General features: G+C 40.4%; 4 protein-coding genes across 4 annotated transcripts in view; 1 reads left to right on the forward strand and 3 right to left on the reverse strand.

Annotated features, from left to right (window-relative positions):
- The window catches only part of cyp17a1 (cytochrome P450, family 17, subfamily A, polypeptide 1), a 4,967-nt gene extending 2,950 nt beyond the window's left edge, over window positions 1–2,017 (forward strand). Inside the window, exons 4-8 of the mRNA XM_072678105.1 lie at window positions 257–343; window positions 454–663; window positions 1,021–1,190; window positions 1,475–1,578; window positions 1,716–2,017. Coding sequence (XP_072534206.1) covers window positions 257–343; window positions 454–663; window positions 1,021–1,190; window positions 1,475–1,578; window positions 1,716–2,017 — 873 coding nt within the window. The remainder of the gene's footprint in view (window positions 1–256; window positions 344–453; window positions 664–1,020; window positions 1,191–1,474; window positions 1,579–1,715) is intronic.
- Window positions 2,018–4,892: 2,875 nt separating this feature from the next.
- Window positions 4,893–15,897, reverse strand: wbp1la (WW domain binding protein 1-like a). The gene is made up of 4 exons (XM_072678103.1): window positions 15,644–15,897; window positions 11,072–11,174; window positions 7,209–7,370; window positions 4,893–6,853 (listed from the first exon to the last, which is right to left on the reverse strand). The coding sequence occupies exons 1-4, from the start codon at window positions 15,791–15,793 to the stop codon at window positions 6,108–6,110; spliced, it is 1,161 nt and encodes a 386-aa protein (XP_072534204.1). The 5' UTR covers window positions 15,794–15,897; the 3' UTR covers window positions 4,893–6,107.
- Window positions 15,898–26,194: 10,297 nt separating this feature from the next.
- Window positions 26,195–51,881, reverse strand: fbxw4 (F-box and WD repeat domain containing 4). Its single transcript, XM_072676974.1, has 9 exons — window positions 51,529–51,881; window positions 49,482–49,577; window positions 48,942–49,130; window positions 47,324–47,456; window positions 46,990–47,084; window positions 35,641–35,706; window positions 28,888–29,028; window positions 26,912–27,053; window positions 26,195–26,803 (listed from the first exon to the last, which is right to left on the reverse strand). The coding sequence occupies exons 1-9, from the start codon at window positions 51,711–51,713 to the stop codon at window positions 26,669–26,671; spliced, it is 1,182 nt and encodes a 393-aa protein (XP_072533075.1). The 5' UTR covers window positions 51,714–51,881; the 3' UTR covers window positions 26,195–26,668.
- Window positions 51,882–58,456: 6,575 nt separating this feature from the next.
- On the reverse strand, window positions 58,457–64,287 carry fgf8a (fibroblast growth factor 8a). The gene is made up of 5 exons (XM_072676975.1): window positions 63,582–64,287; window positions 63,439–63,475; window positions 62,599–62,779; window positions 60,889–60,995; window positions 58,457–59,454 (listed from the first exon to the last, which is right to left on the reverse strand). Exons 1-5 carry the CDS (start codon window positions 63,611–63,613, stop codon window positions 59,179–59,181), a joined length of 633 nt encoding a protein of 210 aa, XP_072533076.1. The 5' UTR covers window positions 63,614–64,287; the 3' UTR covers window positions 58,457–59,178.
- Window positions 64,288–72,089: the final 7,802 nt, after the last annotated feature.

The raw sequence follows: 72,089 nt of genomic DNA on the forward strand, positions 1-72,089 counted from the left end.
TTTTATAATTTTTTTGTTATAAGAAAGTTATTCTTATAACATACTTTAGGGTTTGCTAAAAACAGTGTGTTTTGTGCTTGATTAGCCACAGATGATGTTTACTACTTCTCAATTTAAAAAAGACATAACAGCACATGAATTATAACATTTCAAATTCGTAATACATTGATCCTTTTTTATGCCCTTTATATATATATGTACACCCATTAGCGTAGCATCAGCATAAACTGAAGCCTGCCTTCTGCTTTTTCTCTAGATGTTTCCAAATGAAGACCTCAGAATATTAAAGCAGTGTGTTTCCATTAGAGACAAGTTACTTCAAAAGAAATATGAGGAGCACAAGGTGAAGATTTGTTTTCTTTTCATTCATGTCTCTCATTTATACATCAGTATTTCACCTTTCTTACTTCACTCTTTGACTTCAGCTTAGTTGAGATGTGTCTCCCTCTGCAGGCAGATTACAGTGATAACGTCCAGAGGGACCTGCTGGATGCTCTGCTGCGCGCCAAGTGCAGCTCAGAGAACAACAACACCAGCACTAATGATGTTGGTCTTACTGAAGATCATCTGCTGATGACTGTGGGAGATATTTTCGGAGCTGGGGTGGAGACTACAACTACTGTCCTAAAGTGGTCCATAGCTTATCTTATACATCATCCTCAGGTCCAGAAAATTATAATTTTGATATTATAATACCACCATGGCAATATCATTTTTGGATAAATAGAGATTACATAAATGTATAAGGATGTATATCACTGTTGTACACATAAAAGGCACCTTAGATGATTCTATTACACCCAGGCTGCACTGATACACAGTCACAGATTGGTCTGGCATAGTTAGTAACCCTTAGATACTGCGGATTGATTCCTAATTCGCCTTTAGTAAAAATTATAACATGACTAAATTGTGAGGAGCTCTGGAGAAGTGCAGCTACCAAACGCTGTACATGTGAATATCATCATATTGCAAGAACAATCTAGTCTAATCTAAGTTTTCTCTGTATCTGGATTGTAGGTCCAGAAAAAGATTCAGGAAGAGCTGGACAGTAAGATTGGAAGGGAAAGGCACCCCCAACTTAGCGACAGAGGAAATCTGCCTTACCTTGAGGCCACCATCAGAGAGGTGCTCCGAATCCGGCCGGTCTCTCCACTTCTGATCCCTCATGTAGCTCTCTCAGATTCCAGGTAATTCCAAACTACTTCTAGTAACCCTTAAACAGGCACCATAACCGCACAGTAGACCTTTTTTTGCAATCAAATTGCTGTAATGAAAACATTTTTCCCCTCGTTGAGCAGACTGTCTAAAAAGTTGCTAAACGAAGACCCAGGAACACAGTTTTACCAATACATATTTTTTTGCATTTGTGTTTCTTAGTGTGACTTTGAAAGGGTTTAAATGTGTGACATGCACACAATGCTCTCTAGTGGTGCAACAAAGACATGCTTATACATATTCTGCTGCATTACAGCATTGGAGAGTACACTGTACTGAAAGGGACACGAGTCATCATTAACTTGTGGTCTCTGCATCATGACGAGAAAGAATGGAAAAATCCTGAACTTTTTGATCCAGGTATGACATCACAAGCGCGATCATATACAGATGTGCTGTGGCGTGTTAAACATCAGTATCCTAGGTGAAGCTTCTGCTGTTGGATCACTTGAGAAAAGGTGATGTGTAATAAAGTATTTTGCTGTTTTCTTGAGCAGGGCGTTTCCTGGAGGAGGATGGAAATGATCTGTGTTACCCATCAGTCAGTTATCTGCCCTTCGGGGCTGGAGTGCGTGTGTGTCTCGGTGAGGCCCTGGCTAAGATGGAGCTCTTTCTTTTCTTGTCATGGATTCTCCAGAGGTTCACTCTGGGGGTGCCCGCTGGTCACCCTCTACCGGAGCTGCAGGGCAAGTTTGGGGTTGTTCTTCAGCTGCAGAAATATAAAGTTGATGCCAGGCTCAGGCCTGGCTGGGAAAAAAACCTACAGCTCCAGCAGTGCAATGAGCTTAAGTCAGTCTGACGTGTCTTTGTGTTCTAATGTGTTTTATTTTTTCATTCTTTTTATGAAATTTGTATGATTTTATAAGACTTTGTTACTAATCTCCCCTGATTTGCATATCTATGTATGTAACTATATGACATAAATACAGTTTTCGTAATACAAATTGACACACCAGTCAGCCATAACATTAGAACTATTTGTACCACTAATGTGCAGCTCTGAATCGTCAAGGCTTTGACCACACAGGACAGCCTGTATTGACCTTGCCAACAATTTGTGCTACAGCAGCCTTTTTGCAACAGGTGCCAGTATAGCAAGACAATCTGTAGTATTTGTGTCACATCCGTGGTTTTAATGTTATGGCTTGGTGCAATTAGTATAAATCTCTCACTGGTTGATATATAACTACACCAATTTTGCCAATTTACTGATATCAATGAATCGTCAGTGAAGTGAATAACACAGATGAGCTTGTTACAACGGAACCGCCAAGTGGTGGGATGTATTAGGCAGTAAGTGAGCAGTTGTTCAACAGCCATTGTTGAAGTTGAGGTGTGGAAGCAGGACAACGTAGCAAGCGTAAGAGAATCTGAGCATCTTTGACAAGGGCCAAAATATGATAGCTATACAACTGGGTCAGAGGAGCTCCAAAAATGGTTCAGAGTCGCAGGCTCCCTACGCTAATTAAGGCAATCCTGGAAGACCCCTCCCCACAACTTCGAGGACTTCAAGGATCTGCTGCTAATGTATTGGCGCTAAATCCCTCAGGACACCATCAGAGGTGGAGCTCATGCCCTAATGAGTCACAACTGTTTTGGCAGCACTATACAATATTAAGCGGGTGGTTTTAATGTTATGGCTGATCAGTATAGTTATACATCAACAAATGGGAAATTTACACCCTGTTGACATTTTCACAGCTTTGTTATTAATCATCATGTTGAGTAATAAAGTAATTGGTGATTTTAAGATGCCTTAAATCTCATTGTTGTTAAATTGTGGTTCAACATTACTTACAAACAACACATAGGAAAGATTTAAGTTAACATTCTGTGTAACTTTCAAAATTAACTTCATGTTTTCTGCAAAGCATGTTTGAGATGAATGAATGATAAAAGGAATGGTGTTTACCAGCATTAGCCAACTCCTCAAGCCAGCTCTAAGCAACAGGTGACAGACATGTCTTACATTCAGAGCAATGTGTATGAACTTCAAGAACTCTTACATCATCAATACAGCAGCTTGGCTTTAAAAGTTATTTTATTTATAATGTACATTCTTTGATACTCGTTAATTTGGCTGAGGCTTTATACAAAATATTACCCATAGCAGAATGCCAAATGCAGTTTTATTTATATAAAAAAAAAATACTATAGATACAAAACTAAAATATAGTACCAAGCCTCACATCAGAGCTAAACATGAAAAGCAAATTGGCTTCAAAAGCCTTCGTCACCTTCAAACACAAACTCACTGCAACGATTTGAAAACAGTGCAATGACACCTTATTCAGGCAAATGAACAAACAAATGAATCTCATTCATATTGTACAGACCAACTAGTTCTGATTTCTCCTTTAAACCAATATAAATTTTTGGTCTCAAGACGTCAAAAGTAAGAGGGAAAACGCCTGGCACTGAAACTACCCGATGAAACTTGAGAGCACCATTCCTTCAAACCTTATCAAGATACTAATTGAAGCAGATTGTACAGTTTTAGGCACTATCTAGAAAGAGACTAACTGCACTTATAGCACTAAATGCATCTGTAAGCATGAGCTTTCTGTACATAGGAGTTCCACTGTTAAACATTGTGATGGGAGGCAAGACTACTGCGTTTTGTTTTCATTTGTTTGCAGAACCAGTGTTTCCAGCAAACACTGCCCAAGCAGGATTCTACGGTATCTGGTGGCTGATGTTTGTTTAGGAGAATTCTCCATTTACTTAGACACCCTAGCCTGGCACTATCTGTGGGGCTGATGGCCTATCTGTGCCCTTTGAACTGAGGACTATCTAAACGTCCTGTCGACGAAGAAAAGCAACTCCAAATCACTTCTATCTACCACACACACACACACACACACACACACACACACACACACACACACACACACACGGAATGCAGGGCAGCAGCTTTGATGAGTCTCTATTGCCACAGTAAAACAAAAAAAACGGCTCATCTTCATTGCCATATTCAAAAGAAAGAATACAGCACATGGAACTATAATGCATTAAAGTGTGAGAGGATGGGGGCAAAATGTATAAAATATATTATTTTCAGAAGTGTTTTCTTCTGTTTGAAAGGGTTTAAATTTATATTGAAAAAAAATGTGTATTGTTTCTAGCACATCCTCAGATGTAGTAGTACTAATAATAAAAACATGAGACAGGAAACTACATTCTTGACTCAAGTAGGTAAAATGTATAATAGGTACCATAACACATTACAAGCTTATTCTGCTCAATACAGTGTTCGAAATTAAGATATGGGGGGACGGGGGGACTGAAGGAAATGGCATGTCTCAAGAAGCTAATCAAACGATCTATTCTGCTGAGAACTTACAACAAATAGATCATAGCCATTAGCACCTCACACTCAATCTGAATTTCGGAGTAGTATCGATCACCCATACTGGCCTTAGATTTGTATTTACACAGGAATCCCATCATTAAACACAACATCATATTCCATTAAGGCATATGAAAGATATGAGAGAAGGAAAAAAAATTTAAATAAATAAAAAATATAATAATAATAATAATAATAATAAAAAATTATTATTATTATTATTAATATATATATATATATATATATATATATATATATATATATATATATATATATATATATATATATATATAAAATAATAAAATTATATATAAATCAAAGGCACCTAAATATGCAGGCTGTGTCATTACCAAAAACACATGAATGTACAATATTTGCAGTCCTCACTTAAAGCACCGGTGAATTAACTCCAACTTCGATTTGATAGCATTCAGGAGGATAAAATATAATCCTTTTTAATAAAGCTGAGTTCATGTGATGTAAAAATGCATACTCACACATACACACAAAGGCAACTAACAAAATGTCTACCAAATTAAAGCACATTTCGATCTAATCAATCTAAACAAACAAAAAGGGAGCTTTACCTCAACTTTGTGAGCGAAGCATTAGTACAGCAGTCTACCTGTGCTGCAATACAGTATATCAATATCCAAGTATCTCTAATATCTAACAGACTTCATATCCTATTAGGAAGAGAGGGGAAGGGTAACATGTGCTGTTCAGATTGGCTACACAGTAGCCTACGTTCTAAAGTTTGGTAGACTGCTCGGATACTGGGGAGGCACAAGAATTGCGCAAAATAACCACCTCTACCTTTCCTTTGCATTTATGAAGTGCATAATCTAGTCCCTTTCAGAGTAGCAGAGAAAAGCACTGCATGCTACATTTAGACCACAGGGTAAAAAGGTGAAAATTTAGCTGATTAAATGAATGTTTCAAACATGTGATCAATTTAGCTAGGCTGTTTACTGCTTAGTTTTCAAGCCAGAGACATTTAAAAAAAATAAAAATAAAAATAAAAGCAAAAGTCTACCAACAACAAAATAAATCATCTTTCTGTGGTGTTAGTGCAACCTTGTGTTAGTCAAGAGTCAGTTAAGCTATTTATAAGGTGTGTGACTGCTGTGGAATCCAGTGCGGTCAATGTTAGCTCTTCTTTTACGATCTAAAAAGGCAGGCATTTTGCCCACCACTACCCACAATATTCACTGGTATACTAAAATGTAATTATAATAGTAATACTAATACTACTAATAATAATTATAATAAATTTCACTGGTACAGACACCTCATTTAGAACTATATGCAAAAATTTGAAGCCTAGCAAAATCAAACATTCTCTTATTGATTGATTGATTAGACCGCAGCCTTGCTTGAAGGCTATATGCCCAAGCTCGTTTTTGCTGGATTCTTGCATTGATCTAAAACCATAGCTTAACATTCACACTTCCAACACGTATGGCCAAAGCAACAGTACGGTGAGACAGTAAAGGGAGACCGCAGTCCTCAAAAAAGTCATTGTTGTAGGTGGTGGTGCTTAGCTTTGGGGGTCTGTATTGTTGCCATGGTGAGGACCCTCCTGTTCGTTGATGGTGTGCAAATGGAGGCAGATTGGGGGTCGCTGTAGGGGAGGCTCTCTGGGCTCTGGGACCCTCATTGGGGCAGCAAAACCCTGCTCCTCATCCCCTGGCTGCTGAGGGTCATTGCTATGAGGGTTGCAGCTATCACAAAAGTCCTGCTCTCTTAAACCCTCAGTGTCCAGAAGTCCCTCAAGCTCCTTCATTTCATCCTCCTCGTCATCGTCGTCTTCCCCAGGTCCACGGTTGCACACACACACCTCAATTCCTGAGTCACCTGTAAAGCGCCTATGGCGCCCCGGAGTCCTGTCCTTGTTTTCAGGACAACTGTCCAGGCCTTGCTCTGCAGGCTTTGGGAGCTCTTTGTCAAGGCTGCCTTGCTTGGTCATCTTAGGAGAAGTGGCTGATGCTACTACCTGCTGCTGTTGACCATCCTCCTCAAAGCTCAGGTACGGCTTGTGGGCATCTCCTGCCAGGCAGCGTGCAGCAGGGCAATGAGGCTCTTCTATACAGTCCCTGGTGGAGCTACTCTCCAACACGGGGGTTGTGGGGCTGGATTGTAGAGAGGGGCAAAGCTCATCTGGCTGTTCAGGGCTCAGAGCATCGCTGCCCTGACCAGCCTGAGAGGCACTGTATGGAGGAGGGGGCGAGGGGGGTCTGTTCTCCACCTCCTCATATGCAGGTAAGAGGTAACTGGGAAGAAACCCTTGAGAGCAACAGAATAAAAGAAGGAGAAAGGGAGGTTTTAAAATGATACATTGTCCAAATGCAATGACTAAACCATCCTAGATCTATCTTCTTATTCAGCTGATGGGCGTAAATGTTTATTTCTACAAATAATAAACGTATTACTATGGCAGTAATGCAGGAAATACAGCAAGCAGCTAACTGATATGTAGGAAGTTTTGTAAATGTAGTGGACAATGGTAGGTTTAAGCATTCATGAAAGTCGATGATCTTATGTTTCTGCTGTCTTTAAAATGCAAAGATGATTAAAACAGAGACGTTTAAAGAGAAATACTGACAGGCGTCACGGTTTAAGGACAAGACAGGCTACTCACTGAAGTAGAAAGGCAATGAGGTGTAGTTGTGGACCTCTCTGTAAGCAATGAGGTTGATTTCATGCTGACGTTGTTGCTGCTGCAGCCGATGCTTAGTGCGACGATGGTGGCACACACAGCAACAGCTCAGAATGATGATGACAGTCCAGACCAGCCAGAACCCTAAAGAGCAGAAATAAAACACATTAATTATAACATTAGACTTGTTAATCTGGAGTAACATTAGAGAGCATTTGTGTACACCATAGCAACCGCCTAGCAAACATCTGGGATACCAAAGCGACCAGCTAGCAACATCACAGAAACCAACTGGAATACCACAGCAACCATGTAGCAACAGCCTAGCAAAAAGTGGGAACCATTTAAGATGGGCAACCATTCTGAATTTCCTTCAGGAAATTTTCCAGTTATTAAAAGGTCATGTTGAAAATAAAATGCACCAAAATTTCTAAAATGTTAATGTAGAGATATTAAAACATTACACAAATATTTACATTTTCACAACCGACTCAGGTAAGCTTGGCTTTGACCTTTTTGCCTAGTATGTTGCCACAAATGGTATGGGAATATATAGCCAGAATATACTCCCTCAGTACATTTGCTTGTGCAACGTTAAAGGTGCAAATATATATATATATATATATATATATATATATATATATATATATATATATATATATATATATATATATATATATATATATATATATAAATATATAAATGTACAGTGACACAAATGTGTCCTCCGCATTTGACCCATCTGTGTTAGTACACACACACACACACACACACACACACACACACACACACACACACACACACACACACACACACACACACACACACACACACCTCGATAGCATGGAGCTCTAACCGCTGAGCCACAAGTAGGGGAAGTAGGGGGAATGGCGAAACTTTATTTTCAAAAAATGGATTAACTGTTAAATCTTGAAGCACTGCTGTGAGGATTTGCATTCAGCGACATTAGTGTTCGTGAGGTCAGGATGCTAGATGATCACCCCCACCCCCCCACCACCACCACCACCACCACCACCACCACCACCACCACCCCCCCACCCCACCCCAAACTCTCCAACTCATCAAAGTAATGGATGGAGCACCATCATTCTAGAGAACGCAGTTGAATGCTTGGGGGCTTTATACATTTACATTTACATTATACCTCTCTAACCCAGGCCTGGCATTAGTCATTCATGTTTATCTGCTTCAGATCCTATTCTATTTGCAAGACTTCTCTACAGGAACTAGACAGGCTGTGTGTCTGTATCAGCAATGGCTGCACCTTAAAGTAGGTGAACGCAGTAATTATAAGAAACATTTGGACATATAGTGTGTGTGTATTATATTACAATTTTGCTTGGAAAGTTAAGTTAGTAAGGTCTACTTTGCTAAAGGAAACACTCAGGAATGTTATATACTTGTGAAGTTAAACCCAGTAAGAGAAGGAATTATCCTCAATTAAAACCTTGGATAGCTACAGATATGGCGTAGCACAATGTACGGCAAGACTTGGTGTGACCGGTTTACGTGTTTGTAGTTACGTCCGGAGTGAAGTACATGGTGTACTTTTTTTTTCAGCCACCACAAACAAAGAAATCATGCTGCTCTGAACTGTCTCCTATAGATATGTCCCTAAACACAGAGCAGAAAGGATCTCAATCCAGAGGATCCTGAGCGTAGTCAGTGACTACTACACCTACTAAAATGAAACTGCAGACTCTCTGGATCAGCTCAGGATTAGGCTCAGCTCAGGATTAGGCTCATGTGCTCTCTGTAGCTTCAAAACCTTTTACTGTTAACAGAGAACACTAACAAATTGGGACAGCTTTGTAGGACTGAGGATGTTAGTTTAGCCTACAATGAGCTTCTTGACACATGTGATAAGGTCTTTGAGGATTTGGTGATCACAGCTGCTCAGTGAAAGCTTGTTAAACAGAAGACAAAAGGACAGACTTGGATTCCAGTTGTTTTGGTGAAGAGCAGAGATTATTTTGCTTCCCTTTTCTTTAGCTTTCGGCAGTCTGTAAAGAGCGCTCTGAATTCTTGCTCAAGGTACAGTTAAGCTGAACAACAGCTTTTTGACGTTTGATGATCGGGTTCGGCATTTACATTGATGTGGTGGAATGTGCATACCCTCTATAGTGTGGAAAATCCACTCCATTTCATCATCAAAGGTGCTGAATTTTTAACCACATTGGGGTTACACATGGGGTGCACAAGCTAGGTTTGGAGCAGGACAGGTGTAATTTACTGGTATAAAAGGAACTTGGACAAATCACTTGTTTTGACGAAATCCTACAAGAAATACGTACGGGACAATGTTTGTAAGTAAAACAAACGTTAAATGTATCTCAAGTTCTCAAGTCTGTTAAACATTTTTTAAAAGGTGTAACCTACCAAACAAATGGCACATCATGCTGGATCATTTACACATCCGTCCAGCATTAAATCACAATTGAAGAATGTCCAGAACTTTGGGCTTGGGACATTTGTTAGCCAATGGAAAAACCAGTATGGGACAGTCATGTCGTCAAGAGAAGAGAAGTGTGTGAAACTTTGTCCCAAAAAAAGCACAAGCCACTTCTGGCAAATGGGCTCTACTTCTCCAAATAAAGAAGCCAAAGGCATCTGTTTACAGGAGCTGTCCCGATCAAGTTACACCCGAGGCAAGTCTGTCTTGACCAGCTGCATTAGCTGCAATGTGGGCAGAGCAGAAGGGGAAAAAAAGAAAAAGAAAAAAGAAAGAAATCCAAAGTGCAGTTCTTGACTCAGCAGATGATATGCCATATTTACCGAAGAGATGAGATTAGTCCTCAGTTATTAAAATAGATGGTACACCAGAGAGACAGAGAGAGTGAGACAGTAATCTGATAAGACCGCAACATTGCCAGTGGGTGTGAACTACAACCATGTCAAAACGAGTCAGCCGCATCAGTTCAGCTTCATCACCACCATCACGCAGTTTGTATCAGGTACTTCAGTACTACCAGTCATACCCAGAATAAGTACTTCTTGCTACAAACATTCTGTAGTGGATGTGGTCTTTAATAGGTCCAAGGCCTAGGCAGAAGCAGAGTTTCAGTCTAATATAGGAAATATTTAAACCATTTCAAATTGCAAACACATAAGAAACAGAAGCATATGAATATAATCTGAGTGGGCACAGATAGAGCTCTTTATTTCTTTGAATAAGTGTACTTACACAACAGCAGCTCTCAACTTTAGATAAGAAAAGGAATTATATCAAGAGAAGCTGATCCTAGATCAGCACATAATGTTTTATGACAGGGATTACATAACTACTACAAAGTCCTGGGACTTTCTTGACATCAGTGTGAGGTCATGGTTTGAAAGTAGCCATGAAATGTGGGTGTTTAAAGTCTGTGTATATGAATCATTAGTACAGGGTCATCAATTAATTTATATAAATTCAAGACTCATTGAATTCAGAATTCAAGAGTCCTTGGAATGAATATTCAGTGAATAACCCTAACAACACTGCCTTTCTGGTCAAGCAGCCAACATATAAAGAAGTTCTGGATTATTCTAAAATAATTACATTTACCAGCATTAGTCAAAATTCCAAATGTTTGCACACTGACCGATGTCATTTCCACACAAAAGCATCTGCAAAAAACCCAAGCACAAGATGGGCCAACATATTTACTTTTATTAGACTCTCCAACTCCCCCCACAACCCCTCATTGCAAGCATTAAGGAATCCAGAAGCAAACATGCTGGGCTGGGGAACTCCCTGCTCAAACATGACCTCTCAAAACATACAGTATTTTCACCTTGTTCTGACCTAGACCAGAAAACATGAAGAAGCAGGGGATACTTACACCATAGCTCATAGTAGTAACTACAGCACTGAGATTCTCCACAGCAGTGGCCCGATTCACAGATGTAGCTCTGATTGTTGACTCCGACGCACAGCAACTTACTCTGCAAAACAAAACAGAAAGTATGATGCCTATTTTGTCCATGGCATGTTAGGGAATATATGCACTTTCTCACGATGTGTTTGCAAGTGCCTTTGTGCTGCTATAACTGCACTGACCTTAATGGTCACATTCTGTACTGTACAGAACAGAATACAGTCCTTCAAAATGCTCATGAAAATGACTACAAATTGCACACTGAAATAAGAAGGAATCTGCAGTAATTTTAAAATGCTTTCAGCTGCTTCAAGTTGCATGTGCAAATGCACATACGTAGCTTCTCTACAAAAACTAGACAAGTATTACCAATGGAATAGGACTCTCTGAAGCAGAAACATGAACCTATTGGCTTCATGTCTAATGACAGGTGTTGGCTTAAGCGCCCCCAGCATTGATCTGTGGAGTAGTAGAATTGTGTCCTCTGGAATGATGGTGCTCCATCCAATACTTTTGGGATGAGATGGGGGTTATCCAACATCCTGACCTCACTAATGTTAGTCACTAATTGCAATTAACAGCAATGCTCCAAAATTAAGTGGACAGTAGAGACAGTTACGCCAACAAAAGCAGAATAACCTCCCTTGAATTTGGAAGAAACAATAAATGAAAAGTGGTCTCTATACTTTTTTCCTTCTTTTCCTGTATCTCAGACTGCCCTGTGACAGCCGGTCACACAATACTTCAAGTACTGGGATGGTAAAAGCTTCCTCTGATCCACCACATTTTTTTTACAACTGCTGGTAATGCTACATCACTGGACAGCTCAATGCGCTTGTAGGAGAGCATTTACTGCCAGTTCTGTTATATCATTCAATAGACGCCCACACTGGCTAGCCCTGCACTGAGTGATGGGGAGAGAAGGGCCATTCTACCCACACAGAGAGGGGCGAGGTCAAGGCCAAACTTCAAATTCAGTTTAAAAGATCATTTTTATTTAACAATTATTCAAACAAACTGTGCTGCAGGCTCTAGTTAGAGGTTAATGCTCTAGTGAGAAGCTTTTTTACTTCTTAAGAATGTTAGTCTCAAACACACTTGGAAAATGCCAACACTCTACTGACAACAACACAACCCCAGGCAACATGCATTAATAAAACTAATAAAATGCTACTGTTAAATGTAAAAAAAAAAAAAAACCTTAAAATTAGATATGCTTAATTTTCATCACCCCTAGTGGATACAAGTAATACAGTCATGAACACCACAAAAATATCTGTTCCCAGGGCCAGGGATGCAGTCAATGTGAAGCTCAATAATGCTGGCATCAAACAAGGCCAACAGAGCAACAAGTAATAAGTACCTGCCGGAAGCCCAGGAGGAAAGGCATAGCGTATTCTTGAAAGAAGAAGTCACTGCTATCTCAGCTCAGAGAGAGTAAATCTTATACACACACACAGGACTGAAGAGCAAAGGAAAAGACAAGTAGAAGGTCAAGTCCAAGCTATTCTGCACTGGCACATAATACAGTGTGATGTGAACTGCCCTGTCTGAAGACTGGTCTCGTTTTAAACACACCCACCCACCCACACCAGCCCCCACAACATTTGGGTCATAGAGAGCCATGCCAGGGAATGCAAGTAAACAGGATGACATGGACAAGCTGCCTCTTCCCGTCACTCACTCAGACACTTAAGGGCACAAACATTCACACACACACACACACACACACACACACACACACACACACACACACACACACACACACACACACATACTTTAACCACCTGCACATTGAAGGTGTCTGGAGGGGAAATTAGGCCCAACCAGAGGTCTTCAAGATTACATAGTAATTTGGTGATATACATAGATTATGACATAACGCTCAGAAAACAGCAACGCTCCTTCTGTCAAGCCGTTTATCCTTTAATTCTATTTTGGGCTGTTTATTAATGGTATCCAGAACCTGATAGTGAACTGCAGTGTACATCATCTGCTGAGTGCTTCAGATTATTTTGAAAGAATAGCTGATATAAATAAACAGGACGTTTCCTGTCCAGAAACGTGATTTCTGCCTGGTATTTTTTAAAGCAGTCATATTAAAGCTGGCTGTCAAATTTACAAGACATTCCAGACAGGAATTAACTTTGTTAATGCAAACAAATAATCTGATATTGATACTACTGAAAAACTTAACAATACTGAACTTTATCAGCAATGATTCTGTTTGGCATATTAGTATGCAATACATTAGTTATTAACCTACAGTAGTCACTGGGTCACTGAAATGCTTTCATATGGGAACACAACTATAAACTGTGTTAAACCTACCAAACATAGACATGATTGAAACTGGGTTATCCTAAGACCCAACAAAAAACATCAAACATTTAAATAAACATGAAATAACACGAAATCAAGAAAACCAATCAAAGAAATGTATTGAGTGTAATGAGTGTAAATGTAATGAGTTTAAGTGTTATGTGTATAGATAGATATAGATAGATCGATAGAGGTCCCTGACATTGACATCAGAAGTAAAGTGGCACATGCAGAAATGTACTTATGAAGTGTATGAATACAGTATATGTATAGAGATCATAACCATAAAAGGCATTTAGCAGACACTCTTAGGTAAAAGGTAAATCAACATAAGCAACAGATTAAAAATCTGGGTATGGTTTAGTGTAGTTATCTACAATACAAAAAAAAAAAAACAAAACAAAAAAACACCCTATACACTATACACTATAAGCAAAAAAGGATTCCACATACTGTTTTGGTATAATTATTATTATTTTTATTTCATTTTTATGTATATATATATATATATATATTTTTTTTTTTTTTTTTTTTGGGGGGGGGGGGGTTCTGAATTATTAAACATCCATACAGGACACCTAATATTTGGTTAAATTTCCCTCAAGTGGCACTTTGACCAGATGCTTTCTGTAACAATCAACAAGCTTCTATTCTGGTGAACCCTACAAACCCTACAAAAGCTTTTCTGCCAAAGAATAATTGACCCATTTGATCATACAAAGAACCATTTAAACAGACTTAGAAATATGACTGTAGTGCTAAAAAAAAAAAAGAATAGATATATAAGATCAGTCACAGAACTGAGCTAGTTTAGACAAGACTGTAAGGTTGTAATAAAATAAGCCCAATAATGTCAATACATCAAAATGAGGTTTATTACTTTTTCCACATACAGAAATATTGCCTAATTGTAAAAGATCACTGTGCATTTAAAAGGATCACACCCTTAATCCTGAGGACAGGTGTTCATGAACATTTTATACAGAAGCCCGGCCTCTGCCAAGTTTCAGGTTGAGCTAATCTGCAGGTGTACAACTTTACTTTCCACTCCCACAGGTACACAAGCAAGGCCATAAGTACGTATCAAGGTTGTCTGTGTTGGAAGAATCACTTTCACATCTGGATTCTTTGTGCAGATCCTTCTTTAAGATTCATAAACACCCATTTCAAACCACTGCTACTGAGTGACCGTGTCTTTTCACGTTAATCATAAAAGTTCAGTTAAAATGTGGATTTTAGGGGGTGAGAGGTTGAAGGGAGGCCCAAGTGCTAGTAACTGTACCTTTACTGTACCTTACTGTACCTCTAATTGTAGACATTACTATTATTATTATGGTATAAAGATAATACTAATAATATCTTGACAACGTTGAGTATACAACAACAGTGAATCTGTCTAAGCCTCTGCCCTCCATCAAACATATATTTACCATTTCTGATCAATATATGATATACAATAGCATATCAATATATCAAAAATTACTCAGTTCAGCTTCAGTGTTTTTGACTTGTGTGTGTGTGTGTGTGTGTGTGTGTGTGTGTGTGTGTGTTAATGAACAGATAAATTTGGCTAGGAGACGTGACATCTAAACAGTATTGATTCAGATCTTAGTCAATGATCATAGTTCACACTTAGAAATAAACTTACTCAACAGCCATAAACACCATCATAAAAACAACTCAGGCAACTCAGCTGATACAGCGAGTCATCAAACTACGAGGAAATAGTGTGACAACATTGTTTAAAGACTGTCATTAAAAGACTGACAACAAGATTAAGCTCGTTCAGATCGTTCAACAACAATAATGGTGTGTTTTTCTAGCTCAGTGGACTGAAGCTAGCTAAGCTCGCTCGCTAGTGCTGCTATCCGGCTCTGATCAGCTACCAACCAAACTTTTACTCGATTACTTCTGTGATGCTAGCGAGCATTACACAGACTAGCAAAGTTACCGTTAATCTTGGTATCGCGCTAATCCCGATCAGTTTCTAGTCTTGGTTTAAATCGGCTGTGTCTCTGGTGACATTTCAGGCGACGGGGCGTCTTTGTTGTCTAATGACAATATTGTAAATGTAAAGAGCAGGAAGTGTGGCTACGTTAGCTAGCCAGCTAGCTAGCTTAGCCTCCAGCTAAGCGCAGCTCCGACACAGAGAAGGTTAGCCGAGGTACAACAACAGCCAGCTAGCTAACGTTAGCCTCTCCGCTCTGCTGTTACCTCAGGGATCACTGTCTCCGCTGACGCCGAGCTGACGGGTCCGACAACGGCGTTCATGAGGAACAAGCCCATTTTCAGCGCTGTATAGTCGGTCTCCCACATCCCACACTTTGTCGTAGCTGTCGACACATCTGCGGTGCGGTATGACATTTAGCTCACGCGCCAGCCAGCTTGGTTTTTATTTCTGCTATTCTTCAGTTTTCTTCAACTAATTAGCCAGCTAGCTACACAACTCTGAGGAAAGTAGCTACACTTGCAGGCACCGCCTTCTTCATACTTTCCCATTGGACCATTCAAGGGGAAACTTCCCTGGCGTCGCTGTAGGGGCGTTCAGGCACAGGCTGCGCGACCTGTCACTCTACAAACAGCTGCAGTGCTGTCAGCGCTGCTGGGGCTCGGCTGGGTGTGACTTTGTGACCGAGCTCTTTACATTTGGTTGTGAAGACGTCAGGTGATGACGAGTTAAAGGGACAGGAAGTGCATTTTTCAACCTCAGGCCATGTACTGCACTTCTATCAAATCAAAATCAAAGAATATACAAATCGAAAAATATGACTTTAGGCAGAATATAACACTCATTAAAACGCCTTTTTTATTTTCCTGAAATCTTTAATGTCAGCCTTTTGATTCTTGTCTCTAATTCAAGCCACAGTTTACATTATATTGCCTGATGATTTATTGTACATCAAATACAATACATGTAATGGTTGTTATCTAATATCTAAGCCTTATCTAATTTTTTTAGTTGTTCTTGGACTTCTTGGACTTCTGTGGGAATGGACCATAAAATAATAATCTAATAATGATTTTACATTGATCTCTTACATTGAATGTTAAGAAGCTCCCCCCTTCCTTATTTAAAGTATGGAGATATCTTAAATGAACAATTTTGGAGATATAAGTTGTTTTTTTATGTGGCAGTGATGATAAGTAAAGAGACTACAGGAACATTTAATCCTGAAAGCCTGCAAATGTTTTAATAATATATACACTCATTAAATAATATTGTTGTGGTGATGTGTTTATAATTGATTTGTCATACTAGGTTCATTTGACAAAGTAAACATGCAAGTCATAATCTGGCTAGTTTAGCAAAGGCAAGACCTATAGACTAGCCTAAATATGTGGTCCAGATAACACCTCGGATATATATATAGTCAGTTGCATACCCCTTTAAAAAGTATTTAAAACAGTACTTTAATAGCTGCTATTGTAAAGCTGTAGCACATACATGTGTCCTTCAAGCAATACATTTAAATAAAAAGCAATGCATCTATAATTTATAAAAAAAAAAACATACATACGTACATGTTTAATTCATTTTGTTTAACATTTTATTTTTATAGACTATTTATTCTTACACAAACGGTTGCAACTGTAACAACTGAAATTTCTTTCCTGGGATCAATAAAGTATTTCTGATTCTGATCTGATTCAAACCAATAAGAATTCATAGCACAATCAGCACTCAGTTGTAGGCCTCAATTCAGTGATGTCCTTGACCAGTATTTATTTCCTTGTATTACAAGTGTTTATATCATTCGCGTGGACTGACGTAGATCTGAGTAATCTCTGAAGTGTACGTGTGTGTCTAACAGAAATTGCTATTGTGACAGACACAGACAGAGAGGGGCTCGCACCAATTTTAATGCCTAAAATGAATATTTCTTTCTGTCTCTGGACTCCTGCTCCTGAGGCCCTTTGAACCTTTCAGCCAAGTTAAAAGGAACAAAAGCAAACAAATCACATTGTTCTTTCAGGAATTTTTCTTGTTCAATGCCTTTCATTTCTCCCTTTTTAGGCACTTCTCTCATTCAGAACAGAGAAGTCAATGGTTTCTTACATCTCGGCTTGACAAGTTAGGAGGATACAAGCTAATCCCCTTAATCTGTCTATTCTCCCGCGCAGTGCCAAAGGGGGAGTGGGACCTGGCGCAAGTAATCCTATAGAAAAAACAATAGGATTAGTCCCCAACTCTTGGAGTGACAATCAGGTATCTACTGACTGATTTGCAAAGTAGGCTCGAGTTTCTTCAAATTTGCTTTCCCCCCCCCTCCTCTGGGTAAAGGGTGCCTTTCACTAAGTGCTGGTGGGATTTCATGAGGAGAAATGCTGGAGGTCTGTATGAAAGACATGTATTCTTCAGGTCCAGCGTCAGCATGGTGAGTGACAGGTCCTGGCCTTCTCCCTAAGCAGAGAAGGTGGAGAGGTTGGGCAGCATGGTGGGCCCAGGCTGGCCCCACCTCTTTACCCTCTGATTCAACCCTATTCTAATTCAAACTGCCTTTGCCTTTAAAGAGAGGACTCTGACAGACAGATCAAACTGATTTGTCTTTTTTGTTTTTGTTTTTGTTTTTTTTCGCATAGCAATCAAGATGGTTAAATGGGCTAGAAAATTAGAGAGATTAAATATGCATAGAAGGTGTTTTTCCTATTTTCTATTATCCTTTTATTTCTTTTCAGCACAACAAACATTGGTTTGTTTACGTGCTAATGTATATAAACATTAGTTTAACACATCTAAATGTAAAAAGACAATGGCATGGAAAAAGGCAATCACGGTCTTAAAATGAAATTTAGGTACTTTTTTTTGAGAAGTAAAAATCACAGCACCTTATAGAGTCAGGGCTTAGCAGGATTTAGGAATACTGCCAATGCCACTGGCTGCAACACAACTCTAGAGAATGATCGATCAACCCCCTTGCTTCACAGTTGGCAAGTCGCTCTTTTCATGAAATGCAGTTGTATTTTGGCTTTTTCAGTCCACAGCACTTGTTTCCAAAAACCTATCTGGCTTGTCTAGATGCTCTGTTTCATCCTGCAAATGTTGAGTTTGTACATGAGGTCACAGGAAAGTTTTACGTCTTATCTGTCTTTCCTTTTTATTTTATTTTTTACTCTTTAATGAAGGTTAGGTTTGTTCAAGCAATGCTGCACAACAACCTTAATATGTTTCTATACATTAAATGTAATTTTAACATAATTAACTACTACTAATTAATAATAGTTGTGAATGATAATGAGTTGTGTAAGAGATGGGGATGATATTTGTGAGACATCTGACCTTAATGCTACATTGATATTGGCTTCAATTCCTCAATGTAAGGGTTCCTGTGACCTCAAGACCCTATTAATACTACTAATAATATAATTATTGTATGCCATAAGTATTTGGACAATGACACAATGGATTTTACAAAAATGTGATTAAAGTGATAAAGCTTTAATTCCAGGAGGTTAACAAAAAATTGTGTGCATTTACCATTCAGGAATTACAGATATTTTTTACATAGCCATCTATTTTCAAAGGCTTAAGAATAACTGGACAGTTGACTGATAAAAAGAGATCTGGAGTTAGTAAATCAAGTAAATTTGCTTCAAGATGAACATCACCGGAAACATTTAGGAATATAAAGGTTAAATTAGAGTGATAGACAACAGTCCTGAAAATAAAATAATCCTATACTTTTGGGATGAGGTGGGGTGGTAATCCTCAAACATCCTCTACTCACATGCTGAATGCAACCAAATTCTCACAATAATGCTCTAAAATCTAGTAGAAAGCCTTGGACACAAGAGGCAGTTACTCCAACAAAGGCAAAAAAACTTGAAGCTTCTTTTCAACAATAGTATTTCAGTATTATTGATTCATTCATATATTCATTATGAAATTCTGAGAAATTCTGTGAAGAACAACAGCCAGATTATGCCAAAAAGAAAAGAAAAGACACAAAAACAAAGAAAAAAAATGCTTTTTGGCATAATATATATATATATATATATATATATATATATATATATATATATATATATATATATATATATATGTATGACATTTCCCCAATGAGAAAGTTGTATGCTTTAGGTGATAAATAATCTAATAAGAAAATATTAAGTCTGTCAAGCCTTACCTAAGTGTTAAACCTGTCACAGTAGTTTAAATAGTTGTAGGTGGGGGTTTACCACCATTGACCTATGTGTGTGCATTTCCTTGTCTTGACTTAAGTTCCTGGAAGTTCTGCAAGTGGTTCCTCTGACCTTTAGATGGCACTATTGGTGTACAATTACCACTAAGTCCTCTGAGACGCTTGAGTGAGCTGAAGCCTATTCCGGGTTGTGTGATTAGCCTCAGTGACACCCGATACTTGACCACAAGCTAATGCAGCTTGGGAAGGGCATCATCCTGTAGGAAACAGGGGTCACCTGCTCTGAAAAGGAAGTCCTTGATTCCCTTTAAGTCCAGTGAACTTGGCCAAGCAAAACATGGTCTTACTTTTAACTTATACTCATGTTACGCTCTCAGTCTTCTTTGTAGCTGAGGAGTCGTACAGGTGAATGCAGGTGAATAATGTGTGAAATAGGGGTGGGCACATTTAACTCTGGTTTCTGGGTTCAGCACTGACTGCATTTAGTAAACCTTGTGAACTGTTTGGGGGCAAATACTTGAAACTGGGCCCTCGCACATCTATTACTTATAGTTATTCCTTTATTCCATTGCCATCTGAAAATACAAACAGAGCAGAACTGCAATTGCCTATGTGTTCCTAACACTGTGAGGTATAACATGACATGGAGGATGATGTTTCACCTGCTAAATCCTTTGCTCTGTCTTCCCACTATTCTTCCAACATCTGCCAGAAGAATCGCAGTGTAATTAAAGCTTTGAAGACACAGGCCAGCACGCTGACCAGCTGCATCATTACCGCTGTCACATTGTATTTTGTTGTCTGAATTTATAGAGCGGTCTCTGCTCAGGTCAGTCTCGGTGGTTTGCCCTCTTTACTCTTATCATTGTTGTGATGCTAGAGCATGTGTCCAGCCCGGGAACAGATGCTTTACAAACAAACAAAACAACCGGAGCTAGGAATTAAAACAAATTAGATCGAAATGTTTTCAAGCTTCAGTTTACAACCTGCCATGTATCCCTCATTTTAGGATGGAATAGGGAACCCTGTTATATTTCTTTTACAATGCTGGAAGTCTTGGTGCAGTTTTGGGTTAGGCCTTCACAGATTCCAACTTTAATTTAACTTGCATTGCCAGTGTGATCTGGGATTTGTCCAGCTTTAGACAGGCCTGTTAGTTGCTCTGCAATGAACAAGCAAAAACCTGTCAGGCCAACAGATTTTAGCCTGATATTAAGTGAATTAAGTGAATTAAGTGATTTTGTATTACCCAATGTGGCTGGTTGACCAAGCTTTTACACACTTTTACACGTTATGGGGTTTCTCAGTTTTGCAAACCAGCGGCTTTGGATAGTGCTCCCACATGCAGTTCCTCAAACTTTCCCATTGGCTCCCGCTATTATCTATTTGCATGTTGGACATGTCTTTGCATCCTTCTACTCAATGTCAGAATGTAGTTGTTCCCCACAGGCTACATTCTCTTAGACAATGGTTAAGTGCCTGGCCTCAGTGTTGAAGGCTGTAAGAGGAAGTTCAGAAGTGTCTATACTGGCCGAGCACTAATTTCTGTTTTAACAGTGTTCATCCATCATAGTTACAGAGGTAAAGCAGGGTTCTTCCATATTGGCCCTGGAGTTTGGTGATTTCCCAGTTCAAACACATGTGATTCAACTCAACCAAACATTGCCAGATTTGATGGATGTGTTTAAGCAGGGAAAACACCAAAGAACTGTGTTGGACACTGGTCTCCCAGGACTGGATTGGAAGAACACTGGGGTAGAGGGCTGTCTGACAACTGGGCTTTTTCTTTTTTATTTGATGTAGTTAAACAGATGTAGACAGATTTAGAGTATTATCAAGGCCTTGAAATTTGCATTACCTGGCCTTTCCAAACAATGATTGTGAACAAGTCATAATACTAACGGAGCTAATTAAGTAGAATTTTGGGAGAATTGGCATTTTTTGCTCCTGGGCTCCCCCCTACAGTTGGGAAGTGGAATTCACGTTTTAAGGTCTTGCTTTTCACACACACATTTCTGGACAAGCTGAGAGATAAGGACTTTCACTGAAAGTGAAAGAAGCACATGGGGTGAGGCAGTAGAGTAATATTACTAAGGTTATTATTAAGAATTAAAGATATATAGATTTTACAGGACTTGGGTTATGCAGTGTTACGCTGTTCTCATGTGCGTTGTCCTGCCTGTTTCAGTAGAGTTACAAAGTGCAGTTAGCGTCATGCTAAGCCTGGAGTTGAAATGACAGAGGAGCAGCAACATGATTTTGAAGTTGTTCATCTAAGGTGGAAATGTAACATACTGTTGCTTTAAGATCTGAGACCTTAGTAAATGTTATCAGAAACAGCGCACAAATCTTTGTCAACTTTGTCTTTTGGAGATAAGTTCATCTACTGCTTACTTGCTCTTCTCAGTAACAGAATTCTGAACAAGGGTGCCCAAATGTGTGAAAATGTGAGATTTTCAGCAGGTTTAAAAAGTGCCAGCGTTGGCATCAACCAATATTTAGCTATACCAAACTCATGGTATGGTATTTTCTGGCTTGTTTTTCTGTGTTTCTGTTATATTGTAGCTCACAGTTAAAGTATTTTGCTCTTTTTTTATTCTAAAAAAAGCTCATTTCATGAGTCTCAAGTACAATCCTTGAGAACTGGCAACACTATAAGTGTACAATGGGCCAATACAAAGGCCAGTGAGTGAGTGTAGGTACCAGTAACTGGCAACTCTATTTCTCTGTGTTCTTGTGTGAGTGTGTGAATGTTCAGCCTGTGTGCAGGGGGGTCCAAAGGTGTGTCATATAATCCCTCAAACCCTCTTTCTGCGAGGTACCCCCAGACACTCCCCACACCCTGTGAACCCCAAGGACTGAATGACCATGTTCTCTATTTCCATCACTTCCTCTGAAGACCAGGGGCTGGTTACTCACGCAAAATCCCCTATGGGACTTTTTTGTGTGATTAGGTGACTTCAGATCTGTCCTTGGACCAACATCTGGATGCTGAACAACACGTTTTAGTTTACGTCATTCCGGATTGTACCTCAAAACTTGTGAATTTTAGGACTTATCAAGCTTAAATCTCTTCCAGTAACATGAGGAGCATGGATACATGGTGTCATTTGATCCAAAAAAACTGAACCTCATCTTAAAGTGATTGCTTTTAGGTGCCATTTGGGTGAGATATACTGTAGGTAAAGTGGCCCATTGCCATCGGCTTCATTTTATCCAGCACAAAAGGCTGATTCAGCAGCACTTATGTGGGAGGTTTTTAACCACAAAGGTCGGATGAGACAGGTGGGACAAGACAGGAAAGGAAAGTGGAAAGGTCAGAAGGGCAGTTGTGGTTGAGGAGTACTGTGGAAAGAAAGGAGAACATGAAAAGGCGAGAGCAGGAGGGAAAGCGAGAGAGACTGACACAAAAAGAAGCAATAAAGAGAGGTGGTGAAATAGAATGACTGCTGCATGTGTGATGTCAGTGCTCCAGGTGAATGCAACTCGCAGTTCGCACCTGTAAAATTGTCACCTATGTGATATATATTGCAACGGCTAGCTAATATATAGTATAACATGCACTAAAGAATGTCATCATACGTGTGCTTTAGTGCCCATTTCCATCTCAGCCCAAAAGTAGAGGATTATTATTTATTTAGCTGACCACTGTTTTAGGTCCCACAGGGCCATATTTCCTGCATGACTGTACAATCTCTACACGGAGGTGTAGGCATTCCTTTTATCCCCAATGGCAAAATCAGCTAATGGATTGTCCCACATTGAATGTGATCTAATTTATTCCATCACTGTCCATAAATTGCTCACCCCTCCCCTAGATTCCCAGCACTCAGCATGGTCCTATTCCGTGAACCAGCTCTTCGTTTTTTGAGTGGATGTTAAATTTATTAAAATGCTGGTGTAAACAGTGATTAGTTTCAATGAATGCATAAAAGTGATGCTTTCTGACAATTATTAATAATATATTAACTTATTTATACTACTCCAGATCACAGGACCAACAAATCCATATCATCACTGTCACATAAAAAAGGAAAAACCTTCTTAACCTTCAGTGGAAGTCAGGTCAGTGTAAACAGATCATTTTACATTTTAAGTTAAGTAAGTGTTCAAAATGTGTTTAAAAAAAAAAAGGGGGGGGGGGGTCGAATCCAGGATCATGCTACATGGCCAACAGCAGCCAGAGCCTGAGAGAGCACAAATAACCATGCGTTCTCTTGGTGGGTAGATTGCCGTCATCACACTGTCTGTTGGCGGATGTATTAGGGGAACAAATGCTTTCCTCCAACTCAAAGTGTGTTGGCTGCCTAGTGATGCTGCATTGGTGGCAGTTGGAAAAGAGCCAGTGCCTATCTTCACATGTATCGGAAGCATGTGCTTGTCCTCGCCCTCCTAGTGTTGGTAGCATTGCAAGTGAAAGAGGAAGTCCTAGTGAATGGGTGGGTAAATTGGTTAAATGTTTAAAAAAACAACAAAGAGAGAAAAGGAATAAAGTTTTTGCATGACCGTGATACAAAAAAACATTCCACATAAACATGTGTGTGTGGATTTTGTTTTGTCACCATATCATGAGTTACATAGATTTTCCACTGGATTTTTCCCATCACATGAGATTTGAAATGTGTCAAACTGCATTGCTTTCAAACCTTGTGTTTTTTTTTTCCAGTCATTATGTTTCTTAATGGGTGAGATCTTCCGCAGACCCCTATACGAGAGTAGAAACATGACAAGAGTGTTAAGGGCCAACACCTTTTCTCTGTCAGAGTCAAATCCAGGGGGCTTTAACATCAGAGCGATGAGACATTTGTTTTGGGGTGGCCTATGGATTAGCCATGTCAGCGCAGGCCCTTGCTCACTGGTCAGATACTTCTGTGCTGTAAAACGGTACATTTAGAGCGCAGCAAGAACAGACGGCCCACTCATGCTTACCTCTTTTTCTCTTCCTTTTCCCTCCGGCACATGTCTGTGCTCCCACTTCATGACCACCATGAATCTCATGGCCACCCACAGTCATTAAGCCCTCACCTACCATCCAAGAATTCCTACTTTCAACAAAACCTGAAGCAGGGGTCTTCAAACTTTCTAATGTGTGAACTACTTTTTGAAGACCTTCAACACTCAGTAAGTAGCCCCAAATGCTTGTACACTGCATAGGCTTTCTTAGGATATTTGGTAGAAGTATGTTTTCTCTGCAGCCTGCAGGGCAAACCAGGAGTAGTTGTCTCAGAGAGATATCTTGTATCTTCATTTTTACAGTTTTCCCCCTTTTAACAATTTTAATCTTCATATTGAATCTGGCAGTTGCTCTTTACATTGTGTACAAATTTGATGACAATCGGACCAATATAAATGCTTGAAGGTCATGGAATACAACCTTTGTACACTTACTTCCACAGAGGTTTTTTTATTCTACTGTAAAGATACCATTGTGGAGATTCAAGGTTTTTACATGAGAGTGACAATATACACATATATCCGAATATTATGGCCACCCCTGATTTTGAACGAACTCAGCTCATTGTATCAGCTCCACCTCCCATACAGTTGCACTTTGTAGTTCTGTAATTACAGATTGTAGTCCATCTGTTTCTCTGCATACTCTTTTACTTTCACCCTGTTCCTTAAAGGTCAGGACCACCACAGAGCAAGTAGTATTTGGGAATGGGTCATTTTCAGCACTACAGTGACGCTGACATGGTGGTGGCCTGTTAGTGTGTGTTGTGCTGGTATGAGTGGATCAGTGCTGCTGCAGTGTCAATGCTGGACTGAGACTAGTCCACCAAGCAGAAATGTCCAGCCAGCAGCACTGTGTCCTGTGAGCACTGATGAAGATTAAGATAATGACCAACACAAACTGTGCAGCAACAGATGAGCTTCAGTCTCAGACTTTACATCTACAAGGTGGACCAACTAGGTAGGGCTGTCTAACAGAGTGGCCAGTGAGTGGACACAGTGTTTAAAAGCTGAAGTATGCAGAGAAACAGATTAACTACAGTCTGTAATTATAGAATTATAGAGGTGCTCCTATATGCCAAATGGAGCTGATATAAATGTCAGAGTTTATTCCAAATCAGGGGTGTATATTCTAATATTAGAGTTATATACTGTGATATGATTGTGTATATCATGTATTTGTCTCATGATTTGGAGTAGTGGTATAAAATAATACATTATTCATTACATATCAGCAGAACCCTGCATCAGCTGCAGCAGATGTGGCCTCGAGCATTAATCTTATTAAACAGCTTTCTGATGATTTGTCATGACAATATTCCAGTAAAGCCAAATTATATTACACTACAGGTCTGTCTGAATTTAGAAGGGCTGTTTTTACCGGTGTGCAAACATGCACCAACTTTGGAACCATGAGAAAATCCCCTGAATATTTTTTTTCTATTGATCATTTTCAACGTCTTTGTATGGTACTCTTTGGCATGTTGTGAGATATCAGTGGTCCAATAGCTACAGGCTAGAAACCTTGGACTTAACTATGTATATAACTAAGATCTTTATTTGTCAAATGATGCAAACATGGCATCCAACCAGAACAAACAATTACTGCATAAAAAAGCTGCAGTTTCACAATGTCAAAAGACTGTGAAAAAAGAGTCAGAAACCACAAAGCCAGGCCACACCTCATCTAATTGACTCATTGTTGAAAAAAATATACATTTCCAACACAATAGGAAGAAAAAGAGCATGTTATTATACTGTATATGTTTCAGCATAAATCCCCACAGGATGTTCTGGCAGCTCTGAGCAGTGTTTGTTTTAGAAGTCCCACAGGTCACTGGCAATGTGTTAAGTCCGTTAAGACTCAGACCACAGAAGGTCGTGAACCCTGCTCCCGCTGCTCCCTCTCAGTAGCCAGTGACACAGATAGCTGGAGAAATGACAGCTATCTGCCAATGCAAGGCCATGAGAGGTACATATATTTCTGATGGCGTTCCAGAAGTGTCTAGTTGAAATCTCTTGAGGGTCAAAGGCCAAAAGATCTGCTCATAGAGCTAAAGGGATATGTTGGAGGTATGTAATGTGAGCATAAAACTCAAGGTGCATGTTGAGAGTGCCTGTGTCTGCACACATGAGTTTTGTGGCTCTATCTCCTAGGCTTGAGCCCTGAAGTTCTGAAGTCCAGTGAGTAGAGGGCTGAGGCCAAGGCAGCATACAGGTGTGTGGCATTGAAGCACAAGCTGTACACTGGGCTGCTGGTGGTGGAGGTGAGCTGGAACATCTGGAACATTCACACAGGGACATGGGAAAAGTCAATTTCACCTTTCAGACAAACTGAAAAAATGTACAAATATATATTTCCTAAACACACACATATGCACGCTCTTACCTGCAAACAGCGAGTTTGCCTTTTGTCCCACAGGCGCACCACTCCGTAGTAGGAGGAGCCACTAACAATCATGTGATTCTGATCAGTCTTGATACAGTAAAGTGCACTGTCATGGGGCTCCTCCCACTCCATCACACATTTTCTGTTAAGAAGGAAAAAAAGATGCATTATGCACACTTGTTGAGTTCATCTAAATGCTCTGCAATCAAAAGTCTCACACACTTTCAATCTGCAACAAGTGAGCAGATGCTGGAACAGCATTCATCCGTTCAGTACAGTCTGTATCACACTTGGCCAGTTCCTTAGCTCAGGGCCAAAGCCACTGTGGCTGCTTCTCTGCGGCAGCTTAAAGACAAGTATCTTATTTGAATTGTCAAGGATGAAACCTCATCGCTTGTTTACGGAAAGGGGCTCTCTTGTTTTAATGCAGGCTGAGAATAGAGGTGGGAAGGTTAGGGGAAATATCTGCATGAGTGGTAGGCCAATAGAGATCAATTCTCCATTAATGGTGGTAATGAATAAATCATGGGGAGGGATTGTGACTGGGGTGCGCGGCAGACATCAGGGCAGCAGGAGCACACAGAGATGTCTGGACTCACACTCGGTGGGGCGTGTGCGCACCACGCATGTGGACACACACATAGTTTTAGCAATCAATTCGGACAACTCCCAACCACCTACTGGCAGGACATGAAGAAACAGCTTTAGCTCTTTATCTAAGCACACTTTCAGCAAATGGGTAAAAAGTACCCATAATCAAACAGTTAAACTTCACAATTCTCAGCTTGAAATTCTTGACATGAGCTGATTCCTGCTGTCCTTTTGATTTCCCACAAATCAAGACTACCAAAAACTCAACAAAGTGGCAACACATAGAGCAGAAAAGAACAAAGTATGGAGAATGAGAACAGTTTCCAGCTAGGGGTAGAACAAAGCAGAATATGACATATTGTCATTGTTCGTTTCACACTCACACCTGTCATGAGCAATTAACACAGAGTATGTTTTTAACTATCCTCTTTAGACTGATGAGATGACAACCCACTCTGAGCCAGGACTGACCACATATTGCCCCCTGACTGGTCACACTGTGAATTATTGATATCTTAAGAGGGGACATTTGCCCCTCCCCAAACTCTCCAGGGCCCTCTTTCAATCACCTCTGATTTGTGTTACTTGACTGCCCATATGCGATTGTGCAGGTCCCCCCCATCTTTCCAAAGCCTGACAAGGGGCCCAGTCTGTCTCACAAGCAGCCCACTGATCTTCGCAGCTCACCCCGTTGCCCTGGAGATGCACAGCGCCACATCAATATGGCCACCGACTGGTGCAGGCTTGGGTGGGTCAGAGTCCTACAGTGAGAGTCCCTCTCAAAGAGGGGGTCCCTTTCAGTCACCCACAGGAACAATTGTGTCCACAGAGCCAAGAGGAGACTCAGGCCTGGCTCCTTTTTTGTCTAAATGGTGCTCTATGCACAGGAGGGCTTATTAGATTAACTGAGAACACTAATCTTCCTCGCAAGCTCTCAGAGAGAGACCCACTAACTAACTTTATTACTCTCTGAGAACAAGCATAGCTTTTCTGACAGCACAGAGCACTGCATGCACTGAGTCCGATTTAACCTGTGATGCAGCCATGGAGCATTATTGCTGCTTAAGGCCAGCTAATAATGAGATACAACCAGCGGTCATCCATATATGAGAGTATAACTATTTTAATTTGTTGTCCTATGATTTTAAATGCAACCTATTCTCTCTATCTGCCACACCTGCAGACAGCAATTTCCCCACTACTTTCACAAGAAACCGCCCCACTGACTTCTATTATAAGTGTGTTTACAGTATTTTCCCAGTTAAAAGGAAGCATGCGTTATTGTCCTTGATGATAAGTGTTATGTTACAGATGTGTCAGACAAAGATGAGACTGAAAACTATACAAAACTTTCCTTTACTCCTTTCCCCTCCCATTCCACGTACCTAGAGCAGACACGCAGATCCCAGTAGCGGATAAAGGTGTCATATCCACAGGTGAGGAGTTGGAAGGGAGACTCATACACAATATCCAGCACACCTGCACCTCTGCGGAACCCGGAGCCAAGACACGACACCAGGTGACACCTGGGAGAGAGGGAGGAGAAAAAAAAAGCATGAGAAGTTACAGACTACTGCTTGTCAAACATCATAAAAGAAAGCAAAGGCATAAAAAATTACAAGGAGAAGCTTCAAAGTGGAGTCAATCTCCAAAACAAGCTGTTAAAAGGGGATTTCAAACAAGAGAGGCTGCTTTACACCTCTGCGTTTGTTCAACGCATTCGGTTCACTCCTAAGGTTGTCTCAAGATCTTATGTCTCAGTTAACACATTAGTGTGGACCAATTCATCAGTTGTCATTTCGGTCCAAATGCCTTCATTTGCCCAGTTAATCTCTCATTACCTCTAAATCCCACTATATTCCCATATTTCCAACATCCATAGACCACACAAAGGATAAATTAAGTCCTAGGAGATGGAGGGAAAAAAGTAAACACCTAGCTGAATGGCTTAAGAAAGCAGATTAGGAGTGGCGCTAGGCTCTATTCTTAGACGTGTATGGGAGAGAAAAAGGACGAGAGAGAAGAGAGGGACTAAGGAGGAGAAAGAGAGATAGGGAGAGGGGGGGTGGTGTTGGTGGTGGTGGTAGGGGGTGCCTGTGTTAGCACCACGCTCCTATGATCACAGGCTGAACAGGCCTGCTGCGCCCTCCTCGCCCCCAGCCCACACTGCCGAAGCTAGATTATTGTAGAATAACAATTTCATTGTTGCCGTTTAATTCCCTCCATGACCGTGACTGTGTGCGACTTGTGGACCTTTGATACCTGGTCCCTAGCAACTATTTAGAAGAGCCCAATGGCCATAGCGACCGCCCCCCACGTTTGGGGTCTCCTGCGAGCTTGTTCGCCAAGGGCAGACTGGTAATCCCCAACCTTCGCTCTGGGGGGACAAGGGGGGTCTTATTAGACACAGGCTCTTTAAAAGATAGGCCTCCAGAACTAAAGGCAAAACCCTGGTGGGCCTAAACATAAACTGTCCCCTCTGCCCATGGGTGAATGTGTTAAGCAAGATCCCATCCTTTATCCCTTACAGCTAAAACTGCCTCTTGAGCACAGAACAACAGAAACAGTCAACTCATGGCCAAGAAAACAACTTACACTTCTCATTGCAGCAATTCACATCGCATGGTTTTATGAACTGCCTAAAGAAAATGTGTAAACTCGGGTCAATACGGCGCATCCGGTGTCTGCCTGGCCCTCTGCAAATGTCAAAGCGTGAAGCGAGAAAAACAAGCGTCGTAAAAGAAGTCCTCACATCTGTGCTCTGATTTTAAAGCCAGTAATAGCACTGTTCCATGCAGAGGAGCAAACACCAGGATTCTTAAATTGTTAGGTCACAGGTTTTATGTGTGCCATTTTTTTTTCTTGGGAGGACCTATGAAGATTACAGGATGGAGGATAACCATATAATCTTTCAAATTGCTGCATCTGCATGGCGGCCAGCCTTGTTCTTCCACAGCCAGCCCAGCGTCTGATCTGACAGCGTCACAAAGTATGTCGGGAAGGCTTTAAGAGCTCTGGAAATGTCAGGTGAACCTATACCTGCTCTCCTAGCTGTATGATGATGATGATGATGATGACAGGGAAGAATGAGAATTTGCTTAAATAAGAGCATTACGAAAGCAGGGCTTTAATTTGCTGAGAAGGATGTCATGTTTTGGTCAAACACACACTCCTACATTGCAGTGACATAAAGGTCAGTAGGTATATGGTGGAAGCTTTTCTTGGTCAGTAGGTATATGGTGGAAGCTTTTCTTGGTGGAAGCTTTTCTTTTTTCTTGAACTGGCTCAATTATACAATTATAAGATAATATCTCATCAGGCCACACTGTTTTACAACTTGCTCCCTGCAGCATAGAAGACAATCTCCCCAAAACATCCGCAAATAACAGATTAGAAATACAAAAGTTTCAAGTTTTGCTGTTTAACTGTCAATGGGTGGAATGAGATGGTGTTAGCTATACTGTCTACCACTTTGGATGCTGTGATGCATGCAGAAGGTAATACAGCTGTCAGGAAGATTCTCTTTCCTTCATGTGTTCACATTTAGAGCTGCCAAACACCTTGCAGCACCTCTGAACAAGCATAACCAAAGAGCAGAGAGGATTAGGGCTTTATCATGTCTTATTTGACTGCTTTGTGCCGCTTGCTGGGGGACACGTCTAATGTCCAGACTTGTGGGGGAGTTAAAAGGTCACACGCAGACAAGTTAGGGGCATTTGAGATGTGCAACCTGCTAAAGAGATCACACAGACAAAATTACCACCAAATGCAGAGAGACAAACTAAGAGGGGAAAAAGCTTTATATTCTAGGCTCTTTTAAAAGCACTCCTCAGAGACTGCTGACCTCACCCTAATCCTCTTTGACCTCTGAATACATATGAGCTCAAGCCGCACAGCAGTAAAACTTGTCTATATTTTTGTTATGTATGAAAAGGATCGATACATTTTCAACTGTATACATTTATTGATATAAATTTACTTTATATCTATATAATATTCACTTTATAACATCTTGTTTTTAGATTATTTTCTAACCGTTCCTAATACTAATACAACCCCTAATACTATAATAATAACACCATGTGACGGGCAGTCCATCTGCTTTTACGTTCTGATATTGTACAAGAGCTGTTAAATACTAATTCTGCACTATAAAGAATGACATGTGTTAGTGATTAGTTGTGAGTTATGGTCTCAGGGCCATGAAGGAAAATGGAGGGGCTGGCCTCTCCAACAGTCCATACTTTCTCTTTGGCCATTTGGGGCCACACACACACACCCCTTATGAAAGGGACCTTTAATGAATTGATGGATTCTGAAAAGGGGAGAGGCTGAAGACATTTCTTTGGGTATTGGAAGCACAGAAAAGGTCATTTTGCACTGACGCTCTTGTAAGGTTAAGTATAGAGGGTAAACTGGCACAGGGAAGCTATGGGAAACAGTCAGTGCCCTGAAAGGATGTGAGACAGGTACATAAAGAGTCCTGCTGGGGTTTTCAGCGCCTAAAACAAACAGAAATTGCATTGCGCCGCCTGCTCGTCAGCCAATTTAGCCAAGAGTTGAAATAACCGCCAGCCCAGACGAAAGAAGAAGAAGCAGAAGAAGAAAAAAGAAAGCTCAGCATGGAATGTCAGGGGGCAGGACAATGGAGACTTTTAAATGTCACACGCGTTCTCTTAAAAAACAATGAGATTGCAATTTGTAAAACACAGCTCCTGCCAGATCCAGACATTTAACCCTCTCTTTCAGGGAAGAATGTGAGGAATTTCAGCACAATTGTGCGTTTCTTTGATGGCTTTTCTCTCTGTTTATCCACGACAGAGGGCCTCATGAAAAGTTAGGGGTTCCTTTAAAGCACCACTTGTGTGGGAGTCGGAGTGATCACAGGTCTCTGGGCCATTCAGATGAGCAAGAAAGGACATGAACAAAAAGAAACATATCAAATATATAACCGTGAAAACACAAATCATTTAAAAATGCGCAGCAAACTACACAGCAAAGCCATACAAGGGTCAAAATATACAGCTCTGATGGCCCCTCATGGCCCCTGATTTAAACACAATATTATTTTCTGACACTGAGGACATTGTAAAATTGGAGACCGATGATCCACCATGTTTGTTTTTGAAGCTGATCATTAGTTTTGTCTCTCTTTTTTTGCTCACAGGATGAAGATTGTAAAGCTGACAGCAGGATCATCTTCATCTCACTCATAGACACCCTTTCTGCTGCTCACTCCTTCTGTCATACCTCTTCAGTCTGTTTCCCCACCAGCTGGTCAGCTGCGCTGTTCAGACATGAGGGTGCGAGTGATCTTGGCCTGTACATGTCTCCTGTATCATCCCCTTTCCAGTCAACACGCACTGTTCAAAAAGGTGCCCCCATCTTTTGTGAACATGTTAGAAAAATGTCAGGGGCACTTGTCGTCATCCGTAAAGTGGCCATTGAGGTAAGCAGATAAACAAAAGACAGGAATACGAGACCTCTCAGGACTCTCCAGGTCCTCATAAGACTTGAAGAAGAAACACACACAAACATGCAGAGTGTCTTTAGATGTTTACTGTTTGGTTAAGGACGAGGGTACATGCTTAAACTGCTAAAATGCATGCAGTACCATATTTAGGAAAGCCTCTGGAATGACCTGGGTTTCTTGTCACCAATGTTTCTAAATTTAGGACAGCCCTGTCAGAATTGTACAGGGGTGTTTAAGAGTGTGGTGACATTTAATTTGAGGGATGTCTCGGAGCAGATCTTATGTGGAGAGCGATCACACTCATTTTTGCCATTCCACAAGTGTTTTAGAAGGGAAAGAAGCTGATTTGCTGAAACAATGTTTTTGTGGGGTTTTTTTTGCTCTGCAACCGTCTTACTAACAGTGCGGAGACGTGTCAGAAAGATTATAATAAAGGAAGACTTCATTAACATGATTTATCACTTATCCCAGATGCAGTTAATGAGCCAAGGTATGTTCGACATTTTAAATGTGCTTCTTTAAGTTTAAGAGATGCTAGGCTAATGTTGCTAAAAAACACTGGACTTATACTGCTACCAATCTCATCTTGGTAAATACAAGCCAAAACTTTTGTTCACGTGGCTCAAAAATGTGTGGATTGTTTTATAAATTAAAGTAGCGGTGATCTAAACCACACTGACCTTGTCTCCATTAATGAAATGAATATCTGAAGGCATTTTGAGAGGGTTGAGAGAGGTTTTGGGTTTGTACTTGGTGACAGTTTAAGTCCCGTGTTTATTAGCAACATTATCCTAGCATCACCTGTTGGAAACTTAAGGAAACACATGTCAAATGTAATCTTGCTTTATTATAACCTGCCATTGCAAACAAACAAAAAAGACACACTTTTGATACAAAACACGTCTTGGCTGACTGACTGCATGTAGAGTAAGTAAAAAATAAATGTTATTTGTTTGCCTAAATTATTTCTTCTGCAAAAAACTGCTAAAAATGTGTGATTTTGACAACAACCATCACCTGTCTGTGTTGTGACCAACAGGCTGTAATAGTGTTTGTGATCTCTGCTCTGATGTCTGCCTTTATCAGTGCAACTGTAGCCATCCTTAAGTGTTGTTTCATGTTGGTAGTGGCTGTCTGAGGAATATGCTGGTGGTCTGTCTGGGATATGCATAAAAAAGGTAGCCGCAAAAACACACGCACAGACACACACATACAGCCCCCATTCCACCACCCTCCACTCATGGTTGTTTTCTCGACCCCCTTGTGACTGGTGGCTTTGTGCTCACAAGGTGCACCTGATTACCAGACGGGAACACATTATGGCAAGACAGATCTAACCCCAGCAGTAGTACAAAGTTGAAGACAAAGAGAATACATAAATAGAGAGAATGTAATGAATAGATACTGTGACATAGGTCATGGAGCGTTACTGAGACCAAAGCACACGACACACACACACAGACACACACACACACAGACACACACACACAGACACACACAGACACACACAGACACACACAGACACACACAGACACACACAGACACACACAGACACACACAGACACACACACAATCCCTGGAAGAAAACCCTGCTGTCAATATGTAAGTAGGGTCACATCCCTCTGTCTAGAACCATAATTGGTCTCCAGTATGACAGGGCCACAGCAGTGATGTTCGGTGCAGCGAGGCTGTCTCCGTGGCTCATATGTGTAAAACATGCCTGCGGAACATCAACCCAGCTAATGTCCGTCAGCCTGACACAAGCTATCCACGCTTCACAGATCAAACCTCAGGCCCTGTGCTTTGCGCGCCTAATTCTTGGCCAAAATTTCTATCTCTCCTCCTCCTTTGTAATATGTGATTCCCAGGGATATGCATGCTGAATTGCCCCTCCTTCTTCCCAGTAATCTCTCCCTTCTCAAATTTCCTTGTCATTTGGTGCCGGAACCCACCATTTTTTCTCCCTTTTTCCTACTTAATTTTCCTTTCCCTAGACTGACAATGTGTAAGTAGGCTGAATTCTGTAGGTAAAGCAGGGGAATTACAGAAACCAGCCAGGTTGTATCAGGTTTAAGCCAGGCCTTTCATGATGGAAATTCTGAAGCCAGCTTTGAACTTCCCAAAAAGGCCTGGTAAGGGAGCTGAGAGGATAATGAACAACAACTATCATTATGAGAACTTTCTGCTTTTACTTGTGCGTGATCAATTAACCTTACAAATAGGGAAGGATCTGGAGACTTATAGGCACTTGTCAGTGATGGGTTTGAGTCTTTATAGGTATTTTCAGGTGGAACTTCAGAATACACAATGCATTCAAACTGCATCTAGCTAAGCCTCGAATATCTTGAATATAATAACGTATAATAACCTTGTATCTCCATTTCTGCCTTTTTGCAATTTGTGACATAATTTGAATATGACCATTGTGTCTACAATATGTCTAACTTATATGAAAAATGGACCAATAAGAAATGCTCCAAAGTGACTTTTAACGCAATCATTTTATATTGACTTCTGTTAAAAGTAGTTTTTTCCTACTCCTGTAAAATTTTTGAGAAACACGTTTTTTGCATAACAGCAACAAAAAATGAACACATACGGTGGACTAAATTACAAAGTAACAGGGCATATGAAAGATATATTATAAAGTTGAGAAATCAGTTACCTCTCTGTGTCCCATATTCGAAGAGGAGCAAGGTTTTCACAGCATGCTGTTCCAGTCACAAAAGTGCTGTTGAGAGACATACGCAGAGTTTTAATGAATGAGTCAGTACCATCACATATCTGTAAAATTAGAAACATCAAGGGAAATCCAGCAACAGACAGACAAAGGGATTCTCAATCAGAACATACATCATTAAAATGTGATATATTTAATCATTTTTTGTGGTTAGAAGGTTTACGTATGTCATCCTTTTGTCAAAAAACAACACTGGATCCCTACATATCACATAACACAAAACTAAATGAGATGTAAATTTCAGTGAAATTTCATTTTCAGTGACCAGAATGAGTACATATCAAAATAATATCATATCATATAAAATATCCCCGCACTACAGGGCTTGTCTTTATAAGACAGAAAATAACCTACATTATGAAATGAGCACCAGCACTACCATCATTATTGTTTACATTATACAGTGCTTTATTATTACAAATTTGAAACACTACAATTGCCACAGTTCTATACCGGGAATCGTCACACACCTGAAATTGTAACGTAAAAAAGTGAGTATGGGAAGGTGCAAGTGCGCCTGAGCGGTAAGTTAAGACTGCCGACTTTGTTCAAAGATGTGCATTCTTTCCCCGCAATGCTGGGGGGTGGCTAAGTAAGAGAAACAAAAACACTTTGGTGCCCCCTTTGATTTGGATGACAGGTTAAAATTAGCTGGAACAGGTAGGGAGGAGTATGGTAGGAGGGTGTGTGTGTGTGAGTGCATGTGTGTGCACCGCGGTTTTGACCTGCCTGATAGTTAGGGATTAGGGCCCTCCTGGACAGCTGGGATTGGCAGGCGAGGCTCCAGGCCTCCGCCGCTCCCTGCATTGTGTGTGGAGGTGAGCTGCACAATGGGACTCCCACACTACTGAGCACACTGGAATGTGGTGGCTTTAGCGCACAGGTATTCCGACAACGTCCTGCTGGGATGGGTTCTTCCCCCCCATATCCCAACTGGCTTCTTAGTCTTATTGCCAACCAAATGAAGACAAAGAACAGTCTGTGTGTGTGTGTGTGTATATGTGTGTGTGCATTTTCTAGTCTCTGCAAGCCAAAACTAAATGGAAGCCTAATATCAATTTGACCAAAACCTGACATGTATCAGATTGTTGAGGACACATAAAAAAACACTGCCTACAATAAATCACAAAGCTTCTTAGAGACTCTCTTTCTCTCGAACATACTTTCATACCTCCAGAGAACACCCGAGCAGTGGGCTCTCCGCCCCCACACCAAAGAATCAGGCTCCACAATGGAATACCAGTGTGGCCTCAAATTAACAGCCAGCCTGTGTGAATAAGCTCTGTAGCGCCTGGGGTCCAGCTCCAAACCCCAAGCACAAAAACAGAGAGAGAGACAGTGACCCTACATCACAGCCAGTGAGAACTGAAGGCGGAGGCGATCAGGGCTTGACGGCACCTTTTACACTGGGGTCGCAATAAGACGAGGGCTATAAAATGGCATTAGGAACAACGACACCCAATCAAAGACATTTTTAGCTTTCCAACGCCTGTGAAGTAAAAGGCCAAGGCGAGAAAGAAAATGCGATCGGAGAGAATTCCTTCACCTAAATGAGAAGATATGGGGAGAATTCTAACAGATTAAAAGACCTGCAAAACAAATAACAGGCACCACAAAGCTTCAGAAACCCGTGCTGATCTAAAAACACATAATATGAGCGCTATTATCAAGGGAAGCAGCGAGTAGAAGAGAGGGAACTGGTGTTCCTCCCTCTGATGGTTTCAGTTAGTTTCTTCATTGAGGGCCCAAGCGTATTGGCAAAGACAGCCATGGCAGCTGTCAACCCGGTTAGCGGTGGCCCATCAACCATATTCAGCTTGCTGGGCCAGTGCTGGCATTTTAATTACTGTTGGGTAAACTCATTTGCCCCAATGAAGGCCGTGTGTCCTAATAGAATATGCAGGCTGCCTGACCTCTGAACCTGTGTGACACAAGATACAATAGGGGCAAAGCCAAGCTCTCTCTTCCCAGCCCTTATTACTCTCTATTACTTCAATTACTCATCCCTCACTGAGTCTGATTGTGAAGAAAGAAAAAAAAACACAACGGAGAAAGAGAGAAACTAGAGAAAAATAGAACACCACAATTAAATAAATTTTTGTCCTCCAGACAAGTTCTGATTGATCTGAAAGGGAGTCCCAGTGATATTATAGCTGTAAAAGGTCAAAGCCTCTCTCTCGCCTAATGTGTCCCCACCCTTCTCTCGACCTTACACCCACCCCACCCCAAATCGGAGAGCAAGCACAGTTCCCCGACACCCCCTTGCCCTCTGCAAGCCCCTCCAAGCGACACCCCCCTCCCAATTCGAACTACTCTTCTAACCCAAAAAACACAGCGCGCCTCAGGATCATTAGAACATGTCGGGGGTTCACTGCCAACACAACCATTTTGGTAACCTAATCAGCTGACATCATTATTCGAGGTACTGTGTAGCATGAAATTAGTGCTGGGGTCACACAAACTTTAATTCAGCCCCTGCTGGGAGAAGAACTCCAACAGTAACAAGATTGTTAGGGCCAAACCAACACATCCAACCGCACAAATCGGGTCAAGACCACCGCAAAACATTGGGACGCAGCCTGTCGAGACCTCGAGAAATGAATGAACAGAAACTGCACACTGTTTTGGGAGACATTTTCATTACATTATTTGAAAGACAGGCCATTTTTGTAGTGACCTTCAAGCAGACATATGTGCATGTAGTTTTGACTGGCTATAGCAACTCCCAAGCAGCTAAATAACAATAAAATACAAATAAATGAAGGCAAGAAAATACAGAAAAAAAGGAAATGACCTAGACTGTGTGCTTAGACAAATACTGAAGCATGTACCTCTGGAAATTAATATGAGACATTAATATGAGCTTTAACAGTTCAGTTCACAATTGGAATTCTGAATTTGTTTTGCCTGAATCCCAATAGAAATTATCATTCATTTGTCTTACATCACTTTCATATATAGCTTTACATCAGTACACAACATTTATTTAACTATTTACACTCTTAGGCCCTTGCCAACACCTCAATTCCTCTAATCAGATGGATAGCAGTTACGTGTTACTAAATACTAAGCCTAAAGTTTAAGGGCTGAACTCATTAAATGCAATGATATTTTACCCCCCCCCCCTTTTTTTTTTTTTGAATGGCTACAAATTTAGGAGGTACAAATGGGGTTCAAAGCGAGTATAACCCCAGCACATCAGCCTGTCTTTCAAGTGGGCTAGCTTTGGGCCAGGAGGTGGTTGTTCATTTGTTATGGTTGACCCCTGGCTTTGTAAGAGGGGATGTATCTAGTTTGTAAAAGTGCTTTCATCTCTGCCTCTAAATATGTTTGAACTGAAAAGGGTTATGATGTATTTATATCGCTCTGAAAAGGACAATAGGCAGGGTTTCCCTCGCTCTTTCTCTCTCTCGCCCTCTCTGTGTCTGTGCTCCCGCCCTCCCCCCCCTCCCCACTTCAACTCACACCCGAGTTCACAGACCTTTTGGCTTTCTGTCCATGTCCCCTGTGTCTGAGGTCAGAGGAACATTCCACACACCGCCTTTTGCTTAGCTGGGTGGAACAGCCCCAGATCAGAAATACGACAGAAGATTCATTAGAAACCTTACAGTCAGTTACAAACACACACACACACACACATATATAGCAATATCTATATAACTATATCTATATATCTATATCTATATCTATATATATATATATATATATATATATATATATATATATATGCACATATACATTGCCCTTATTGCTCCAAGACATCAGTCACCTGTCCCATTTTGTCTCATTATGACACATGCAAGGTGCAATGCAAGCCTACAATGCTCTGGATAATTGCTAGGCCACTTTGTCCAGCACTGTTATTTCCATCTGGAATTTACAATCACATTTTTTGAATGTTTCTTTCCATTTGGGGCTGCAGGCAACTCTGGAAGATTTGGCGATCACATGATTTGCCTTCTATAGAGAGGGACTTGAGATGAGTTTAAAACAAGCGTTGCTTTTGTCACCAAAATCTAGCCCGGAGAGAATAATAATAATTATGAAAAAAAGTTATAACTACATCCCTAATAACAAATTATTGTGAAAAAAAACTATGTGGACTTGAAAAAGTGCTGCAAACATAAGTAACACAGGAGTCCATTTTAGATGACTGACATGACTTTAACACTACAGGAGTATAAATACTCAGGACTCTTCTAAGGGAAAAATGCTTTTTCGCGAGTACCAGAAGTTTCCATCTCAAATGCACCTAGGGAACACCTGTATGTGGCATGTGCCTAATGATCTGCTTCTGCAAAGCCTGCATAGAAGGGGCATATTGACTGCAATTATTCAGGACACCACCTGCAGTCAGAGGCTATAGCTCCCATGCAGTGCTTTCAGTAGTAAGCGCCCTGTATTTAACGTGTGGGAACGCACATTCTGTCCGTTATCGCTTTATTGTTGCAGCCTCTTTCTTTTCTCTCTTTCACTTGTTTTTTTTTTTTTTGAAACTAATTGAATTCTTGACTCCTAAGACACAGCTCGCTCTACTAGACTTGAGAGAGAGAAAGAGAGAGAGAGAGAGAGAGAGAGAGAGAGAGAGAGAGAGGGACGAGAGGCAGAATGAAAGATGTGAATTTCGTTTTTTTTTTTTTCCCTTTCCCCTTTTTCTCTTTTTTGCGCTTGAGTGGGGTGGAGCAATGGGGGTGAAATTGGGGCGGGGTGGGGTTGGGGCGGCATAGAGGGTTGAGTCTCCCTGTACTTTGATACCGGGGGTCAGAGGTCATGCTCCCTCCGTTTGCCAGAGAGAGGCGATTTGGGGGTGGTTTATCCAACAATCATTTTCTTTGGAAAATTTCAAAGGCAGTACCCCTGCAACATCTTTGTAGTTGTGCTTGACCAACTCTAGACAAAACAGGCTCCCCAAAAAAGGGCCCTTTCTCACCTCTCCTTGGGGTTGCTTCTCTCTTCGATGGCTTGCACCCCCTCCCCCTCTATCTCTCTGGCCTGATCAGTGTGGACTCACTACAACTGTTGAGGTATTGTGTACTCTACACTTAGATGCACACAGTTCCACTGTCTTGAGCTGTCCTATCACACAGCTTGCCAATCGCTCGGCAGCTTTTGACAAGAGACAAGCATGAACCTGTGTAGTCCAGTCTAACACCTAAAGATGCTAGAAAGCATGATGATCCCTGTATACTTCACAAAGTCAGAGAAAGAAAGAAAAAATGAAAAAGTGGAGCTTTGATAAAATTAGGTCAATATGACTGTGCTTATGTTTTGATAAAACTTGATCACATCTTTTATGAATGAGTTCATGACAATGTATTCATATGCTTCACAGTTTGCTAAGCAGAACATTCAGTGTGTGCACCACATGAGCCCTTCAAAACCAGCCAGAGTGAATTTCCCAAACAAATGGCATGCACATTTTACCAAAGAATATACCAGGACAATGTATTTGCAAGCTGGGGTTCTGAGAAATCTATGCTTCATTTAGTAACTGTAAACTTATCCGCCAATCGGTTTGATGATTAATTGAGTAAAAATGAGTAAAACAGAAAAATAAATGTTCAGTTAGGTTCTGTTAGATATTGTTAAAGATTTTAAAATGTATTTATCTTGCAAACGGCCAATCTACCACTGCAGATTTATATAGAAGTTAAACCTCATAAACAAATGTATTATTTTTAAACAATTAATAAAGTTAAATCAAGAAACTTTAGCAGCTTCACTTTACTTTCACAGATATGTTTATCGTCTGTCAGAAATAAGAGTGAAACTATGTTTACACCTGAATTTATCTGCTGCTTCTTTGGTACATTTGCACTTCAACTGATATCTGATTATGCAGCAATAATTCTGATCTATGACTGACCAAAAAAAAACCCACAACACTCCAAAATGATTACTTTATACAAGAAAATGGAGCATAGCTTATGGTAACCATGAGACTTCATACCAAGTAATTTTGGAGTTTCCATAAGTTCATTTGTGTTAAAATGCTTACATGGTGTAAAAGGCGGCTGATGCTTTCCAACAAAGATGTTTTCAACATGACAGTGACAAATTTGAAGATGTTCATAATTTGTCACTATCAGGTGAACTAACAAGTAATTTCAGCTTGTGTGAGACCAAAGGAGTGCTGGAGAGGAGGAGTATCTGAGAACAAACGATTTGGTGTGGCGAGTGTACACACATCAGCTAGAGTAACATGCTCTTGGATGGAGCGCAGGCACACTCAACAAGTCTTGTCTTGTTAGCAAAGGTCTAACGTGTTTGACATTACAGGAAACAATTTAGCTGACTATTAATCACAAACTCACAGCTTCCTTATCATCTACATTCACCAGTAAAAAAAAAAATAGGACAGAAGTAGGTAAATGGAACAGGATACATAAAGCTGTATAAGTGAAAGAAAGCAGATATACATGCAAAAATAGGGGATATATTATGTGTTTAGTGGGGGCTTTTCTGCTTTCCAAAGCAGCAGACATATAGCCTGATCCAGTGCAGTAACACCAATTTTCTGGACCGCAAATGTGTTTTCTAAATAGGCCCCAAATTATTATGAGATCAGGCCTATGTGCTGCCTGACTACATTATGCTTACACTTGATCACCTAAAAGAAAATCAGAACAAAGGAATCTGTACTAGTTAATTGTTACAGAAATTACATTTAAATGTAGGCCCCATTTTTCCATCAAGGCTGTAACAAAAATTTAACATGCAAAATAAGATTCAAACCAACAGTGATATTAAAATGATTGTGTCTTTCAGAATAATCCTTAGCTGGACAACAACTGGAAACCCAACAACATAAACCTACTCTGAGTTTGTTTTTGGTTTAATTCTGTAAGAATCTCACAAGATATCAGCATGTTAATTTATTGTACTGTCATTGCCAAGTTTTAATAGAAGTACATTGTAAGCATTTCTATTGGTCAATTCATCATATAATTCTGGCTATGAAATTTTGACAATGTAAAGAACAACTGTCTGGCAAAAAATGAAAAAAGCTGCAATACACTTATTTGAATTACAACTAAAAAATATAAAATCAATACAATGGGCATATTTACCACATCAAATCCTAAAAACATCTGGTTACCATTTTTTTATTTAAGAAAATTAGTAAAAAGAGTAAAAAAAAGTAGTAATAAACCATTTTCAAAAATTATATATATATATATAAACAAAATAAATAAATTAAAACGGCAATCCAAACGGTCAATATGCTTAAGTGCCAATTAGAGCAACTGAAAGACTTGAAAGAGTTGCTTTCTCCACAGAGAGACATCCACATCAACTAACTGGACAAGTTATTCCAGGACCTAAAACAGTGCCTGCAGAATAAAACGTATGCTAATCAGAGGCCATTAGTAGCAATCAGAGTCTTCTTTGAGACTGTAGCAGATGAATCCACATTGGCAGCGAGTGACTGAAGCCTGACATGACAGACAAAGCCTGGACTCAGACGGGAGGGACGCAGGGTTGGCTGAGATGAAGGGTGGGTGGAGGGGCTGGGGGGGCAAAGCCCAAAGGATCAAGATCACAAATGAAAGATTATTCCACCTGCTTTTACTTTGCCTCTTTTTGCCTTCCGCATGGTCACTGTCTCTTTCATATGAGATGGCAAATGGACAGAGCTAGCCACTGAACTGAAATGAGAACAATGCAGGGGGCCAGAGCAGCCATTACCTTCACGATGGGAGAGGGGGCTCTTTTTGATCGTCCTCACAGTTAAACTGAGACCGCTAGCCATATGACGCCATTATGAGAGTTCCAGGAGCAGTGTTTACAACGCAGCATTGGCTGCTGAATGTCGAAAGTTCTACTCACTGTTCATATCCTCCATTCTGCACAGGACTAGCTACCAGCTGCTTACATGATTTACCATTTATAAGACTGACAAAACCTCAGAGTCATCAGAGAAGGTTTCTGAGCACTTGATTCAATATAGAAAAGAAGAACAGCACGGTATTCCCTGCCTAGCAAAAACAAATCTGTGAAAAGGCCGGAGAAAAAAAAAATAAAAATCACCACTCCGTGGAATCTATCATGTTCACTGCAAAGAGATACAGGACAAAGGAGAACCAACCTTGGCATTTTTCTCCAGCCAATGTCCCCTTAATGAACCTTGAGATGATGTTCAGTGGAAAAACTGACAAGGAGGTGGACGGGAGGGGAAAGAGAGCAAAGAGGACACAAAGACAGAAGGATAACAGATAATGGTAAATACATAGACAGAGGAGAAAGCCAAAAGAGAAAGATATACTGATACGAGTCAGGCTGTGTAACACTAGCGTAGCAGGATAATGACCACAAAACCACAGCCACAATTTTGTTACACTAGTGTTATTTTGCACTTAGTACATATAATAAAATCTCCAACACGTCAGTGTCAGAAGCACACCCACTCTTCTTGTCTTTCTCTTACTGCTCTCCCTCCCTCTCCTTTTCTTTTGGATCCTGTCGTTCACTGCTGCGCCTCCTGTCTCACTCCCTGTCCTTTAGATACCTCAGGCGTGAAGCTGGAACAATTACATTTGCAACACAAGGGGCTCCCTTCTCTTCCTCACTCAGCTTCCCAAATTAAAACACACATTGTGCAATCACCGTTTTGTAACCCCCCCATTACCAGTCTCCACCTTCAAGATATTTCAAAGCTTTGGGGACGAAATTATTGGAAATTACACAGAGTTAGGCACGTGTTACTGCAGTTATGATAATCCTCACCATTACGTAAGACCGTCAAGTATTGATTACACGACTAATCAAGTAATGTAACCATTATTTTAGCAATTAATACAATGATTCGGCCAAACAATGGTCTTTACTGAACAAAAACAATCCAAGTATACTATACTTTAAATGAATACATCGTCACTGACACACCTTGTATCTTTATTTTTCACTTTGACAGTATGTGAAGTCGGCAGTTGTGTTTTCTTTTTTTACATTATGGCAAACTTTCATTATGAACAGATCGCAGGAATGCTGCTAAACGACTAAAATGTAACATTTCCGGTAATTGTTTAATTTATTTGGAAGATATCTGAATATATTTTGTAATTGTGACAAGACCACTATTATATGTATATGACATATCAAGAGCATTTATAGCATTTATCTCTCACATTTGAGCAAAGAAATTCCATATTCTCAAGCCATTATGACTTATCCTTCTCCAGAACAGCAGCAGAATGAGGTGGAGCCACACCACAAATTGACATGTTTCAAACTAAACCAAGGCTTGAGAGTTATTTGACACCTTGATTTCTGGCCATTTTAATTAACTTTTCCCATTGTCAATTTATTAGAACGAGTGTGGTCCATTATTTGGGTTCAGCAGTCTGTTTCAGAGGCCTGCTATTTCAGCCATCAAATTGGAGAATTAATGACGTGGATAATCGTCTCTTATTCAGAAATCTAAATTCGCGGTTGAGGAGGGAGGGCACTGGGGTTTAATAATTCAGCTGAGCGGCTAAAACAGCACTGAAGCATTGCATTTGTTCAGGTGGCTTTCCTCAGCTACACACAGCCTGTGCTTTAACAAAAGATGAAATGGAAAAGCCTAGCAGAGCCCTTCAGTTGCATCCTGCGCAAGATGTTTCCATTCGTTCAGCAGAGCTGCGAAGGTGCGCTCGACAGATCAGCTGCCTGACACGCAGAGGCAGGTGGAGGCTTAGTGCTAGTGTTACAGCTTCATGCGGCTGTGTGTCATTAAGTGTGTGGGTGTATACATGGCTGAGTAATCAAAGGCAGCAGCGGTGAAGGCGACCCTGCTCCGACATTATATCCTGCCAGTTTTCCCCCTTTCGTCTGACTTTATACCCTAACTTTTTAACCAGCTCGTCACATTAGGAGAAAATGACTCCTGGCTCTGGCTGCCTGACTTCTCTAAGCCTAAATATTCTCATCATCTGTGTGTTTCCTTTTTGTTTGCCTTCTTAATAGCAGGTGACTCCTTGAAACTATTAACATATAAGGCTCAGGCCATACTGAAAATACATGTGATCTGGAGAATCAGTCAAATCTACAGCAAAGTAAAGATTTAAAGTGATGAAAAATGTGGCAAAAGGTAATCTGCATATGCTACACCATGAGGGGGCACAGTTCTGCTCTCTAGCCTTTAAGAGCCAGGTTCTCATTCTTCTCCATCTGCATTTCAGAGGTGTTAGCTAACTGACTTCAAAGCAATGGCATGGCAATAAATTGAAGAGTACATATAAAAAAAGGCTCTGGCCACCTGCTTTGGAGCACCCGGTCTCTGACCATTTCACCCCTCTATCCATAACGATGGCCTCCACCCCCTTTTCCAAAACATCTGATACATTCTTTATTTGGACAATCTCAAATTCACCCTGATGAAAGTGGGCTGATGTTGGGGGTCTCATGACAATTTACACTGACAGAAGCATTAAGAAAACCAATAAGGAAGCACTAAATACAAGTAGAAGTAAAAAGGGATATATATATATAAGTTGCTTTAACTTTTAAACTTTGTGAGACTATAATCACTTTATATGATGTAATGTGACTTATGCAGGTAGGTATTTTTTTTTTTACTTAATAACTTTAGAGGCATTTGAGCAAGATTAGGCAGTCATTTAGACAAACAACTGACACATATCTGCTGCAAATGTAAACATAAACTTTTAAGCTTCTAGTGTTCATTAACAATTCAGCCAATATAATAATAATATAAGTTTATGAAATATATGGAATGACTTCCACAGCAATTTTTGATAAATCTATGCATTAATAAATTCATATTTGGGCATATAGCGTTCTCAATATATAGTGTTTTCTTTGGCAAGCTTAGTTGTAACACCACGTTGCATGTATACTCCCCTACACTAAAATAACTCAGTGTTGCCTTCTTCAAAACAGTGCTATGTTATCGCCAGCAAGATAATAAATAACAAGTGTTATATGTAAATTCTGTACACAAGTCCAAAATCAAAAAAGTACATTGACGAAAAAATATTTGAGAAATATGATAAATATCTGTCTGATTACTGCCAAAGGTCACAGACGATGTTATGGTAATATATGAGCACACAAATAACACTTTAGTTGTGTGCTCATATATTACCATAACATCGTCTGTGACCTTTGGCAGTAATCAGACAGATATTTGTAGACTTGTACCTGTTTAAAATTACTTATTTTTGGCTCCTTCTGGTAGATTTTAGAGTATTGTTAAAACTCCAAAGCACAAATAAAACTTACTGAAAGAGTACAGAAGATACATTCAAATACAAAAAAAAAACTACTCACCAAAGTGAGGGACTGATGGCCACAGACCACACTCTGTCATAGGTGGGGACTGTATGAAGACATTTGCCAAGCTGGTTTGGAGTTAATGGCCATAACTAAATAATAAATGAATGAAAAAGGTGTAGTCACACACTGCTTACACCCAACAAACATGAATACATTCATTTTCATTCCTTTTTTAGCTGACAGGCATCTTATAAGGATCAGATCATATGCTCCTACAGTTGTAATTACATAATTTTCTTTTATTTTAATTAAAAGAGGTATGTCATGTTGTTTTGGGCAGCATTGCAAACTACACTGCTGTAGTTTGCAATGCAGCTACACAGCTTACCTTAGCAGTCCTGTCTCTTGAGCCACTGATGATCAAGTCACCTTTGCAGTCAATACAGTTTACTTCTTGATCATGGCCATAATACCCCACAGAATAATCACTTTTTCTGTCACAAACAATGATCTTCCCTTCTCTGTGAAAAAAAAAAAAACAGAAATTATGCTGGCGTTGACAAATGTCAAGACAAATGTATCACTGTATTAACACCAGTAAACTGACTTTAATTACTCCAAGGAACCATGTGTCACACTTTTATTCTTCACACGAGTTACTAGTCATTTTCACTTCACGAAAACATGTTTCTTTTTATAAATACATTTATACATATGGACATTTGATCTTCTTCATCTAAACAATATTACGAGATGAAAGAACACATCTAACTAAACACATATAACTAAACACATTAGTGAAGACGTCTTTTAAAAATCACTAATAAAATGTAATTAATAAAAATGCTTTTTTTTTTGGACGAAAAAGTAAGGAATCCCTATTCCATAAAATTCTTTCAGCGGTGTGACCTTTCAACTTTAGTTTTTAGCCAGTCTCACATTTTCCTCAAGCGCCTCTGATGCAATAAAGAATTCCTAGTGGATTCTTCTCCTACTGCAGAAAAGAAGTCCAAAATTTGTCCATGCCTAACAGAGCCACCTGTTGATCCTGTAATGATATTTTAGGATTGTTGGAGACTTCTTTACACGTTTTCTGGTCTGCTGTTGGACTGAACTTGGTGTGACCTGGCCATGTTGGCAGTTGTTGCACTTTTTATTGTTATTATTATTATTATTTAGCGGATGATGGAACGGCTGGATTCTGAGATCTTTTTAAATCCCTTCTCAGACTCATCTGCACCTGGTCTGTGAAGTAGTATTAGTAGTAGTAATAAATGTTGTTTCCCCCCCCATCAAAATACTAGCTTTATTTATTACATTTTACAAGTGATTATAAAAGACATTTCTTCCATTTTATGTGTTCAGTTATATTAACTCCCTCTCCCAAACTGTTTTAAGTGATGTTTAAATGTCCACATGTTTAAATATAATACAAAATAAACCTTTTCAGGATTTCTTGGGGTGTCCGAACCTTTTATCAACTGTATATAGTATACAGTACTGATTAATAATAATCAGTATAATTTGTAACAAGTAATAATTTATAACAATGATTAATGCAAAAAGTATTCTGAAGTTGAGGACTGAAATGTTTAAATTAAGGAAACTTATTTCTGCTGTCCTTGTAAAAGCACTGGGAGTTTATTAAAAGAAAAAGAATTCATTCAACAATTCAATCATTCGAACACACGGCTCTATTTGGAATACTGAGTTCACAATTTTGTATAAGAAAAAGACTAGTGTTGTGTTAATAGAACGCATACTTTCCATTGTGCTTTCTCACATCTGCCAGTCACATTATGTTTCTACATAGCTATATCACATTTTTTCAGTGCATCGTTACACCCTATATTCAGAACTTTTGAAACTGATTTTCCATCAAAACAGTTTACTTATAGTGTATTAAAGTAGAATTTTGTAAACCTGGAAATATAAGGATGTGAATTTTACTAACAGACCCAACAAACTTAAATTAATAAACAAAGGACATTAAAAACAGAAATTACCCTCCAGCACTGACGAGATGCGTGTCGGTTAAAGTGAATCTACATACATCCTCTTCGTGCCCTTTAAACACAGCCATCTTATAATGCTGAAACTTCCCCCCTTTAGCACCCCTGAGATGGTACGCTCCAATGTCTGCTGCCTGAGACAGATACAACACATCACCATCCAGCTGTATCCACGGCAACAAGCTGTGGGGAAAAATCAAGGAATGGAAATTACTCCTACACATGTAGCTCAATCTGGTTTCTAAGGACTTAGTGATGTAGTGTCTAATAAAAAGCACAATGATTTCTTATCCATGCTGGCAAGGCCAATAACACACCCAGAATCACAATCTTTTTTCAGTATTTCAGAAAATATCTTATCATGTGACAAACAATAAAAACATGTTACATTCTCTGTTTGTCAGGTTTCCTTTAACTGACGGAAAATGATTAACTCATCAAACCCTTTAAAATCCCACACTACATTTCTGTCATAATTTACAACGATACAACAAGATAGTTTGAAAGTGTAACAGAAATTTACCAGAAACTCACTTAATTTTCCATTTCAGAAGAACATCTTTACGACAAACACCACGACTCCAGTTCTGGGATACCTTCACTCTGTCTTTTAATGGAATGGCAGGATACCTGATAGAATACAGTGAAACATATGTTTTACAGTAAACTTCACAGTAAGAAATTGCTTTCAGAACCACTCAAACCAGCCCTGATTCTTAATGGTATATCCACAAGATGCTGAAGGCCTTCCTTTGAGATTCTGGTCCATATTCACATGATTTCATGCTGTGAATCTCTGGTTGTTTAACATCCCAAATGTGTTCTACTGGATTCAGATTAGGTTACTAGGAAGGCCACTAAAACACAGAACTTGTTTCCATGTTCATGAGACTAGATGTCATCTAGACTACCATCTGTGAGAAGTTGGATTCATTTGACTAGGTTAGGTTTATCCAGTCTTCAACTGTGCAGTTTTGGTGAGCCTGTGCCCACTGCAGCCTCAGCTTTCTGTCCTTGGCATGGTTTTGATTAATTGAGGTATGTGTGTAATTCAACAAATGTCCAAACATACTGTCCAAAATAATCTTGCGTGGCAGATGGTATATCAGTATCAGGCATATCAGGTATCAGCAGTAAATGCTGGATATTCAGTTAATCCAGTCCAATTCTGTCACAAATCTAGCCTGATCTATTTAGTTTATGTGATGCCGCTCTAACATGCAACAGATCTAACAGTGGTCATGTAACATATACATTGCCTAGATACATCTTTAACTGAAAAAATCAAACACAGCACATCTTTTTAGCTGTGTACTCCACTCCTAAACAAAACCAAACATAAACTGGCAAACAAGAAAAAACACTCCAGTGAACTATTTGGCATTATAAAAGACATCTATTTTAGCATTTTAGTAAATGTTCACATTTATAACCATTAATCAGGTCTTATGTTTACACCTGTGTGATTACAAATGAATGTTGCCACTGCTAATACAGGACATAGCTGCCAAGCCAGTGGACATTTTCACATGCATGGGAAATGACTGACCTTGAATTCAATGTTGCAATTCAATGTCTACAGTTTCACAAAGTGAGTGAATGTTTTATCGTATGCACAAAACTAACAGTACTAATACTACTTAATGTACGTATAGCAGCACTAATGGAAAATGCATGCATATATGCACATGTTTCAAGCAGCGTTGTAATCATTCAACAATAATTAGGATTTTAATCAAGCTGTTTATTACCTAATTCTTGCATGAAAGTAAAACATGCATGAAACTTGAATAAAATACGACAAAATTAGATTTACATTTATTAATGTGAACACTAAAAATGTTTCATGTCAGCCACACAGACAATGCTCCAGAAACCATTTTTCTGGACCTGAAAGTATGAAAAGTATAAAAAGGCAACTGTTGTTGCAGCTGACCGAAGAATCTTGGTTATACATTATTTTAGCCAGATCATAAAAAAAATACTTGATTTTTAAAAGGGGGATACTAGTGCAGACACAAGACACACACACTTGTCTAAAAGCCATTTCATGTGAGTGTTAACATGAAGGAACATTACTTATAAAATAAAATAAATACAGAAGATGCTGCTTTGATCAAAAAGAAACCTATATATCACCTGGCTGTATGACATTCCCTCTCAATGATCTTGGACTTTTCTGATTACTGTGCATTGCTAACATGAACTGTGAGAAAAGCATGGACATATGTATCAAAGCTGACCACTTTCCTACGAAAACAAGCAATCAGAGAGCCATGAAGGAATTCTTAAGAGGCTTTTTTCTAAGGTTTTCTAAGTTACTTGGAAAATGTTAGTTAGGTAGGTGTGGGTACGTCTCTTTGCTAGCCGACGAGCTACCGGCTGAGAGGCTACAACATAAACAAGGCTGTGGGCGTACACGTCTTACAGAATTGCGAGATACGCCGTTTCTGGGGAAATCTGGCACGTTGACTGCATTACACTACGGAACTTACGTAGCTGCGCGATTCATGGCGATGACCCATGTTAGCCAACTAGCTGACTAGCTATGGCCACCGATAGACGAAATAAAGATGCTTACAGGTCTGATCCTTGTCGTGTCATTCCGGTGTTGATAAAGTCTTTTGCTATCCTCCTCCACACAACATCGCGGAAGGTGAAGTGGTGGCTTGTCTTGCACACTTGAGAGAGGCGACACAGCGATTTGTAGTCCAAGTATGACAAGATGAGGTACAGAACATCGTCGGGCAACTGAAACAGAAACATTGTGGGTTCGCCTCGAATTTGGCACTTCGTCGCCGTTAGTTCTTACAGAGAGTTTGCTTCGACGTATGCTAACGTCTCTACAACGTATTACTTCATCGGGTTTAGACAAACGTTTACAGAATCCCATTTTTTTCAGAGCGTGTAAACACAGTCAGTGGTGGGAGCCATTCCAGTCTGAAGGAGGGTCACGTGAGCTGTGTTGTAAGGAAAGTTAAATTAAATCACATCGACTTGGCTTGAATCATTTTTCTTAAGGGGAAATTAAATTATGTAATATATTTTTATTGTGTTCATATTACATAATTAATTGTTCCGAGTATTTTAGAAAATACTTTAATTAATAAAGTTAATGATGCCCTGCTTCCTGCTGACCTGTGCGCTGAAAGAATGACCTATAAACCTTAAAAAACTTTACCATTACCATCATGTCCACAGAAAATAGAATTTAAAAGCTGTGATGGTCAAAAATTATTTGTTATGTTTATTATAACATGGATAAAGTATCAATATTTATCACATATATTGGGAAAACATTGTTTAAACTGAAATGCAACATCATGGTATTCCAATGTGACAGTATTCTATATCAATAAAATATTGCTGATGTACATAATAGTATAAACAAAGACTTAGATATAAAGAAAGTACTAAAAATGTACCAGAAAAACTTTCCACACTTTAAATATAAGCTGTTCAATGACCATCTACATGTACAAGCAGAACATGTAATACAACTACTACTGACATTTTCTTGTTTAGAAGTATATCATCTAAAATCAAGTTTACATCATAAAACCTGATGATCTGATTGACACAAAATTAACATTACTAATAAGTAACATAAGTTACTTTTTTTTTTTAATTTCAAGCAATTTAACATATGTCCATATTTCACAGTTTCAAAATAACAAAAACCTAAAAAGGCCCAAAGCAAAAGTTTGGGCACTTTTGGGAGATTTTCATCCAGTCATCTATGCAAACGGCTTCTAGTTCTATGAGATTTCTGGTATGTCTTGCACAAAACTGCTCTTTTGAGGTCTAACAACAAATAGTTGATGATATTTAGGTTGGGAACTGTGAGACCCAGAGGAAACCTTTAACTTGCAGCTCTGAAGGTAGTCCATTATGGATTCTCAGTGTGTTTAGGATTAATATACTGCTGTAGGAGCCATCCTCTTATCATCCTCAGCCTTTTTACAGACTGTGATGTCTGCTTTCAGAATTTGCTGGCATCTATTTTAACAAGTCCACATGACTTGTTTGTGATAAGGTTGCAGGACTTTCTTCTGACGACTCCTCCATGAAGGTCTTATTTCTGCAGGTGTCGCTGCACAGTAGAACTCAAGAAGCTAAAACTTCCTGAAGGTCTTTTGCAGTGAGATACCTGCCATTTTGTTGTTCCTCTGTCTCCGCTGTTCCTGTTTACTACCATTTTTAAATCAGATTATCATCTGCAGAAATCTGAGAACACTTTGCTATCTTTTTATTTTGAGAGTGCAGCTGCTTGGAGAAGCCTGTGGTTGCTAAAAGGTTTTCAAACTTTAAAATTTGCCTGGCCATATCCCTAACAAGCTAAATAAGGTCTTACCTTTACACCAAATGATGGCTTAGTTTGCAACCAGCTAGAAAACATAAAAAGTAAAGTCAGTTAAGTTGGAATATTCTGAATAGTTCTTCCACAACAATCTGACATACACAGTATCTTGGACATACTGTGTTTAGCTGTCAGATATTGAACATGTGTAAAGTACAAATCAAAATGAATGGAATACAATGGTATAATGGATTTAATGGTCATTATATATCAATACCTTCAAAACACTGAAAATCAATTAAAAGCCAAAAGCTCAGCACTACAAATTAGCGTTTCTGTAGGACAATGGCTTGTTCTTTCTATTCCTTCTCTGCTCTTGTCTCTTCCTCTTCTATAGACTTGACTTCTCTGAAGACATGCTCAGTAGCTTGTGGAATGCAATTTTGTTCCTTTCTTCATTTCAGCCCTTTTCCAACTCCAGTCCGTGTCCACCCCTCATTTTGGCTCCACCAACTGCATTGATGTTTTTCTTCTTCTCCAGCTCTTTCTTTTTGTATGCCAAGCCTTTTTGACTGGGGATTCCATCTTATGTAAGCATTCAGTGCTTGTCATTGTAGGACATGTTTTTATATTTGCTCCACAATGGGTCCATTTGATCTTAGGTTATGGTATGTGATTGTCAGAAATGCGTCTACTTGATAGCTGCTTTTGTTAGGAAAGAAGTGGAAGCTTGACCTCAAACTATTCAACGTGGTGACCAAGTAGTTCAGAGCACTACGGACCTTTACTTTGTCTCTCCTAAACTAATCCAAGGAAAACATTTCTTTCTTCTTTTTCTAAGACCCATGTCCAACATTTCTGCCCCTCGGGTCCACTTATAAACTGTGTGTGAGTTTATGTACCAAAAAAAAAGTTTATTGTTAATACTAACATATTGTCGCTGTCTGTCAAAAAAGTCTCAATTTTTGATGTTTTTTACTTTTATGACCTAACTTGAATATTGCTGTTGTTCTTTACATTGTGTCCAGATTTCATGATTGCGTGGCATTGGCGATATGTAAGTGCTCTCCGTTCAGATTCGCTCTACTGCACTGTCTCTTTTTAAAAGCAATCCAGGCTGAAACACTCCTCATAGTTTCATTGTAATTGGATGGAGATAGCTGCTGTAAGTGGAAGAGGCAGATATGTAAATGTGTTGATATGTAAACTTGCAGTAGAAATAATGAATTGCAACTTACTTTCTATACACGCACGGTATAAACTGTGATGGGAGCAGCATCTTTTTTTTTTTTAGAACTTTGTTTATTTGTATATTGTCCGTAGTTAAATAATGTAATGGCTATTTTGAAGTCAGCTATGATGTTGTGGGTCACTAATAAACAGAGTGAGATGCTGTGTTAAAGGTGCTGTTGGTTTTTGTGTTCCACCTTAATGACCTTTGCACATTTCAGATATGTTTAATGTAACAGTCCTCAGATGCTACACTGTCAATGCAGACAGAACGGCATTATTAGCTTTGATCAGCTGTGCACAATATATAAAGGAGACGTGTATATAGGCTCAATGTCCGACACTAGGACTGAAAATGTCCCCAATGCTCAGGCTTCTCAAAAATCATTTATGGTTGACTTTCCAGCTGAATTGACATGACTGAAAGGAAATGAAGAAGGAGGGGGAGACTCCCCTTTTGATCTCTTTAGAGGGGTGCAGGGTGCTCTGTGTGGCTGGCAAACACATTTAGCCCATAATTGTTCAGAACATTCTGACAATCAGTCTTAGAAATGCATGAGCAAACAAAGATTACAGATCCAATTGGAAAAGTCAACAGGTCTTCCGTAAGTTCCATTTCTAAACAATTAAACCGTCGGAACTCATCTCCTCTTTCATCAGTGTTTGTGTTTCAATTATGCCTTTTCTGATTGGCTGCTAGCTAGCCCTTAAGATACACAATCTTGGTAAATTCATGTGGACATGAAAAGAGTCGCTTTGTAAGGTTTGAAAGCACATAATTTCTTAATTACTTATGGCCAGTGTTCTTGGTTGGCTGCAGTTAGTATTATTATTTTTTTTTAATCAATGTTGTCTTTATTTTATTTATTTATTTATTTTTTATTATTTACCAATTTCACGTTCTCCCCAAGCTTTTAACTTGCATTGTCTGTACACCTGAAGTTTTTTTTTTTTTTTCTTAAAAAAAATCAATTGCTCGCTCAGTCAAAAGGACAGACTCTCTGTGGACACTTAAAAGTTTTCACTTATGTAGTTTCCTCAATTGTGCTCCTGTTTGCAGGAATGATTTTATGGTTAGGGTAAAGCAGAATGGGAAGGGAGACTGCTTAGAGGTCTGGGTCATCCCATTCTCTCACTCTGGCATTCTACAGGTTCAGCAGGGGGCCTTGTACAAGTCTAAATTGCTCCCTAAGCAAATTAAGAAGGTAGCTCTGTTTGTTTATCTGGGGTTAAGGATGATGGCTGCAGCTCAATAAAATGGATGAAAGCAGTTTTGCGTCCCCTCTTTTTCAGTGGAATTGCGCCTCATTTGCATGGCATCACAAGCTACACAGAAGGTGTGATTTTTCCCACAACCTGCTGGATCCCTCTGGTTTCTACAATTTTATGGTTACTGAGACAAATTTAACGGGAAACTAAGGCCAGATAATACAGGATGACCGTGGCAAATCATCAAGCCCTGTTAATCAGTAGTTGGCTCAGTAGTGAAAGCTACAGGGAGCCCTATGTGCTCTTATGGGGGAAATCTTATGTACTATTACTATAAATATACTATACTACTACTATAAATAGCTCTTTTCCATAATGTAGATGTAGAATACATAAACATGCTGCATATTGGAGAGGTTTAACTAGAATTCCTAAATTCCCATTCCCATTCCCATCTCTCTCTCTCTCTCTCTCTCTCTCTCTCTCTCTCTCATTGATGTGGAATGTATTGAAATATATTTCAATATATATCGGGTCACTCCTACACATTTTATAGATTTTATAAGTGAAAATATGTGTCAATAAATGCAGGAAACCAACCTATGTAAAATGTTTATGCACATCTTACAGCACAATTCCTATTCAATTACTACATTTAATATATTGGAAATAATAAAACATAACATTTTTGCACACGCCACATTTAATGTTTTCTTTTATGAATTTGTCCAATTATGCAAGAGGATGTGAACTCATTTACACATAAAAATTTGACAAAATCTGAATCTGGCAGTTGTTCTTTATATAATTTCAGACATTCACGATAAATGAACGAATAGAAATGCTCCAAAATTAGCATGTATATATATATATATATATATATATATATATATATATATCTATATATATATATATATATATATATATATGTATATCAACAACAATTTTCTTACATTTTACTAATGTTCCCTGGTTTCTCTCATAAAGTTGTATAGTACTGTGTTTTACAGGTAAAAACACACTCACTTCTTTGATAGTCTGATTTATCTAAAGGCTCAATTAAAGCATTTCCTGCAGGAGAGCAGATTACACTAGAGGTCAGTGTAAGTTTCTGCTAAGCTCTGGCTAAACTGCAGAAGCTCCTGTAGAAAGGCTTGAAAAAGCTGTGCCTCAGAGAGTCCTGCTGAGCTACTGGCTTTCCACAGGTTTGACCCCAGCACCCCAGGTCAGTTACTAGCATAACATGAGGCTGACCACATGGTGGACTGCACCATAAAAGCTGCCAGGTTTTACTGATATACCTGCAGACATTCACAGAATAGACACAGCACTGTGCAGACGTATGCTAATGATGAAGGTTTTGAATTATTGAGTGAAGTCATATTACTCTCATGCAGTTGTATATTACAGCCTTAATGTGGTCATGTTCCACTGTTATTAGCAGGCAAGGCTTTAGCGCTCCTCTTATCATGTCCATATTTCACTGATCGTTTTATTAAACAGAAATTATTACTTTGCATTAATGTATGGGCCTGGCAGAGCGGAGCCATTAGGGACTTTCGGCTCTTCTCAGCGGAGGCTCCATGGCAGTATGCGACCTCCATCCTAGTTCTCATTCGCATAGTGTCTTCTATGCTCTGATCTTGGCTTTTGGCTCCCTTTAGGCCCCCGTCTGCAAACACACACTGCCGTCCTCGAACATAACAGAGACTCTTCCAATCAGATTAAGCTACAGGGTGTTAAAGGTCTAAGATTAAAGAAAAACACCTGTCTGATGGCAAGGAGCCAGGGTTGAGGAACTGTGGTGTGTCCAGTTCAACCAGAGGAGAGGCCAAACAGCATAGGACCCCTGTAGAGACAGCCCCACTGAGCCGTTGACCTGTGCTGGGCCACTCCAAACAGACTGGGGGGGGGGGGGGGGGGGGGGGGGGTGTTTGGGGGTGGGGGGTGCCTTTACATGCTACCTTCATCTATGGCTCCTCCAGCCACTAACCAGAAGGGTTACACAAACAATAGTGGAATTTATTGTGATATAATTATGGAATGGTAAGCTAAACTGCTTTTGCCTAAACCTAGAAAAATGAAGGTGCCAGAAAGGTTTTTTGGAACAATGCCATAGAAGACCCACTTTTGATTCCCTGAAGAACCATTCAGGACATGGTAAATGGGATATGTGGTCTTTACGGTTTGAAGAACCTCAACAATTTCTAATCCAATAACTTCTTTGGAGCCTTTAGCTTAGCCCTATAAACAGCCTATGGCCTGAAAATGTCATTACAAACTTCTATTACCAAAGAATAGCCCTACCACTTTGTACAGACGTAGTTACTGAATAATACACCTTGGTGTATAATAGGCCTTTCTGCATTAACAGACTAAATAGTGCAGTTTACTGAAGACAATTACCTCAATGCAGTTTTTTATATATTTGGCAGAATCAACTCAAAGCCATGCAAGACATTATACTGGAGCGCATGTTGCAGAATTATGTTAGCACCTCACCTTTTAACCTGTGTTTAAACTTGACGCAGGCATGTGCAGCTAAGAGCAGTTATTTAGACTCCCCATAAAGCTGCCACAGCGGAGTGGCACAAAAGCAAACTGAAGAGCATAAAACCAGAATAATGACTGAAGAATGAAGAGCCAAGTAGCAGTATCCTAAGGTAAATTTATTACACATTTTTAAATAAATATTTCCATCATTAAAATTATTTTACACATCCTCAAATAAAAAATATATTTATATATGTATAAAAAACAGACAGACAGAATGCAACAAAGAACAAAAAAACAAAGGCTTTCCTACGTTTCTTACAATGCATTTATACATCTTGAATTTACAGTTCAACCCATGGTAGGAAACGTGTGATTATCAAAATGTAGCTGCCACAAATTATTGACGGATTTAAAGCTGTGTTCGCTTTAACTGGGTTTATCTCAAGAACGTTCCAGAGCCAAGAACCAGAGAGGTTACTCAGATGAGCTGGGTGCCTTATCACCGGGTGGTCGAGAGGTGCCTTGGCTATACGCGTCACCGAATTCAGCCGTCTTTTGTCAGTGCATTCTCTCAGGCCCTTCAAGTCCCCATGAGCAGCAATATAAGAAGAGTATAAATTACTCTAAAACTGTCGAAACACGACGAAACAAAACCAAAAAAGAGAGATGAGAGGTGAAGTCCACACACTACTAAAATGTCAGCTCTCCCATCTGACATCTGTATCTCAAGTCATGTGCTTCGCTTTCCTAAAACTTTACACAGGTCAGTACTAAAAGTCTGGAGTACAAAAATAGATCTCTTTGTCCTTGTTTTTTTTTCTTTTTCTTTTCCATAACGTTTTTTTTTCTTCTAAAAAATCATTTAAAAATCAAACTAAATGTTAGGTATATTAATGCTCAGTACAAAATTTCTTTTAGGAGTCCAGAGTTCATTATTTTGAGATGGTGTTTTCTCTGTCACTCACTGTCTCCCTATTTTTCCTCCTTCTTCACTCTTCAGCGCTCTCCTGAGTAACGGGTGCGTTTAGTCCGTCTGTTGAAAGGGTAATTGATGAAATCAAAGGGCCTGTGCTCTGCGATGTGGTGTCCTTTGGGCAGCCGCTTCATGAAGTGGACTTCCCGCTGGTGTTGCCTGGTTTTGGAGCCCTTGCGGGGTCTTCCTTTGCGTGTGAACGCCATGTACCAGCCCTCGTACTTTACGTTCTGGAGAGCCGTGTAGTTGTTCTCGAGCACAATCTCTGTGAAAATGCAGTCCTTCCCCTGACCGTTGCTCTGAAAAGAAGAAAGAAAACAGGAGATTCAGAAACTTGCTTCTTCTTCTTTCTTTTTTTTTTAAGTCAAAAAACGTAAGGTATTCCACAGAAAGTCTGCCCCAGTTTAGATGTGAGGCTTCCCCACACGCACACGGCATATGCTTAAGTCATTATAGTTCAAGATCAAGAGAGAGAGAAATGACAGTGGTAACCAATGACTTTCCCCCCCTTCGGTAAACACCAAGGCAGATTCATCCTCTGAGATAAATCGTTTCTTCCACCTTGAGCTGCTCACAGGTCAACAGTTTAAAGCTGTGTATTAGAGCATAAACTATTTTCATAGATGCTTTACATTTACATCCTTGATGGTCACAGAAACCTCACTATGACCAGAACACTCACCAAGCCTTAGCATATCTAGGAAAAACACTAAGTATATCAATTCAGTAATGATCTGGCAGTATCTGCAAGCCCTAGATTTTCTCACTGGATGCTTTAAATAGAAACTGGCTTGTTAATGTTAATGGCCCTAACCGGTCATTTTGTTCTTTAAGAAAAGAAACACTGTATGAACATCAGTCTAGGTCTGATTATGAAACATAAACTGACTCAACGTTAATGGAAATAATCAGTTATTATGTTCTACAGAGGCCCTCCTCTCAGGAAGTGCATCAGCTCCGTGCCATACCAACAGAGCCTCCTGAGTTCAACCTGCCAAATCTGCAACACGTCAACACCTTAATGTGGCAAACCAGGAGTGCAAGCATGCAATCTCCCACCTCTTAACAAATCAGGCCATTATAAATGAAATCCATATCCATTACAAATGAAAAGAATCATCTTATATCCATTAATAAAAAAACAAACAACAAACAAACAAAAAAAAAACTCCCGTGCAGGCTGTCGTTAGGCGGCCAATATGTCAGATAGCATAAGATCAGGGGTGCCAAGCAGATGGTCCACCTGGCGGGGTGCTGGGAGGTGGGGGCCGAGTCTCCATCCCACTTTATTACCATTCACAGCAAGAAAGAGGCACAAATCCACCCTGGAACAAGAGTGCCCAGCTAAAAAAAGGAGGAAAGATCCTATTCCTTACACTCCATATCCCATACTGCAACCCAGGAAGGGCCTGGAGCAAACTGTAAGCATTTACCAGACAAAAGAAGAATGCGTCCGTGGAAGCTTTTCATTTGCTTACGACTTCTCTTTTCCGGATGTTGTGTTTTTACTATCATAATACTTCATAGTGCGAACAATGGGAGACATGCATTTCGTACGACAGAATAATGTTCTCCATTCTCCAAACACAGAATTTATCCTATGCCTCCTTTTCAGCCCACCATCGCTACTAATCCAAACAATGCATCCATTTAATGCCAAAACGGCCGATATCAATCTCTGTTTCAACTGGACCTGTGACAAGCTTCTCTTTAGTATGTGCTTTTCTTCTTACCTTGCCAATCAGCTTTCCTCTTCTGTTCATGCAGATGTAGAATCCTGTCTCAGCTCCTTTGATTCGAACTCGGCTGCCGAATGTGTCTGTCTCCACAATCAGCTTTGCTGTAATATGGAAAAACAGAAGCCTTTAATTTCAGAGGCAGTTGTGGTGAAAAGATGACTGAAACTGTGAAAGGTTTGAAGATTTGAGTCCACATCTTGTTTTACAAAGCGCTTTTTGATGTTAGCATACACTCTATAAGCAGTCGCACATGCACACGTACACACTCACAAACCCACAGGGGCTATTTCTCAGGATTTATGCAAGACTAAATTCTTTCAAAATGATAAAAACAGGTGGACCTCAATTCTTCGAAAAAGAAAGAAGCCATCCTGGCAAAGGCTATTTAAACTATTAAAATATTATCCACATCTTTTTAGCATGTATACATATTCAGCATCATATGCTATTTTTGTTTATAAAAATAACTATGTTATTGTATTTAAAATGTCAAGATTTATGATGCCGGAATAAAGCCTTAACTCCTCAAAAATGAGATTCATGCTGAATTGATGGAAATGTAATATATGTATTTATTTTTCCTTTATCAGAATGTTCACAGCAACCCAGTAAGTCCTCTACGCAAGTGTCCTGGATAGATGGTTTCTACGAAAGTCACCCTTCCACGATACATGTTCTCCGTGCCAAGAATTAGCACTTGCGGCCCCTCTTTGATTCGGCTCCCATGCTCTCAGTGATCGTAAAGAGTTACGGTTCAAATGGAGGGGGTCAGATAACCTGCTGGTGCAGAGCCTAACCACAAGCCCACAAGCTGCAGTCAGGCTTTGGCCCGAGCTAACAACCCTGCTGTCTCTGCAACATGCTCAGGTGACATGGATGTCACCAATGCCATACAGGGCCAGAGCCAGCGTTTCCTGAAATACCTCAACAGGACTAGTAATTACAAGGCTTTCTGATGTGTGGAAGCCACATATGAGAAAGCTGCAACTGGAGCTTAGCCAAGAGCAGACATGCCGTACATTGAAGGGGCAGCGGAAACTTGTGCTTCAGGCCTACATAATTATAGGTTGAATAATGAACAGGTAAAAAGAGAAATAATTTAGCTACATAATTAGAGGTAAAAAAAATAATAATAATAATAATAATAATTCTGTAAATTTACCCTTTTTTGATGTAAAATCTTCTGAATAGGCAGAGACAGTCTATGGTGACAAGAAGCGTTTAGGGTGCTTCTTGCAATTGTATTAAAACACAAGACTGTGAGCAGTGCAAATATACATGTAAAAGCCAGAATTGGGCTCCACATATTTTCATCCTAGAGCTAGTCAGAGGAGGAAGGAACGCTCAGGAAATGTTCAGGAGGTTGTGGAGTAAGATGAGTCTTAATGGCTCTTCCAGACTCACGTCTCTCTCTAGAGAGTCACCTTCAGAACAATCTAGAGCCTATTTAACATTTTTTACACGCCCCAACTTCTTCTTTTTTTAACCCCAGCTTCTTTTCAACCTGGCCTAACCAAATGCTCAAGCTATTTCGTCACCTTCACCTCAGAGCCAAGCAGGTAAGACGCGGGAACCGCGGCTGTACAGCCTATTAGGCTACTCGGAGGTTAAAGTAATAAGCAGGCCACAGAAACCACAGAAGTCTGTCCGGCCAGAACGCGCACAAAACGCGCATAAAACGGGGTAACATGAAGCTGTTCTCACCGTGCGCGTCTCCATCCTCGGCCATGGCGTTGATCTTTTTGTTGGCCAGGACTTGGACATGTTTGCCGCTGGTTCTGCTGTAAAGCTGGTAGGTCCGAATTAGCCTTCGGCTCACCCGGTCCGTCACCCTACTTTGCTCATTCACATGCTGTGTAAAATTAGGCGGGGACTGAATGGTTACCTGTCAGAAATTAAGTACGACATAATCAATAACTGCAGAATTGCCTCATTAGGCTTTGGCAGAGGCCTATAAATTAGGCGCACATTAAAACAACTACATATAGTGACCAGCAGCAATAATTGCATGAAATTAATAAATTAATGTAGCGCATTAGACGCCTTAAATCAACCCTCCCTCCCACACACACACATCATAGACTACATTATATAGGGTACAAAAAATATATTAAAAATACACAGCCGAAAAATGATCGAGCGCGACGGTGTGGCTGAACTTATCTGAAGTTGTCAGCGCAGTGCAGCGGAAAGAGTGACCCTGTGCGCGTCACCTTGGCGCGATACCTGCGGGCTGCGGCGCGTGCACGGCAAGATCCAGCTGACCACTAACGAAATACACACGCGCGCACCTTTCCTTTACTTTTGCAGCCTTTGAACTTTTAAAACGTCCACTGGCAAGCGCTCATTTTCTACATACTGAATGTGCATCTACATGTAGTAGGCTATACCACACTATACTGGACAATGTCCACTACAATACGGTGCGTAATTCCATGCAATTAAAAAGGTCTGGCCACAGGGCATATCATGACACCAAGATGACACATTAACACATTAAATATATTTTGCAGTAAAGAAAAAAAGAATAAATCTTCCACATACCTGAGCATAGTAGCAAAACGCAAATAGGTGAAGAAATCTGGAAAGAAGAGAAAGATTTGAGGTTAATAGAGATGCCATGAACAAACCGGAGGGCAGTTAAATGTGTAAGAGGACGCAGGGCGCAGGGCGCGCGGGCTACTCACAGATAACTCAGTCGTGATGGGATGAGTCTCATTGTGGATTGAGGTGAACGGGCCGCAGAGATAAAACTCAGCGTACCAAATTAGCGCGTGATGCGAAGGAGAGATAACAGCTCGGCTCTTCCTCTGGAAACAGGGGAGCTCCTCTCAGCGAAAGCCTGTGTGTGGACATCCAAAAGCGCGGAGGCACAAGGCGACGATCCGATCAGCAGAAACGGGAGAGAGAGAAGAAGAAGTGTCCGGGGAACTGCAATGCAGGGCGACGGAGCTCCTTTGCAAAACAAAAAGTGTGAACCGAGACCCGAGTGTTTCTCTGCGTCTCAACAAGAAACACTTAAGTGCACTTAAAGCAAAAACAAAAAGAAAGAAACGTCCGTAAAGTAGCTTACAAGCTTTTTAAGTTACAGTACAAAACTCGTATATCACTACTAGCCTACTATAAGCAGCAGGCTGTGTTGTCCACCAGCGGAGACAACACTAAAAAAAAGCTCAAACAAGCTAAAGCCAAGTCATGTTGTCCATCAGAAATGACAGTAAAAATGGTGGCTCTCCGCGCTGAGTCGTAGATAAGCTCCAGAGGGGAGTCCTTGGACGTGTGTATGTGCGCGCGCGTGTGTGTATGTGTGTGTGTGCGCGCGCGTTCCCGTGCTGGATGTCAGGCAGCAGGAGCAGGACGGTGCATCCCGTGCTGATGGTGTCTCTCTTCAGGAAAACAGTGGTGCTGAGAGTCTGTGGCCTCCTCTCTTATTCTCCCCTCCTCTTCTCCCACTGCCAGGCTCCAATGTCAACCCCGCTCGCGCTTACGGCCTTGGTTCAAATGGTAGGTTGGTCCTGAAGGAGCAAGCCCCCTCCTTTTTTTCAACAGAACAAAAGCGACAGCAACCCCCCCCCCCCCACCACCACCCTTCACCACCACCACCGCACACCCCCTCCCTCCCCCTGAATTTAAAGTATACTTCACCTGAGTTAAGGAGCAGCAGTGACGGGGTGTCCAGCTCAGATGATTGAGGAGTTATTGGACTGGACTGATGATTAAATGCTCTCACTGACTTTCACACTGAGCTCCTGTGTGAACCCATACACGTCTAAAACCCTCATAGGCTACGTTGTCTTTTTTGCACGTGGCTGGGCTGGCACTGGGAAGCCAGAGCTACTGTTTGTCTGTATGTGTGTCTGTATGTGTGTGTGTGTGTGTGTGTGTGGATGAACTGACAGCCTGAACAGAGTGAACTTTGTGAACTTTACCACTTTAGCAGCACCCTAAACCTAACCCGGGAGCAAGTTAACTTAGTTAGACCGGAGGCTTTTTTTTTTTTTTTTTTTTTTGCAGTGGCACAACGACCACCGCACCCCCCCCCCACAACTCCACCACAGCACCCGCTCCCTTGAGACTTGTGTATTGTGAAAGAGAAGTGTGAGACATTAAAAGGATTACAGACGATTAGCGTTTTTTAAAACGTCACCCTTCTTTAGCCTCTCCCTGAAGAACGACACACTTTTCTCTTCTTCACTAAATCCTCAATCTCCACACATGTTGGTTTTAAGTCAGTGTTGGAACAAAAAAACTAATAATAAAAAAAAAATACATAAATAAAATGGTTAATGCTAAAATTATAGGCGTAACTTATTATAAGAGAAATTACGGTGGGCTCCTCCCCCCCCCCATACTTACTAACTCCTTTACTGTTAACAAAAGGCCTGAAGTGAACCATCTCAAATTAATCATCTGGTTTGACTTCTTGAATTCTGAATCGCCATATAATAACTCCCCTCCGCTCCACTCTACTCCACCCTCTACATCTGCTGATGGCCCGTCATTAATTAAGACACTTCCAGAGCTACTAAGCTTTCTGCAGCTATTCAGTTTGTTAAATGGCCCAAATAAAGTATGGCCGACGCCCACTGGTAACTTGAGCTGTTAGAGATGAAGGGTGAACTATTTGCAAGTGAAACTTTTTTTGATCAAGAGTTGTTTGACAGCCTAGGTGAGTAAATAACGATGTAACGCAAAATCCTAATGTCAATAATTCCCTACGGCACGCATCATTACTGCAGCTTCTGACAGAGCTGGGCCGCAGTAAGTGTAAAGTCGTGAGATAACCAGGTGTGTAACCGAATACCTGACCACTTCCAGAGATCCTTCTCGCAAAAGCAGGATTGATGGGATCCGCGTTTGAATCCCAACGAAGCACATTTGCAAATTACCACAAGAGGGCGCCACCCTATGATGGCGTTTCAATGACTTTGATTTATTTATAAACATATTAATTTACACTGTGTGGTATATATCACGTGTGATAGCAAGTCAGATAAATATATGATGGTATATGTGTTATCTATGGCACTTCATCTTTGGATAGGTGGGCAGGTCAAGTGAGCACCTGAGGAAGCTGGTAGGGTCAAAGACCCAAAGCCAGACTGCCTCACCAATAGTTTTCACCAGTGGGGACTCTTGGATGGCATCCCGAAAGCAAACAGACTGAAAGGCCCACACATGCACACTTCTCTCCTTCCTCTGTTTCCTGCTTTGGAGAGTTGCTGTTTTCCTCCTCTAACCTCTCTTTCTTTCCTTCGTTCTCTTTTTTTTGTTTTGTTTTGATGTGTGCATCGTGTTGTGTGTTGAAGTGGCTCAGTATTAATGGCCCATTAAAGTCAACAGTCTGACTCCATGGCTGAGCACTTCTGCATGGCCTAAGGCAGCACTGGGCTCCCCATTAACCCCACATCCAGCTCTCCGTCGCTCACTGCCTAACCAAGCAGCAGGATGACTAACATGGGAATGAGTTGCTGCTGCTGCTTAACCCAATGGGCAGTGGGACAGCCCCAGCAAAAAAGAGAAGGGGGGGGGGGGGTTTCAGCATAGCACAGAATCTGTATCATTCAATGACCATTTGTGTATATTGTATTGTTCTTGAATCTATTTCTATTTATTTATTAATTATAACACATAACGAACACAATTACATATCACATTATTTACACAGACAACCACGCCATCTTACTGTGATATGTGTGTACATGTCACTTATGCTTTAGTGTAGTAGAGTATGCTTTATGAATTGCATTGTGGAATGAATGTGTATTCTACAGTCTTAAAAAGAGGTTATGTAAGGGTTCTCTAGTAATGTCAATGGTTCTACACAGAAACATGACTACGCAAAGAACCACTTGAATGCTTAAATGGTTCTCTGATTGATTAATGGGTTCTTATGATGGAAAAACCTCTTGAAGTATTGTTATGAGTCAAATAGCCCTTTTCAGTACTGTATAGAACCGTTCTTGCTAAGTGTGAATGCATTACATTGTGGAATGAGAATAATTTCCTATACTGTGTACTGAGTACATCAACTCTGTCACACATTTGTGTATCTTGTATCTCCAAAATGACATCTTTACAATAGAAGGAAAAAACATGTTCACATTTGATTGCAAGTCAATGCAAGGAAAGTCATTTCTATTGGCCCATCCATTACCTTTGACATAATGTGAAGAATAACTGCCAGATTCAGATGTCTAAGTTCAGATAATTTATTGTATCTTGATAAATTTTATCATCATGATACACAATTGGCTTTTCTAAGCACATCAAGGATAGCATCAGTGCTTAAAGAACAAGGATCAACTGTACCTTTCATTACAGTGTAATTTCTCTGGTTTAATTAGATGAAGTACAACACATTCTGAATAGAAATCACTGTACTAAGTATAGGGGACTGGTGAATAGTGAATAGTATTTTTTAAGAATCTGTCACTACTGATGCATTTTTTAAGTATATGTGTATCGTGAAAATGTCTTTAAATATCATAATATTTTGACCATATCGCCCACCCCTACATGACAGTGACAACATATTCTAATTTATTCTGTATATTTAATATGTATCTTCTACATTATACACTCCTAACCAACAGTGTGATGTGTAGTATCGAAAGGGTTCCTGGACTCATTTTGGTGCTTAATAGAAACATTTTTATATGAACCATACATGAGGCTTTCTGTCACAGAGATAAGCCATTTAACAAGGCCAGGGCCCATTTAGGCATTCAAATGAGTTGTCTAAACACTTTTTAAGAATAAAAACAGAACGATTGTATTCTTACTGGTGCAGTGATCTGCATTCTATGAGTAAATGCTGATAGGATGGTGTGTGAATGCATATGTACAGTATATTGTATATTGACAGACTGACTGAAGTGAGATTCCAGTCAAGCACATTTCTACGTTGAGAGTGTTGACAACCGCGTCTGATGAAGGCAAGGTGCTACCTGGCATGTGATTTCTGAATAGCTGAAATATTTGGTTAAGGGTAATTATACATTGACACCAGTTTTAAACCCACAGGAAATTGTTTTATTGTGGGGGGAAAGACACATAAAATGATTCATAACACAACATGATTTGTGCACTGCTGAGGTGTCTTACAAAACAGTGTTTCAGTAAATACAAAGTACAAAATACTTATAAAGGAAACAGCAGGGTTGATATTACTGGTAAATAAATCAGTTTTTACTCTCAGATGCATTTAACATTTTTCTTTTCAAGATGAACCAAGTCAAGCTTGTTCTCTGCGACCTCTGGTCTTAAGGAGCGTAATGCCACACACTGTCTTAAGTAGGCTAGAATGAGTGTCAGAATGAGAGACAAGAAAGCTGGAAACAAGCAGAGAGAATCCGTTTTGGTGCTGAAGCAGAGAAAGAAGAAGATAGAGTGATTATTTCTGAGAAAGACAGAGTGCTAAGAGAGAGAGAGAAAAAGGAAAAGAGAGAGAAAGAAGGGGGCAGGGCTGGAGGAGGACCCCTGCGGTGCTTGAGATGGATGTCGATGCTCCTGGGGTTAAGAGGAGGGCAGGCAGGCCCTGTGCCTGGCTGCAGGGAGTGGGCTACCTGCTGTTCGCCTCTGGGGCCTGATGGCTCTTCCAGAGCGGCCCAGAGCGGGACAGGAGGGGTCGAGGGGCGGAGGAGAGGCTCCCTGTACCGGAGCCCAGCGCCCGTCAATCCACCCGCTTTCAGCTGCGTCACCGATGACGCCAAACGTCTCCCATCGCCCAGCACCTCGCCGCGGAAACGCTCGACAGCACCCACTTACAGTCGGATACATCAGAGAGCGGCGCAAGAGAGCCAGCAGGACAAAACACACCCCAGGGAAGAGGACTCATTTGAGTACCAATGCTGCACTGTGCCGACTGAGGGGCAGTGCCATTGTTCTCACTTTTAAAGTGTCCTTTCAGAGGGCCTCAGGGTGATGGACAGGCGTCACAGCAACACACACCGGCAGAACAAACCCAGAGTGAGGGACATGTTAATTGGAGGGAGGGAAGGAAATGGATAAACAAACACACTAATGGTGAGGAACCTCGACAGCAGAGCCGCAGATTAGTACAGAATGCAAAGAATGCGATTGGCCCAACGCAAGCAAATGATCTTCAAAGTGAAGCCATAGTGATTTGATTTCATGGAGCCATTCACATCTGCTTATGTATGTATGTGTGTGTGTGTGTGTGGTGGGGGAGTCTGTGGGAGTTAAAGCACAAATACACAAACACTGAAACAATAACCCTTCAACAAATATCAGTGGCTCATTAGGCCATCATGATACAACTATGGTTCTTTGTCGTAAAACTCAACTCAATTTCTGTCATTACACTAATACAGGGTTGTACAGTGCAATGAAACAGTTAGGCTAAGTCCCCAATGCAGACTAGGTAGGACATGATCCAATAAAAATATAGGACATATCAGATAATAAACTGATAAGAACAGATAATTCACTCGATGTTAGCCAACAGGAATGAGAAGATACCAAGATCAAAGCTGAACTGCACAGTCCTTCACTGCACATGATGGAAAAACAACATCTTAGTTCTCAAACGATACATAATGAAGAGAGAAAACCTAGCTCAAGAAACAGATTTTCATCCATCAGGCCTCACCTGCTTAGTACTTGGGGAGGGGGGGGGCTTCACACACTTTTTAAAACTCAATCATGTAATAAAAGCTGTGAAATCGTTTGACCACCCCATTAACGAGCAGTCATTTTCCTTGTTCTTATCCCTCTGTAGCGGCAGCGCTAGAGGAACACTCCTTCGCAAGTACAGAGCTCGTTAAGTAAGTACCTCCTAAAATATTTAGCCATATGGAGGAAGGTCTTTCCCTGGCATCTACTTGTGAAAATCTCTGGCTGCAGATACAGTAACGTATTCCCATACTTAACTCTGTGGTTTTTTCATAGCCCCACTGGGTTCACCCAAATATACCTTTTTTTCATTGAACATATGCTGGTAATATGTATACCATATGAACAGGTTGAACAATATGGTTTTAGCATCTAGCATTCTGCCCTTGTTGAAAATTTGTTTTACCCCCCTTGTACTCCTTGTGTTCCAGCTCAACTGAGTCTGTACAATCTACAGATCAGTTTGTGCAGACTGTTACGAGATCATTTGCCTTGTACTGTGATATCAGTTCATCACGTAAACAATTCTTTTCTGTATTTCATTCAAAAGATTACTTGTTACTTGTTTAGGTCTGTAGGACAAAAGGCTCCAAAAGGGGTTGAAAGCAAAAGTATGACTATGCACACTTTGGTGTGATTCCTATTTGTTAACTTTTTTTTTTAATAATGTGGGGGCAGCTCTGTACTTGGTCTAGGGGCTGTGGCCTGAGCTAATGCATGGTTGGTGGCAGTATTCCATATGACAGGCTGCACAGCTCACTTTCTGGGTGGTAACTTAAAGAGCAGCATCATGCTCTATTTAAAAGCCTTGCTTGGCAGCAGGGGTGAAGGCCAACGGTTAGCCAGAGATCAGGTCAGACCCACCACCTGACACACCTCTCTCTCTCTCTCTCTCACACACACACACACACACACACACACACACACACACACACACACACACACACACACACACCCTCTTTCTCTCTTCCTATGTCTATCCCCTTGTATTACCATGCCATAGGCATGTTCTGCCCCGCTATTTGGCAAGATATCAGGTACTATTACAGTGCTTTTATTTGAAAGGTTTGGACATCTCATGTTCACACCTTTCCTCTCACTGAAAGAACCACTTATTAAAAAAATGCTCCAATAAACCCCATGTGACTGTTATTTTTGAGGGTGTAGAGTGAATAAAGACAGCTGTCGCACTCACTGTTATAGCAGTGGATATTCAAACAACACAACATCACTTAGCCTTTAAATAATGCTTGTTTTGTTGAAGAATGCCCTGTTAGCATCTTGGAAATAAAAGTCTGGTGGCCTGGTTTTATCATACAATTTTCAGATGTTTGTTTTTTACGAAATAAGTCAAGGCCTGCAGAACTTGCAGCAGTTCTTGCAGCAGTTCTCTAGCACTGAAGAGAAGAACAGCAACATCTCAGGCAAGGCAAGGCATTCTTGACTTTGCGGCTCCTGTGGCTACAGGAATTCACATGTCATAAATATGACTGATGTCTGATGTGACTTCAAATTTATGGGCCAGAGGCATTTTTCCTGGGGATTAGTGCTTGATGACATTCTCTTGGACATCATCGGCCGGTATGATGAGCAACCAGGGCTTTGAATAAAAGGAGCTCCTGCAATCATCCTGCCTCAGCCTTCATGTCCAACACCTCCCTCTCCCAGTTCTCCCAGCTGAAGGCAACACCAGGCTCTACATTACAGCCTTTCATTATTTTTCACACGGCTTATGCTCAGGTCTGGGGTCCATTTGTGAGAATGTGGTGTTGGACTCCCTCCAAATGTTGCCCGGTTCTCAGTGCGTTGACCATTCACATACCCCGTTGGCTTTCCACTCCCCCTGCCCTTCTGCTGGGCTGCTTTTTACATCTTTACTCTGCTAATACAATAGGCATACATGATCAGTAACACACACACACACACACACACACACTTGCAGAGGCAGAAGCTGTAAAAACACTGGCAGGTCACCACTTCTTGATATTAGCAGTGAGGAGTGACTGAATGTCTGAGACGGCTATGGGCAGACTCGGTTTACGGTGGTGTAACTCCCTGGGCCTAAGAGTGACATAAAAAAGGCACGCTGCCACAATAGTGTGAGGAGCAAGCGATGAGGGTAAACGAGACCGTGCGGGCAAAGGTGAACACCACCCTTTGTGTAGACCGAGCACGACTAGAGGAAAAAGCGTGGGAAATTGTTCCCACTAGCTGGCAAATGGCATTGCACAGACTTGCGTGGGTTTAAAGCCACAAAGTGACGGAAGCTTTTCGCTTTCCCCCAGTGTGCTATAGTGTGGCGAAGTGCAGGGCTCCAGAATGAGGTAGCGCTAGAGGTATTCCATTGATTAAAATCCCAAATGTGTCCGAAGATCCCATTGAACACTAGTCCTGTGTCTGTCCCAACCGCCTTCTTAGGTCAAACAGAAACCCATTTCTCAATGTATACACCTTTAGTGTTCTAAAAATGCAAGTATATGATGGTGTTCTTCTGCATATGTTCCTTTCAACTCCTGCTAAGCCAACACTACAGTGCAGTCAAACACACAGCTACTGCA

This window comes from Salminus brasiliensis, chromosome 4 (assembly GCF_030463535.1).
Source record: "Salminus brasiliensis chromosome 4, fSalBra1.hap2, whole genome shotgun sequence".
Lineage (NCBI taxonomy): Eukaryota > Metazoa > Chordata > Actinopteri > Characiformes > Bryconidae > Salminus > Salminus brasiliensis.

Bases quoted from the DNA above. Each gene is read 5' to 3' on its own strand.
- wbp1la (XM_072678103.1), bottom strand. From the start codon at position 15,793: ATGTCATACCGCACCGCAGATGTGTCGACAGCTACGACAAAGTGTGGG. The intron at 11,175-15,643 runs GTAACAGCAGAG...TTTGTTTTGCAG, and splicing joins CGGAGACAGTGATCCCTGAG to AGTAAGTTGCTGTGCGTCGG. The intron at 6,854-7,208 runs GTGAGTAGCCTG...GTTGCTCTCAAG, and splicing joins CTCATTGCCTTTCTACTTCA to GGTTTCTTCCCAGTTACCTC.
- fbxw4 (XM_072676974.1), bottom strand. From the start codon at position 51,713: ATGTTTCTGTTTCAGTTGCCCGACGATGTTCTGTACCTCATCTTGTCA. The intron at 27,054-28,887 runs GTACGTGGAATG...CCTTCTTAACAG, and splicing joins GATCTGCGTGTCTGCTCTAG to AAAATGTGTGATGGAGTGGG. The intron at 26,804-26,911 runs GTAAGAGCGTGC...TGAATGTTCCAG, and splicing joins GGCAAACTCGCTGTTTGCAG to ATGTTCCAGCTCACCTCCAC.
- fgf8a (XM_072676975.1), bottom strand. From the start codon at position 63,613: ATGAGACTCATCCCATCACGACTGAGTTATCT. The intron at 63,476-63,581 runs GTGAGTAGCCCG...TCTTCTTTCCAG, and splicing joins CCATCACGACTGAGTTATCT to ATTTCTTCACCTATTTGCGT. The intron at 62,780-63,438 runs GTATGTGGAAGA...AATTTCTGACAG, and splicing joins CGTTTTGCTACTATGCTCAG to GTAACCATTCAGTCCCCGCC.